The sequence below is a fragment of the Pan troglodytes genome, chromosome 20 (assembly GCF_028858775.2).
Source record: "Pan troglodytes isolate AG18354 chromosome 20, NHGRI_mPanTro3-v2.0_pri, whole genome shotgun sequence".
In the NCBI taxonomy this organism is placed as follows: Eukaryota; Metazoa; Chordata; class Mammalia; order Primates; family Hominidae; genus Pan; species Pan troglodytes.
In genome coordinates, this window is record NC_072418.2 from 30854866 (window position 1) to 30926954 (window position 72089).

The 72089-nt window shown below is 41.4% G+C and overlaps 1 long non-coding RNA gene and 2 pseudogenes across 1 annotated transcript; 1 reads left to right on the top strand and 2 right to left on the bottom strand.

Annotated features, from left to right (window-relative positions):
* Positions 1-22593: 22593 nt before the first annotated feature.
* LOC134809009 (uncharacterized) lies at positions 22594-32959 on the bottom strand. The gene is made up of 3 exons (XR_010153490.1): positions 32551-32959; positions 25098-25330; positions 22594-23990 (listed from the first exon to the last, which is right to left on the bottom strand). It is a non-coding gene; the product is annotated as an uncharacterized LOC134809009 (long non-coding RNA).
* On the top strand, positions 42612-43471 carry PANTROV1R-PS274 (vomeronasal 1 receptor panTroV1R-ps274 pseudogene; annotated as a pseudogene).
* LOC741466 (tricarboxylate transport protein, mitochondrial-like) lies at positions 44495-48036 on the bottom strand (annotated as a pseudogene).
* Between the last annotated feature and the right edge of the window lie 24053 nt (positions 48037-72089).

Below are 72089 nucleotides of genomic sequence, written 5' to 3' on the forward strand. Positions count from 1 at the left end.
GGGAGCCTCTCTCACAAAAATGCCTGGGTTCGCCCAGTCTCCAACATTAAACTGCCTAGGTTCGCCCATGTGTCTCTATCATTAGAATGCCTTGGGTCTGCCGGGGATTTCTCCCATTAGAATGCTGCGGGTGGCCCAGGTGTCTCTATCATTAGGATGTTTGGTGTTGGCCGAGAGCCTCTCCCATTAGAATGTCTGTGGTCACCCAGGTGTCTCTATCAATAGAATGCCTTGGGTCGGCCAGGAATCTCTCCCATTAGAATACTGGAAGTCACCCAGGTGTCTCTATCATTGAATGTTTAGGGTCGTCTGAGAGCCTCTCCCATTAGAATGCCTGCGGTGGCCCAGGTGCCTGTATCATTAGACTGCTTGGGGTCGGCCAGGAGTCTCTCCCATCAGAATGCCCGGGGTCAGCCTGGAGTCTCTCCGATTAGGATGACTGTGGTTGCCCAGGTTTCTCAATCGTTAGACTCCCTGGGGTCAGTTGGGAATCTATCCCACTAGAATGCCTGGGGTCATGCAGTTGTCCCCATCATTAGGTTGCCTGGGTTTGGCCGGGAGTGTCTCGTATTAGACTGCCTTGCGTTGCCCATAGGTCCCTATAATTAGACTGCCTGGGTTTGGCCGGGAGTGTCTCGTATTAGACTGCCTTGCATTGCCCATAGGTCCCTATAATTAGACTGCCTGGGTTTGGACAGGAGTCTCTCCCATTAGAATGCCTGGTTTCGCCCAGTTGTCTCTATCATTAGACCACCTGGGGTTGGCTGGGAGTCTCTCCCATTATAATGCCTGGGATTGATAAAAGATCTCTATCATAATACTGCCTGGGCTTTGGCGGGAGTCTCTTCCATTAGAATGCCTGGGGTTGATCAGGCATCTCTATCATTAGACTGCCTGGGAACAGCCAGGAGACTCTCTCATTAGAATGCCTGGGTCGCCCAGGTGTCTATATCATTAGGCTGCCTGGGGTTGGTTGGGAGACTCTCCCATTGAAACGCCTGGGGTCGCTTAGGAGTCTGTATCATTTCACTGCCTGGGGTTGGCATGAGTCTCTCCCATTAGAATGCCTAAAGTTGCCCAGGTGCCTCTATCATTAGACTTCCTGGGGTCGGCCAGGAGTCTCTCCCATTAGAATGCACGTGGTTGCCCAGCTGTCTCTGTCCTTTGCCTGCGGTTGGCCAGGGGTCTCTTTTATTAGAATGCCTGGGGTCGGCCGGGTGTCTCTCCCATTAGGATGCCTGGGGTCGCCCAGGTTTCTCTATTATTAGACTGCCTGGGGTCGGCCCGGTGTCTCTTTTATTAGAATGCCTGGGTTCATCCAGGTGATTCTATAATTAGACTGCCTAGGGTCAGCCAGGAGTATCTCCCATTAGAATGCCTGGTGTCGCCCAGGTGTCTCTATCATTAGACTGCCTGTGGTTGGCTGGGAGTCTCTCCCATTAGAATGCCTGGGGTCACCATGGTGTCTCTATTATCAGACTTCCTATAGTCAGCCAGGAGTCTTTCCTATTAGAATGCCTGTGTTTGCCCAGGTGTCTCTGCCATTCTACTGCCTTGAGTCAGCAGCAAATGTTTTTCATTAGAATGACTGTTGTCGCCCAGGTGTCTCTATTATTAGGCTGCCTCAGCCAACTAGGAGTCCTCCCATTGGAATACCTGGGGTCTGCCAGGAGTCTGTCTCATTAGAATGCCTGGAGTCGCCCAGGTGTCTCTATTGTTAGAAAGCCTCTCATTAGAATGCCTGGGGTCTATCAGGTGTCTCTTTCATTGGTTGCCCAAGTGTCTCTATCATTAGACTGCCTGGGCCAGTTAGGAATCTCTCCCATTAGAATACCTGGGGTCTGCCAGGAGTCTGTCCCACTAGAATACCTGGTGTCGCCCAGGTGTCTGTATCATTAGACTGCCTGTGGTCGGCTGGGAGTCTTTCCCATTAGATTACCTTGGGTCGCCCATGTGTCTCTATTATTAGACTGTCTGGAGTCGGCCAGGAGTCTCTCCCATTACAATGCCTGGGTTCACCCAGGTGTGTTTATTCTTAGACTGTCTGGGTTTGGCCTGGAGTCTCTCCCATTAGAATACCTGGGTTCAGCTGATAGTCTCTGCCATTAGAATGACTGGGGTCACCTAGGTTTTTTTTTTTTTTAATAATTAGACCACCTGGGGTTGGCCAGGAGTCTCTCCCATTTGAATGCGTGGGGTCACCCAGGTGTCTCTATAATTAGACCACCTGGTGTTGGCCAGGAGTCTCTCCCATTGGAATGCCTGTGGTCGCCCAGGTGTCTCTATTATTAGAATGCCTGTGGTTGATCGGGAGTTTCTCCAAAATGCCTGTAGTTGATTAGCTGTCTCTATTATTAGAATGCTTGGGTTCGGGCAGGAGTCTCTTCCATTTGAATGCCTAGGGTTGATCAGTTGTCTCTATCATTAGAATGCTTGGTGTCAGCCAGGAGTCTCTTCCATTAGTATGCCTGGGGCCATCCAGGTGTCTCTATCATTAGACTACCTTGGGTCAGCCGTTAGTCTATCCCATTAGAATGCTTTGGTATGCCCAGGTGTCTCTATCTTTAGACTGCCTGGCTCAGCCAGGAGTCATTCCCATAAGAATGCCGGGTGTCAGCCAGGGGTCTCTCCCATTAGAATGCCTGGGGTTGCCCAGGTGTCTTTATAATTAGACTGCCTGGGATTGCACAGGATTTTCTCCCATTAGAATGCCTGGGGTTGCCCAGGTGTCTCTATCATTAGACTGCTGGTGTTCGGACAGGAGCCGCTCTCATTAAAATGCCTGCAGTCGCCCAGGTTTCTCTATCATTAGACAGCCTGGAAACGGCCCAGAGTCTCTCCCATTAGAATGGTGTCTCTCCTGGGGTCAGCCAGGAACCTCTTCCATTAGAATTCTTGTGATGGCCCACATGTCTCTATCATTAGACTGCCTGGGGTTGGTCGGGAGTTGCTCCCATTAGAATGTCTGGGGTAGCCCAGGTGTCTTTAATAATTAGACTGCCTGGGGTTGACCAGGAGTCTCTCCCATTAGAACACCCGTGGTCACCCAGCTGTCTCTATCATTAGACTGCCTGGGGCCAGCCAGGAGTACCTCTGTTAGAATACTTGAGTTTACCTGAGAGTTTCTCCCATACCTGGGGTGGCCCAGGTGTCTCTATCATTAGAATGCCTGGGGTTCACTGGGAGTCTTTCCATTTGAATGCCTGGGGTCGTCAAATTGTCTCTATCATTAGACTTCCTGAATGTAGCAGGGCATCTCTCACATTAGAATGCCTGGGGTCACCCAGGTATCTCTATCATTAGACTGCCTGCTGTCACACGGGAGTCTTTCTCATTAGAATGCCTGGGGTCACCCAGGTGTCTCTATGATTAGACTGCCTGGGGTTGGCCAGGAGTCTCTCTGGTTAGAATATCTGGGGCCACCCAGGTGCCTCTATCATTAGACTGCCTGGGGCCTGCCAGGGGTCTCTTCCATTAGAATTCCTGTGGTCGTTCAGGTGTTTCTATCATTAGACTCCCTGCGGTTGGCCAGGAGTTCCTCCCAGAATGCCTGGGGTCTCCCAGGTGTCTCCATAAATAGACTGCCTGGGGTCAGCCAGAAGTCTCTCACAAGAGAATGCCTGGGGTAGGCTGGGAGTCTCCACCATTAGGAGGCCTGGAGTCACGTAGGTGTTTCTAACATTAGAATACCTGGGGTCATCCAGGCATCTCTCCCATTAAAATGTCCGGGCTCACCCTTTGTCTCTATTATTAGACGTCTGCCATCGGCCCAGAGTGTCTTCTATTAGAATCCCTGTCAACCAGATGGCTTTCACCTTGCCATGTCTAACGTTGATCAGATGGCTCTTGCCTTACCATGTCTAAGGTTGCCCAGACAACTTGGGCCAGAAGCAGTACCATTCAAATCCAGCAGAATGATGCAGACTCAATCTTCCCAGTCTTACCCAAGTGATCTTCCCATCTTGGCCTCTCATATACCTGAGATTACTCGGACCTTCTTTTTTTTTTTCTCTCTCTCTAACTCGAATTTCAGTTTGTTTCCACAATACTCAGAGTAACTTGCTCTTCTTTTTCTTCTTTGTTCCATCCTTTATTCTCCTATGCTCCTTCCTGCAAACTGAGTTTGACCTTTGGATTTTTTTTTTTTTTTTTTTTTGGTTACACTTCACCCTGTGTGTGACAAATAGAGAGAGAGACAGAGAGAGAGAGGAGTTTTTTTTAAATTGCGACATTAATTACCTTTTATTATTGTACACTCCTACTTAATTATTTGGTCTTTAGGGTTGTTCACTATTATTTCCTTGATATTGTTATATATTTACTGTTGGTTCATTTATTTTGAGATGGATGTCGACTGCATGCATCGCATTTAGCTGCCAGCTTGTCATGTCTAAGATGAACAGACAGCTGTCACCTTGCCATGTCTAAGGTCGACCAGATGGCTCTCACCTTGCCATATCTAAGGTGGACCAGATGGCACTTGCCTAGCCATGTCTAAGATTGAACAGTTGGTTCTCACCTCATCATATCTAAGGTCAAGTTGGATCTCACCTTGCCATGTTTAAGATCGACCAGATGATTCTCACCTTGCCATATCTAAGGTCGACCAGATGGCTCTCACCTTGCCATGTCTAAGGTTGATCAGATGGCTCTCACCTTGCCATGTCTGAGGTTGACCAGATGGGTCTCCTCTTCGAGTGAGGTCGACCAGATGGCTCTCACCTTGCCATGTCTAAGGTTGACCAGATGGATCTCGCCTTGCCATGTCTAAGGTCAAACAGATGGCTCTTCTTTTTCCATGTCTAAGGTCGGCCAGATGACTCTTGCCTTGCCATGTCTAAGCTCAACCAGATGGCTTTCATTTTTCCTTGTCTTCAGTCGACCAGATATCTCTCACCTTGCCATGTCTAGGTCAGTCAGATGGCTCTCACCTTGCCACATCTACGATTGACCAGATGGCTCTTGCCATTCTATGTCTAAAGTCTACCAGATGGCTCTCATTTTGTCATGTTTAAGATGGCTCTCTCTTTCCCATTTCTGAGGTCGACTGGATGGCTCTAGCCTTTCCATGTCTGAGGCCAACCAGTTGGCTCTCTTTCCCATGTCTAAAGTTAACCAGATGGCTCTCGCCTTGCCATGTCTGAGGCAGACTAGATGGCTCTCACCTTGCCATGTCTGAGGTGGACTTGATGGCTCCCACCTTGCCCTGTCTATGGTCAATGAGATGGCTCTCACCTTCCCATGACTAAGGTGGACCACATGGCTCTTGATTTGCCATGTCTAAGCTAGATGAGATGCCTCTTGCCTTACCATGTCTAAGATGGATCTGAAGCCTCTTGCATTACCATCTCTAATGTTGACCAGATGGCTCTTGCCTTGCCATGTTTGAGGTTGACCAGATGCTTGTTGCCTTGCCATGCCTTAACTAGACCGTGTGGCTCTCAACTTCCTATGTCTAAGGTTGACCAAGATGGCTTTCACCTTGCCATGTCTGAAGTGGACTTGATGGTTCCCACCTTGCCATGTCTATGGTCGACCAGGTGGCTCTCACCTTCCCATGACTAAGGTAAACCATATGTCTCTTGCCTTGCCATGTCTAAACTAGACCATATGCCTCTTGCCTTTCCATGCTTAAGGTGGACCCAAACCCTTTTCGCATTTCCATCTCTAAAGTCGACCAGATGGCTCTTTCCTTGCCATGTCTGAGGTCAACAAGATGCCTCTTGCCTTGCCATGTCTGAAGTAGATCAGATGGCTCTCACCTTCCCATGTCTGAGGTTGACCAGATGGTTCTCACCTTGCTATGTCTGAGGCAGACTTGATGGCTCCCACCTTACTATGTCTATGGTCAACAAGATGGCTCTTGCCTTCCCGTGACTAAGGTGGACCATATGGCTCTTGCCTTGCCATGTCTAAGCTGGACAAGATGGCTTTAGCCTTACCATGTTGAAGGTGGACCTGAAGCCTCTTGCATTCCCATCTCTAAGGTCGACCAGATGGCTGTCATCCTGCCATGTCTAAGGTCGACCAGGTGGCTGTCCCTTGTCACTTCTAAGGTTGACCAGATGGCTCTTGCCTTGCCATGTCTAAGGCTGATCAGATGGCTCGCACCTTGCCATGTCGAAGGTCGCCCAGATGGCTCTCATCAGCAGCAGTACTGTTCAAGTCCAGTAGCAGGATGTGATGATTCACTGCAACTTCAGTCTCTGTAGTCTCACCTGGGCAGTCTTCGTGTCTCAGCCTCCCGAGTCCTTGGGACTACTGGGACCTTCTTTCACTGTTCTATTCCTAACCTGACATTTAGTTTATTTCCACAGTACTTAGAGTGACTTGCTATTGTTTTTCTTCTTTGTTCTTTTGTCTGTTTTCCTATGCTCTTTCCTGTAAATGAAGTTGACCTTTTAGATTTTCCTTTGTCACACTCCAGCCTGGGTATGACAAATGGAGAGAAAAAGAGAAAGAGAGGAGATCTTAATGGTGATATTAATTACCTTTTACCTTGGTTCACTCCCACTTATTTATACATTGTTCTTTAATATTGTTTATTTTTTGGTTTTTGTAAAACATTTACTGCTGGATTTTGTTTTTGTTTTTGTTTTTTTGAGACGTATTTCAGCAACTAGAGTTGGACTTAGCCACAAGAGTGCCATGTCTAAGGTTGACCAGATGGTTCTCGCCTTGTCATGTCTAAGGTCGACCAGATGGCTCTTGCAGGCGGCAGTACCGTTCAGGTCCAGCAGAGGGATGTGATCGTGATTTACTGTGGCCTCGATCTCCCTGGTCTCACCCGAGTGGCCTTCCCATCTCGGTTTCCCAATTACCTGGGACTACTCAGACCTTCTTCCTCTGTTGTTTTTTTCTAAACCCACTGTCAGTTTGTTTCCACAGTACATAGAATGACTTGCGTTGTTTTCCTTCTTCATTCCCCTATTTTTCTACACTCCTTCCAGCATGATAAATATGAACCCACTCCAGTCTGGGTGTTACAAACAGAGAGAGAGAGAGAGAGAGAGAACATCTTAATTGTGTTATCGATTACTTTTCACCTTTGTTCACTCCGATTTATTGACACAATGTTATCTTTTTTATTGTTACATATTCACTGGTGGATTTTCTGCTTACTTATTTTGAGAGAGATGTCAGCCACGAGCATTGGACCAAGGTCAACCAGATGACTTTTGCCTTGCCATGTCTAAGGTCGACCAGATGGCTCTTGCCTCCGGTAATACCATTCAGGTCCAGCAGAGGGAGGTAATCGTGATTCACTGTAACCTTGATCTCTCCTCAGCCACTTGAGTCCCTCAGACTACTCGGACCTTCTTTTTTTTCTCTAACCCCACTTTCAGTTTGTTTCCACATACATAGAGTGACTTGCTGTTTTTTTTTTTTTTCCTTTGTTCTTTTCTCTCGTTATGTCCCTATGCTCTTTCCTGCAGGAAGAAGTTGACTTTTATATTTCTTTTAATCACACTCTAGCATGGGTTTGACAAACAGAGACAGCTAGAGAGTAACAGAGAAGTAGAGAGATAGAAGATCTTAATTGTGATATTAATCACCTATTACCTTTGTTCACTTTCACTTATTTACTTATTGGTCTTTAAAGTTGTTATTATTTCTTTGTTATTGTTGAATATTTACTGTTGAAATTTTTGTTTATTTATTTTGAGAAACGTGTTGGCAGCGAGCACTGGACTTAGCTTTCATCTTGCCATGTCTAAGGTCGAACAGATGGCTCTCGCCTTCCCATGTCTGAGGACCAGATGGCTCTCAACAGCATCAGTACCATTCAGGTCCAGCAGAGGGATGTGATCCTTATTCTCTGCAGCCTCGATCTCCCCGGTGTCATCTGGGTGGTCTTCCCATCTTGGCCTCCCGAGTCCTTCAGACTACCTGGACCTTCTTCTTTTTTTTTTTTCTAACCCAACTTTCAGTTTGTTTCTACAGTACTTACAGTGAGTTGCTGTTGTATTTCTTCTCTGTTCTTTTCTCTCTATATATATTCTTACCCTCCTCCCTGCATGATGAATTTGATCTTCTAGATTTTTTTTTGGAACAATCCAGCCTGGTTGTGACAAATGGAGAAAGAGAGAGAAGATCTTAATTGTGATATAATTGACCTTTCACCTTTGTTCACTCCCACTTATTTATTTGTCTTTAATATTGTTCATGGTTTGTTCTTTGTTACTGTTAAATATTCCCTGTTGGATTTTTTTCTTTTGAGACAGATCTTCCCACGAGGGTTGTATTTAGCCACCAGCTTGGTAAGTCTAGGGTCGAGAGGATGGCTCTCATCAGCAGCAGTACCATTCAGGTCCAGCAGAGGGATCGGATCGTGATTCACTGTGCCCTGGGCGTCTTCCAGGTCTCTACAGGGTGGCCTTCTGATGATCTCGGCCTCCTGATTTCCTCAGACTATTTCGACATTCTTCCTTTGTTTTTTCTAACCTTACTTTCAGTTTGTTTCCACAGTCCTTAGAGTGACTTTCTATTTTTTTCTTGTTTTCTCTTTATATTTTCCTGTGCTCCTTCCTGCTTGATGAAGTTGACAGAGAGAAATCGAGAGTGAGAAATAGAAAGAGATTAGAAGAATTTAATTGTGATATTAATTACCTGTTACCTTTGTTCACTCCCACTTATTTGTCTTTAATATTGTTTGTAGTTATATCTTTGTTATTGTTAAATATTCACTGTTGGATTTTTTTCTGTTTGGAGTGAACAAAGGTGAAAAGTAATTAATAACACAATTAAGATTTTCTCCTGTCTAGCTGTTTGTGTCTGTCTGTCTGTCTCTCTCTCCAAGATGTCAGCTGAGAGGATTGGACTTAGCTGCCAGCTTGCCAAGTCTAAGGTCAACCAGATGGCTCTCACCTTATCTAAGGTCAACCAGATGGCTCTCGCCTTGCCATGACTAAGGATGACCAGATGGCTCCTGCCTTTGGAAGTACTATTCAGGTACAGCAGAGGGATGTGATCATGATTCACTGTGGTCTCGATCTTCCCAGTGTCACCCAGGTGGTCTTCCCATCTTGGCTTCCCTAGTCCCTCAGGCTACCTGAACTTATCCTCCTCCTTCCTTTTTTTCCTAACCCCACTTTCAATTTTTTTTTCTACAGTGAAACTAACTGAAGTTTTAGAGAGACTTGTTGTTGTTTTTCTTCTTTGTTCTTTTCTCCCTTTTTCTACACTCGTTCCTGCATGATGAAATTGACCTTTTATATTTTTTTGTCACATTCCAGCCTGGGTGTGACAAATGGAAAGGGGAAGAGAGAGAGTGAGAGATAGCAGAATATTTTAATTGTGATATTAGTTACCTTTTACCTTTGTTCACTCCCACTTATTTATTGGTCTTTAATATTGTTTGGTATTATATTTTTGTTATTGTTAAATATTCACTGTTGGACTTTTTGTTTATTTTGAGACAGATGTCGGCAGTGAGCACTGGACTTAGCCACCAGCTTGCCAAGTCTAAGGTCGACCAGATGGCTCTAGCTGGCGCCAGGACCATTCAGGTCCAGCAGAGGTATGTGATAGTGATTCCCTGTGGCTTCGATCTCCCCTGTCTCGCCTGGGTGGTTTTCCCATCTTGGCCTCTGGAGTCCCTGGGACTACTCAGACCTTCTTCCTCTGTTTTCCTTCTAAGCCCACTTTTAGTTTGTTTCCACAGTACTCAGAATGGTTTGCTGTTTTCTTCTTTTCTCTATTTTTCTATGCTCCTTCCTGCACGATGAAGTTGATCTTTTAGATTTCTGTCACACTCTAGCCTGGCATGACAAATTGAGAGAGAGAGAGAGAGAGGAGAAAATCTTCATTGTGATAATCTTCATTGTGATAATTATCCTTTACCTTTGTTCACTCCCACTTATTTATTGGTCCTTAATATTGTTATTATTTTTCGTTATTGTTCAATATTTACCATCGGATTTTATGTCTATTTATTTTGAGACCAATTTCGGCTGCAAGTGTTGGACTTAGCCATCAGCTTGCCACGTCTAAGGTTGACCAGATGCCTCTTGCTGGTGACAGTACCATTCAGGTCCAGCAGAGGGATGCATTCCCGATTCACTGAGAACTCAGACTCCCAGGTTTTACCCGGGTGGTCTTCCCATCTTGGCCCCCCTGTGTACCTGAGACTACTCAGACCTTCTTCGTCTGTTTTTTGTTGTTCTTGTTGTTATTGATCTTGATGGAGTCTCACTCTGTTGCCAGGCTGGAGTGCAGTGGCTGATATTGGCTCACTGCAACCTCCACCTCCTGGGTTTAAATGATTCTCCTTCCTCAGCCTCCTGAGTAGCTAGGACTACAGGCATACGCCACCAAGCCCAGGTAATTTTTGTATTTTTAGTAGAGACGGGATTTCACATGTTGGCCAGGATGGCCTTGATTTCTTGACCTCGTGATCTGCCTGCCTCGACCTCCCAAAGTGCTGGGATTACAGGCATGAGCCACCACGCCCAGCCTCTGTTTTTTTTTTTAACACACTTTTAGTTTGTTTCCACAGTACTTAGAGTGATTTGCTTTTGTTTTTCTTCTTTGTTCTTTTCTCTATTTTCCTACATTCCTTCCTGCACAATAAAGTTGATCTTTTAGATTTTTTATTTTGTCACACACTCCAGCCTGGGTGTGACAAACAGAGAGACAGGGGAGAAGATCTTAATTGTGATATTAATTACTTTTTACCTTTGTTAACTGCAACCTGTTTATGTATTGTTCTTTAATTTTTTTTATTTGTCATTGTTAAATATTTACTGTTGGATTTGTTTATTTATTTTGAGAGAGATGTCGGCTGTAAGCGTTGGACCAAGGTTGACCTGATGGACCTCACCTCTTGCCTTGCCATGTCTAAGGTCGACCAGATCTCTCTCGCCAGCAGCAGTACAATTCAGGTTGAGCAGAGGGATGGGATCGTGATTCACTGTGGCCTTGATCTTCCTGGTCTCGCCCGGGAGGTCTTCCCAACTGGCCTCCCATGTCCCTTGGACTACTCAGACCTTCTTCCTCTCTTTTTTCCTAATTCCACTTTCTGTTTGTTTCCATAGTACTTGGAGAGACTTGCTATTCTTTTTTTTTTCTTTGTTCTTTTCTCTCTCTCTTTTCCTATGCTTCTTCCTGCACGGTGAAGTTTACCTTTTAATTTTTTTTTTTTAATCACACTCAAGCCTAGGTGTGACAAATAGAGAGAGAGAAAGAGAGAGAGAGAAGATCTTAATTGTGGTATTACCTTTTACCTTTCTTCATTCCCACTTATTTATTGATCTTTCATATTGTTATTATTTCTTTGTTATTGTTAAGAATTCACTCTTGTATTTTTTGTTTATTTATTTTGAGACGAATATCAGCCATAAGCACTGGACTTAGCCAGCAGCTTGCCAAGTCTAAGGACGAACAGAAGGCTCTCACTTTGCCACATCTAAGAGCTAGATGGCTCTTGTCCATTACAGTACCATTAAGGTCCAGCAGAGAGATGCAATCGTGATTCATTGTGGCCTCAATCTCCCTGGTCTCACCTGGGTGGCCTTCTCATCTCAGACTCCCAATTCCATCAGACTACTCGGACATTCTCTGTTTTTTTTCTAGCCCTACTTTCAGTTTCTTTTCACAGTACTTACAGTGACTTGCTGTTGTTTTCCTCCTTTGTTCTTTACTCTATTTTCCTACGCCCCTTCCTGCGCGATGAAGCTAACCTTTTAGAGTTTTTTTTGACACATTACATACTGGATTTGACAAATATATATATAGAGAGAGATCTTAAGTGTGATATTAATTACCTTTAACTTTGTTTACTCCCACTTATTTGGCTGTTTATTGTTCTATTATTGTTTATTATATTTTTGTTATTATGTTTATTGTTTGTTTGTTTGGAGAAAGGGTCTCACTCTGTCACCCAGAATCACTGCAGCCTCAACCCTTTGGACTTGAGTAATCCTCACGCCTCCAATGCCTCCCCTTTCCCCAGTACCTGAGACTACAGACACAAGCCACCACACCAGTTGACTTTTGTGTTTTTTACTTCTACTTTTTTTATTATTATTATTTTCATGTCTTGAGACAGAGTCTTGCTCCATCGGCCAGGCTAGAGTGAGCAATGGTGTGATCTTGACTCACTGCAACCTCTGCCTAATGGGTTCAAGTGGTTCTTCTGCCTCAGCCTCCTGAGCAGCTAGGACTACAGGCATGTCCCACTACACCAGGGTAATTTTTGTATTTTTAAATGTTTGATGGGGAAGTATGTGTAAAGACAGGGTTAGAGGTTCCGCCATGTTGCCCCAGGCTGGTCTCAACTTCCTCTTTTTTTTTTTCTTCTAATCCCACTTTCAGTTTGTTTCCACAGTACTTAGAGTGACTTGCTATTGTTTTAGGTTTTACGTTCTTCTCTATTTTCCTATGCTCCTTTTTGCATGCTGAAGTTTACCTTTCAGATTTTTTCTTTTTGTCACACTCCAGCCAGAGTGTGACAGAGAGAAAGAGAGAAGATTTTAATTGTGATAATTATCTTTTACCTTTGTTCACTCCCACTTATTTATTTATTGGTCTTATTATTGTTTGTTATTATTTCTTTGTTATTGTTAAATATTTACTGTTGTGTTTTTTTGTTTATTTATTTTGAGACAGGTGTCGGCTGTGGGCACTGGACCTAGTTGCTAGCTTGCTACGTCTAAGGTCGACCAGACGGTTCTCACCACCGGCAGTACTGCTCAGGTCCAACAGAGACATGTGATCGTGATTCACTGTGGCCTCGATCTCCCTGGTCTTGCCTGGGTGGTCTTCCCATCTCGGCCTTCTGAGTAGCTGGGACTACTTGGACAATTTTCAGTTTGCTTCCACAATACTTAGAGGGGGTTGCTGCTTTTTTCCTTTGTTCTTTGCTCTCTCTCTCTCTGTTTTAAGTTTTTTACACTCCTTCCTGCACCCTGAAGTTAATGTTTTAGATTTTTTTGTTGGGGGGTGAGGGCTAGGTCTTCTCACTCTGTCACACCCTGGTTGGAGTGCAGCTTGTGCGATCAGCAGTGAGCCGTGATTGCGCATCTGCACTACAGCCTGGGTGTGACAGTGTGACACACAAAGATCGAGAGAGAGAGAGAGAGAAAGGGACAGAGAGAGAGAGACAACAATTATGATCTTAATTGCCTATTTACCTTAGTTCATTCCCACTTATTTGGTTGTTTATTGTTCTATTATTGTTTGTTATTGTTTCTTTGTTATTGTTATGTTTATTTTATTTTATTTTTTTATGTGTATGTATATACAGACAGGGTTCTGGGTTCTGCCATGTTGCCCAGCCTGGTCTCGAACTCCTGCACTCAAGCAATCCTCCTGCCTCGACTACCCAAACTGCTGCTATTACAGGCGTGAGCCACTGTGCCTGGCTCCTATCTATATACCTATTTATCTACTTATCTTTTGAGGAGAGATGTTTCTTTTTTAACTTTAATTATAATAATAATTATTATTAGAGGTGTTGTCTCACATCTCCTGGGCTCCAGCAATTCTCCAGCCTTGTCCTCCCAAACTGCTGCAATTACAGGCATGACCCGCCATGCACGGTCTGGTTATATTTTTGATGTATTTATTCTTTCCAGTCCTCGTTTCCACTTTGGGTGCATAGTTGATAATATGGGCATTGAAAACAAATATTTTGAGAGAGATCAATGTCACAAACCTGCCTTTCCTTTCTAGTGGCACAAGCCTCATCAGGGGTAGTGTGCCTGATCTCTGGTGGTTTTAAATAGTGTAGAAAGCATTGCTGTATGTATTTTCCCTGCCAGGGAGTCCCAAAAAACAGCTAGAGAAGCAAATTATAGAAGAGAAAGAGGTTTATAATTAAAGTGAGGGTCAGAAACTTTTGTAGATAAGGCTGATTTTAGCCAAGATTTGAAGGGGAGATTCATTCATTCAACAGATGCTGCAGTCTACCTGATATGTTTCAGGTACTCCTATGAAATAAGAGTACAACAGTGAACAAACATTAAACACAAAGTTTTTAATCTAGTGAGGCAGAGAAACTTCCCTCAAATTATCATACAAATATGAAATTCCATGAAAGCAAACTCAGTGTCCAGTAGGAAAATTGTGAAATTATGAAATGTTATTTTGATTTAATGTATAGCCATTGAGGTTCTTTCAAATAATTATAAAATGATCACAATAACAACAGGTATTTTAAAAGTGTGGTATAAAAGTACAGAGTATAATCTTTGTTTTATAAAAATAAATGCATATTTACCTCTGCACAGAGGTGGTTCTATGCCACGCTAAACTGGTTATCCCTGGTGATGAGATTAGCAAGCACAGACTATGTTCTCATAAAAGAATAATGTTTTAGTCAGGAGGCAAGCAAATTTGTTTTTCCACTGTTTGAATTTACAATTAAATACTTTGCATGCTTTAAATGTAACGGAAGTTTTGTTATATACTCTGATTCTCATATTAGGCTATTTCATTTTAATTTTGACGTTGGCAGGGAATAAGGTGAAGGTGGACTCTTCTTGTTCAGTGGAGCACATGTGGTCCTGGAGAAAGCCGTCACACAGTGGACTCTGAGAGATGTGGTCTATGGGCACTAATTTCCTCTCAGTCCCTGCCTAAGCAAGATTCATCTTCCTCTGCCTGCTGTTTCATTTTTTTCTTCTATTGTCTGGTATATTTTAAGATAAAAACTTGTTTCCAAAGGGAAAGTTTCAGAAATGCTTCCAAGAATAATAATTCAAGTTGGATTTCCAAGTAGTATTCCTGGGCAACTGATTGAATTCTTTTGTCAATAATCAAAATCTGGAATGTCCTGGATTAGTTCCACCATTTCATCATGATAACTCCCTCTTCTATAATCCCTAGCAGAAATGATTGCTTTGCTTAAAAGCTTTTGCCTGAGAAGACACTGGTGTGTTATTTCTTTATCAGCTTATGCAAATTAATTCTGGTTGGGTACAGTGGCTCAAGCCTGTAATCCCAGCACTTTGGGAGGCCGAGGTGGGCGGATCATGAGGTCAAGAGATTGAGACCTTCCTAGCCAACATGGTGAAACCTTGTCTCTACTAAAAATACAAAATTAGCTGGGTGTGGTGGCATGCGCCTGTAGTCCCAGCTACTTGGGAGGCTGAGGCAGGAGAATCACTTGATCCTGGGAGGCAGAGGGTGCAGTGAGCCGAGAGAGTGCCAGTGCATTGCAGCCTGGCGACAGAGCGAGACTCCATCTAAAAATATATGTATATTAATTCTACATATCTAGGATTTTTATTGTGCCTTTGTGTTTTTTTAAGCTACTGGTTTTCTCAAGTTAAATATTAAAAGTATTATGGAAGTACTGATGGTGTACTCAGAGGAAAACAATAGAGCATATAATTTATTTGCTATAAAATGTAAAAGTTCTGCAAGATTTTCCTCTGATTTGTAAAATGTTCTCTCTCAAGAAAGTTTTTCTTTACGTCTTACATTTTTTTTTTTATTTTAAAGACCCACAGGGTTGCTTAAAGTGTGATAGTCCTGTTGTTGTAGCGAAGATAATTACACATACAACCTGGCTTTTGTGGCATCTTGCTTACCCTATTTTGCAGAACACAGATACCAAAGGTTGGCCTTATGAAGCTGGAGCTATTTTTGCACTGTTATTTCAGAAATGCTGAAAGAACATCCTACCGATTTTCTAATACTCAAAATTATACAATAATATACTTGGACGTTTAGGTCTTAAAGACTTTTCATCATGAGTTTCTGTTAAAATCTAATATGAAATGCAGCTGCCATCCAGAATCTTAACAGTGTTTTCTGCCAGCCACTGAATGACTTATTGGAGGAATGATTCATGACTTCTGGGCCTGAGGGACTGGCTGTCAGGGGGCTGGTTTGAGCAATTGTACAATTATTCAGAAAGAGTAGAAATCATGAATCTACGTTTTACCTGATTTCAAACTGGTTGACAATTTACTTCTGCAGATTATTTTTCTCTTCTCCACTTAATTTATAATTTATTCCATCTATTTTTTTCCTTTTCTGCCAACTATTGTATTTTTCTAGGGATAGTTGCAGGAATGAAACTGATTTCTATCAGAGTGCTTATTATAATTCTATTCTATTACTCTGTGAACAAAGATGCAGAAATCCTCACCCAAATATTAAGAAATCAAATCCAAAAATGTATAAAAAGAATTATACACTACAACCCAGTGAGATTTATTACAGGCATGCAAGTCTGGTTCAACATTTGAATATAAATTAGGCTGGGTGTGGTGGCTCATACCGGTAATCCCAGTGCAGTAGGAGGCCAAGGAAAGAGGATCACTTAAGGCCAGGAGTTCAAGATAAGCGCAGACAACATAGCAAGACTCTGTCTTTTAAAGAAATTAGTTCATCATATTAAGAGATATAAAAAGATAATATGATCTTATCAATACAATCAGAAAAATTATTTGACAAAATCCAAAATCTATTCATGAGAAAACCACTCTGCAAACTAAAAATAGGGAAAAACTTCCTCAATTTCAAAAGAATGTTTATTAAAAAAAACCTACATCTTACCTCATACTAAATGTAGAAACACTAGATGCCTTCCTGCTAAGATCAGGAGCAAGGCAAAGATGTCTCCTCTCACCATTCCTATACAACATTATACTGTAAGCCCCAGGTAATACAATGACAAGAATAGAAAAGGTACATAGATTAGGAAGGAAGAAATAAAACTGTCTTTTTACACAGATAATATAATTGCCTATGGAGAAATCTGAAAGGATCACAAAACAAAATCTTAGAAAAACCAATTATAAAGAGCAATTATACCAACTTTGCAAATTATAAGAAAATGTAAATGTCAATTATTGTCCTACATATTAGCAGTGTAATTAGAATCTGAAATTTAAAACAATGATATTTATGCTAGTACCAATAACAATAAAATATTTAAGTGCAAATCTAACAAAATAAATATAAATATAGGACATTATTCACTTCAAAACTGTGAATAAAAACATCAAAGAAGATCTAAATAAATAGAGAGAAAATTCACATTCAAGAAACATTCAACTTTGTTAAAATGTCAGTACCTCCCAACTTTACATGTTCAATGCAGTCCCAATCAAAATTCCACAAAGTTAGTTTGTGGATATTGACAAACTGACCCTAAAGTTTATATGAAAAGGCAAAAGACACAGAATAGCCCAGAAAATATCCAAAAAGAACAGTTGGAATGACACTACCCAACTGTAAGAACTACTATAAAGCTACAGTAATCAAAATAACATGGTACTGTTAAAAATAATAGAGAAACAGATAAACGATACGAAAGAGAAAGGTCAGAAATTGACCCACACAAATATAGTCAGCTTATTTTTGATGAAATGGCAAAGGCAATTCAATTGAGAGAGAATAATTTTTCAAAAAACAGTACTGGAAAAACTAGACATACACATGCAAGAGAAAAGAAACAAAAAATCCTAAACCCAGACCTAACAACTTTCACAGAAATTACTCAAAATGGATCATAGCTCAATATAAAAGGAAAACCCACAAAACTTTTAGAAAATAACAAATAACAGAATCTGAATTACCTCAGGTTTTGCTCCTTTCTACAACACCCAAAATATGATCCATGAAAGGAAAATCTGCTAAGTTGAACTATATTAAAAATAACATTTCTGCACTGCCAAAGATGCTGTTAACAGAATAAAAATGCAAACCACAGAATAAAAGAAAATATTTGCAAAACACATAACTGATAAAAGACTGGTATCCAGAATATGCAACAAGAAATAAAGAACTCTTAAAACGCAAGAATAAGAAATGAACAACCCAATTATAAAATTGCAAAAGATCCAGATACCTTAAAGAACACATAAGCATGGCAAATAAGCATATGAAAATATGCTCAACATCATATGTCATTAGGAAATTGAAAATAACAATGGCATACTGCCACACACATATTAGAATGGCTAAAATCCAAAACAATGACTACACTAAATGCTGGTGAGGATATAGAGTGACAAGCACTCTCATTTATCGCGGGTGAATATGCAAAGTGCTATGACCAGTTTGGAAGACAGTTTGCCGGTTTCTTACAGAGCTACATAGACATTTAAGTGCAATCCAGCAATCACACTCTGTGGCCTTTATCCAAAAGAAGTGGAAACTTTCATCTACACAAAACTCTTCACCATACTATTTAGAAGAGTTTTATACATAATTGCCAAAACATGAAACCAACCAAGATATTCTTCAATAGGTAAATGAATAAACTAACTGGGGTGCAACTATACAACGAACATTATTCACTGATAAAAAGAAATGAGCTGTCAAGCCTTGAAAAGATATGAGGAACCTTAAGTGCATATGGTTGGGAAAGAAGGAAATCTGAAAAGGCTACATGCTATATGATTCCAAGTATATGACATTCTGTAAAAGGCAAAACCACGGAGACAGTAAGAAGATCTGTGGTATCCCCAAGTTTGGGGGGAAGAAGGGAGAGATGAATAGGTGGGGTACAGCATATATTTTAAGACAGCAAAACTATTCTGCATAATGCAGTAATGGTGGATACATGTCATGTCATTATGCATTTGTCAAAATCCATAGATTTTAAAATTAAAAAAACCATGAATTTGAATGCAAACTTTAGATTTCAGCTAATAATAACTTTTCGATATTAGTTCATTAACAGTAAAAATATGCCACACCAATGTAAGGCGTTAATAACAGAGGAGAAGCTGGGTGCAGGGAGAGGATACATGGAAACTCTGTGCTTTCCACTTAATATTTATGTAAACTTGATACTTACCAAAAAAATAAAGTATAAAAAATATCCCAATGATTACTATCAAAAGTAGACTGGATTTAAAAATTATACTAGTTACAAATATGTGACTGAATATAGTCCTATGCAGCAATTAAAATAAATAAACTCAGGTGTTAAATATCATCCCCATGATCGTAATCACAAAAAAGCCATAGAATATACACAAAAGAAAATAAAAAGTGTAAATGTTTCACCAGAAAAAATCAACCAAACAAGAAGAAATAATGTAGAAAATACAAAACTAGAAGATGCAAGATATACAGAAAACAAATAGAAAAGGACAGAACTCTCTACTTTTGAGTAATTATTTTAAATGTAAATGTATTAAACTATCCAATTAAAAGGCAGAAATCAGCAGAACAGACTATAAAACATGATCTAACTATCTTGTTTTTACCAGATTCACATTAGATTCAAAGATACAACTAGGCTGAAAGTAAAAGGAAGAAAACAGATATTTCGTGCAAACAGTAAGCAAAATAGATTTGGGTTGGCTATATTAATATCAGACAAAAGAGACTTAAAATCAAAAATCTTACACAAAAATACAAAGACACCGTGTATTCACAAAAGTCCCTTTAGCAAGAAGATATAAATATTATAAGCATGCATGTACCTAATAATAAACCACTAAAATATATGAAGCACAAATCGACAGAATTGAAGAGAGAAGTCGACAGAATTGAAGAGAGAAGTCAACAGTTCTAAAATAATAGAGATGATAATACTCCACTCTCTGTAATGAACAGAATCACCAGATAGAAGATAAGTTAGAAATAAATGGCTTATATAACACAACAAACCAACTAAATTTAACAGATACATATACAGGATACTCCACCCAACAACAGAAGAATACACACTATTCTCAATGTCCATGGATCACACATGGACATTCTCCAGGATGGACTGTATGTTATGTCACAAATCAAGTCAATAACAGAAGGAAAACTAAAACACTCACAAAGTTGTAAAATTTAACATACTCTTAAACAACCAATAAGTAAAAGAAAAAAATCTCAAGGGAAATTAAAAAATACAGAGAATGGAAAATGAAAATACAACATACCAAAAGTTATGAGATGCACAAAAGCAGTGTGAAGATCAGAAATTTATAGCTATAAACACATTAAAGAAGGGCCTTGGCTGGGCGCGGTGGCTCGTGCCTGTAATCCCAGCACTTTGGGAGGCCAGGCAGGTGGATCACCTGAGGTCAGGAGTTTGAGACTAGCCTAGCCAAAATGGTGAAACCTTGTCTCTACTAAAAATACAAAAATTAGCCGGGCATGGTAGCGGGCATCTGTAATCCAAGCTACTCAGGAGGCTGAGGCAGGAGAATTGCTTGAACTCAGCGGGTGGAGGTTGCAGTGAGCTGAGATTGCACCACTTCACTACAGCCTGGGCAACAGAGTGAGACTCTGTCAAAAAAACAAAACAAGGAGAAGAAGAAGAAGAAGAAGAAGAAGAAGAAGAAGAGGAAGAAGAAGAAGAGTCTCAAATCAATAACCTAACTTTATGACCTAACAAATTAGAAGAAGAATGAACTATGCACGAAATAAGCAGAAAGAAGATAATAATGAAGATCTTAGTAGAGATAAAGAAAATAGAGACCAGAGAAACAGAAAACCAACAAAACCAAAAGTTGGTTCTTGGTTCTTCAAAAATGTTGACAAATTCACAAACTTCTAGCTACACTATGAAAAAAAATTACAGAATATTCAAAATAGTAGAATGAGAAATGAGATGGGGACATTACTACTAATTCTTTTTTTTTTTTTTTTTTTGACACAGTCTCGCTCTGTCACCAGGCTGCAGTGCAGTGGCCCGATCTCAGCTCACTGCAACCTCCGCCTCCCAGGTTCAAGTGATTCTCCTGCCTCAGCCTCTCAAGTAGCTGGGATTACAAGCATGCACCACCATGCCCAGCTGATTTTTGTATTTTTAGTAGAGACAGGGTTTCACCATATTGGCAAGAATGGTCTCAATTTCCTGATCTCATGATCTGCCTGCCTGATTCTAAGAAATAAAATGTTTTAAAGAGTGTACTGTGAACAACTGTGTGACAACAAAATGAACAATTTAGATGAAATGGACAAATTTCTAGGTATAAAAAACCTAGCAAGACTTGATTACCAAGAATAGAAAAATTGAATTGATCCATAACTTATAAGGAAATCAAATCAAAAATCAAAAACCTGCTGACAAAGAAAAGCCCTTGACCTGATGGCTTCAGTAGTTAATTCTACCAAACATTTTGAAAGACTGAAAATCTTTTTCAAACTCTTCCAAAAAATTGAAAAGGAGAGATCAGTTCCAAACTCATTCCACAATCTCAGCATTACCGTATATCAAAGCCAGAAAAAGACACTACAGAAAACTACAGATTAATTATCCCTTATGAACACAGATGCAAAACTCAACAAAATTCTAGCAAATAAAATTCAGCAGCATATTAGAAAGATGATCTCACCATCTTGAATTAATTTTTCTATAAGGTGTAAGGAAGGGATCCAGTTTCAGCTTTCTACGTATGGCTAGCCAGTTTTCCCAGCACCATTTATTAAATAGGGAATCCTTTCCCCATTGCTTGTTTTTCTCAGGTTTTTCAAAGATCAGATAGTTGTAGATATGCGGCGTTATTTCTGAGGGCTCTGCTAGACCTAAAACTATAAAAACCCTAGAAGAAAACCTAGGCATTACCATTCAGGACATAGGCATGGGCAAGGACTTCATGTCTAAAACACCAAAAGCAATGGCAACAAAAGCCAAAATTGACAAATAGGATCTAATTAAACTAAAGCGCTTCTGCATAGCAAAAGAAACTACCATCAGAGTGAACAGGCAACCTACAAAATAGGAGAAAATTTTTGCAACCTACTCATCTGACAAAGGGCTAATATCCAGAATCTACAATGAACTCAAACAAATTTACAAGAAAAAAACAAACAACCCCATCAAAAAGTGGGAGAAGGACATGAACAGACACTTCTCAAAAGAAGACATTTATGCAGCCAAAAAACACATGAAAAAATGCTCATCATCACTGGCCATCAGAGAAATGCAAATCAAAACCACAATGAGATACCATCTCACACCAGTTAGAATGGCAATCATTAAAAAGTCAGGAAACAACAGGTGCTGGAGAGGATGTGGAGAAGTAGGAACACTTTTACACTGTTGGTGGGACTGTAAACTAGTTCAACCATTGTGGAAATCAGTGTGGTGATTCCTCAGGGATCTAGAACTAGAAATACCATTTGACCCAGCCATCCCATTACTGGGTGTATACCCTAAGGACTATACATAATGCTGCTATAAAGACACATGCACACATATATTTATTGCGGCACTATTCACAATAGCAAAGACTTGGAACCAACCCAAATGTCCAACGATAGACTGGATTAAGAAAATGTGGCACATATACACCATGGAATACTATGCAGCCATAAAAAATGATGAGTTCATGTCCTTTGTAGGGACATGGATGAAATTGGAAATCATCATTCTCAGTAAACTATCGCAAGAACAAAAAACCAAACACTGCATATTCTCACTCATAGGTGGGAATTGAACAATGAGAACACATGGCCACAGGAAGGGGAACATCACACTCTGGGTACTGTTGTGGGGTGGGGGGAGCGGGGAGGGATAGCTTTAGGAGATATACCTAATGCTAAATGACAAGTTAACGGGTGCAGCACACCAGCATGGCACATGTATACATATGTAACTAACCTGCACATTGTGCACATGTACCCTATAACTTAAAGTATAATAATAATAAAATTTAAAAAAAAAAAAGAAAGATGATCTCACCACGACCAAGTGGAATTTATTCTTAGAATGCAAAGATATCTTAAAACATGAATTTTTTAACGTATAAAAATTGATCAATGTGTACACATTAACAAAATAAAAGAAACATTGATCACCTCATGGATGCAGAGAAAAGTATTTTATGAAATTCAAAATCTTTTCAGGGTGAAAACACTCAAAAAAGTAGGAATTTTAAAACTAAAATACTACCATTGTGAAATCCACACATTAAAAAACCACATCAAACAATGTACTCCAGGGTGAAAGACAAAAAGCTTCTGCTCTAAGCTCAGGAACAAGGCAAAGGTGTCTGTTTTTGCCACTTCTATTCCACATAGTGTTGGAAGTTCTAGTCAAATTAAGAATTAAAAAGAAACAAACTATCCAAATTGGAAATGTAGAGGTAAAATTACTCTAGCCTACAGATAATATAATTTTATGTGGAAAGCTCTAGAGATTTCACAGATCCACACAAAAAGTATTACAACTAATAAATTCAGCATAGTAGCAGCATACAAAATTAACATGCAAATATCACTTGTGTTTCTATACAGTAATGATGAATAATTAGAAAACAAAACTAAGCAAACAAGCACATTTACAATAGCACTGAAAAGAATAAAATACGTCAGGAGTAACCAAAAAAGCAAAAAATTCTATTTTGCAGAAATAGAAAAATCCTATCTAAATTTCATATGGAATCTCAAGGGACCCCAATGAGTCAAAATTATCTTGAAAAAGAAGACCAGTGTTACAAAATTTACACTTACTCATTCCAAAGCTTAATACAAAGTTCCAAAATAGTGTGGTTCTGGCAAAGAGACACTGGAACAGTATAAAGCAGCATATGGTCAAATAATTTTTGATGGGGATACAAAGACCGTTCAATGGGCAAAGGACTGTCCTTATAACAATTGGTGCTGGGAAAAAATGGATATCCACAAGCAAAAGGATGAAGTTGAACATTTACCCTACACCATAAACAAATAAAAAGTCATCAAAGACCTAAAGGTAAGAACTTAAAGTATAAAATTTTTGAATAAAATATAAGTAGAAAACATCATGACAATATCACAAATATAATGACACATTTAGAAAAGTAGATGTGGCCAGGCATGGTGGCTCACGCCTGTAATCCCAGCACTTTGGGAGGAGGAGGCAGCCGGATAACGAGGTCAAGAGATTGAGACCATCCTGGTCAACATGGTGAAACTCCGTCTCTACTAAAAATACAAAAATCAGCTGGGCATGGTGGCGCATGCCTGTAGTCCCAGATACTTGGGAGGCTGAGGCATAAGAATCGCTTGAACCCAGGAGGTGGAGGTTGCAGTGAGCCGAGACAGGCCACGGCACTGTACAGCCTGGTGACAGAGCGAGACTCTGTCTCAAAAAACTAAAAAAGAAAAAAAAAGAAAAAAAGAAAAAGTAGGTGTAAAACTATCCATAGTAGATACTCTCATTTACATAAAATCCAGTAAGAAAACAAAACTGAAGTTCTGGCTTCCGGTAATACTGGAGTAGCTTGCTAAACTAACACTCTCACAGATAACAATGATACAATCTGGATAAAATATTATATATAGTTACATAGAAACATCTATATACAATACATACATACGTGTGTGCAACTGAATGAGAATTTCAACCTTTCCCACTGTAGGGAAGATAATTATTCTGTTTAAATTCAGCCACATTTACCCCCTCTTCAAATAATAACAATGCTCTTCCAAAGAATACAACAGAATTTAGTCTCTATAACTACTATTTATAATTTCTATTACACAATATTAAAATTCATAAAATGTGTGAAGAAATGTAACATGCAAACTATACACAAGATAAAAAGCAGGCAGCAGAAGCTATTTCTAAGATGTCCGAGATGATGTAATCAGCAGACAAGTATTTCAGGGCAGCTATTATAAGTACGTTCATGGGGGGTAAAGGAAAATATTCTCATAATGAATTAACTCATGTAGAGTCTCAGCAGAGACATGGAAATTATAAAAAGAGTAAAATAGAAGACAATAAAATAATAAAATAAAAAGAACTTTTAGTTTACAGAGTAGAAACAGAAGACAGCAATAGAACCATCCAATCTGAAGACTGAAACAAGTTTAAAGAAAATGAAAAGAGCCTAAGAGACCTGTGAAATGATTGAGTCTGAGACAGAGAGGGAGAGACAGAAAAATTAAATATAATACAAAAACAAATAAACAACTAATAGCTGAAAATTTAAAAACTTGGTCAAAACCGCAAATTTTTATATTCAAAAGGTGAACACACTCCAAAACAAAAACAAAAACAAATAAAACCATATCGAGGCCCTGCTGCGATTTAGAAAACTGGCAGAGCAAGATTTTCCAGGGAGTTGCTATGATTTCTCATTTTCACTATTTATAATAATGGAAAATATGCACTCCTTAGTTTTCTTCTTGGAGAAAGTCTGACTTGTCAAACACAGATGACTTTTCAGTTTAGTTTTCAAGGTTTAATTTCTTACCTTGGAAATCAATTAAATTTGTTTCTTCAAAATGTCGCAGTAAAATTGCTCCTCCAGACAGATGTCCACGGAGATTCTGTCCTGCTGCGTCCGCCTTTCACAGAACTGAGGTTGTTCCTACACCAGTTTCAGAAGCGTGTAGGCATGCTTTATTACAGTGGCAGCAGTGTCCCTGTGCGAGGTCTAACCCAGGTGTGGGCCCTGCAGCCAGCCCGGGGGTCCAATGGGTCCTCCTATGGAGCACAGGAAGAATCGTGGCAGGCCAGAGATAGACAAAAGGTGGCTTTTAAAAGGGAAGTGTCAGGTTACCAGGGACTGGGTACTTTTACACGCGGACCTTCGGCCCTGCCCATAGAAAGGGGCAGCACTGCGCATCTCTGAAGGAGTGTGGCAAAGGGTGGGGCAATAAGAAGGGTGGGGCAGAAAGGAGTGGCCCCTCAGGAGGAAGGGGCGGGGAGATCCCAGCTACTAGAGGACGCCCGTTCCAATGGCAACTCTGCCAAGGCGCCTATGAGAGCCTCTTGGCTTTTACTGTTATGCCCAGACCGTTTGTTCCCCAAAGAAGACCACCAGAGTCCAGAGTCAAAGCCAAGCGGCAAGGATCTTTACTACAAGTTCAAACCTGGTCCCTCCATTCCACCGCATACAAGAGGGCCCCAAACAATGCGAGTGTTTGCTTTTTTATAGCCTGAAAGTTACAGGGGAACAAAGGAATTCTTTTGGTTCCCACTCTTTCAGTAAAACTTTGAACGGCTGTCCCCTCATCTGTCCCCTTATCGGAGACTTTCCTGGTGGTGTTTGTACTGGGCTTGTTTGTTTTGAGCCCGGGGGAAGTTTAAAAGATATATGGTGATATGTGGTGGGATGGGAGGATGGGATGTGTTTGTACTGGGCTTGTTTGTTTTGAGCCCGGGGCTGAGGAATGTGCCTGGCTCTTTTCATTACCCCCCTTTCTTTTCAGGTATTTTTTTAGAGCCAATCTTGGGTCTTATAAGTCTGATTCTGTTTCAGCGTTTACAGGTTGGTATTGGGCTCTGAGGACCATGAGTTGTACAGTGTTAAACCTTTCTTTAACGAACCGCAAAATTCTGTTAACAACACAAGGTCCTACGGTAAGCAGAAATAGTAGACTCAGCAGGGGTCCAAGGAAGGGGGCTAACAGAGAAAACATAGATGAGTTCCACCATTGGTCTGCAGCTGAAGCAAACTGCCGTGTTCTTACTTCTGTGCTTAACTTGCGTAACTGTTGGACTCGGTCTTCCACTAGTCCTGATTCATTTATGTAGAAACAACAGTCTTCCTTTAGAAACATACACATTCCCCCTTTTTCAGCAGTGAGTAGGTCTAAGGCCCTCCGGTTCTGCAAGGTTACCTGTGCTAGGGACGTGAGCTGCCACTGGAGGGAGGCAAGGGACTCAGCTGACTCCTCCATAGCAACGGCAAATTGTTGGTACAGCTTGTTACTTTCTATAAGGGTGTGACCTAGGGCTCCCCCAGCCAGTCCAGCCACCATGAAGGATGCGGTGAGGGAGATTCCTGCAATGAGGGGGAGAAATATGGCTCGTGCAGGTCTCGGTCTAGGGTCTGGGTGAATAACAGCACTAGTCCAGTTACCGGTATACCCTAGGAACTCGCCGGCAGTAAGTAGAGTTAACCGGGGAACTAATGTGACAGGAAGACACAGTAGGTTGGTAACAGAGGGGCTTGATAGGTTTTTAGATAATGTTCCATTACACCAGAAGAATATGCCTGACGGAGCCCTTAAGGTGATGTTTGGGGGCGTTGCAGTGATGTTGCAGAGGCTGGAATTAGTTCCTGAGAAACAGTAGGGAAACTTCTCTTGACTGGGGTTTAGGTATAGTGGCATGTTAGGGATAGGGGCATATGAGAGGTTTTGGTGGTTGTTAGCTTGGGCAGAGGTGGAGGATCCCCATGGCAGGGGGACAGCGGTTAGCGGTGGATGCCCTAGAGTGGCACACAGAAAGCAGCCAGACAGGCTGTGAAGTCCTGTAAGGTTGGCAAGTTCTAATCCTTCTTGCAATAATTTTAACCAGGAAAAAGGACGTAAATCTTGTGTCAGGCGGTTTTCTTGTCACTGGATATTTCCATGGACCGGGGGCCGTACCTGCACTAGACCCCGCCACAGATAGAGGTGACTGCTAGGCCATGTGGAGGCGGAGTAGTATACAGCCCCGTGTTGAGGCGTGGTCCAGCGGGAGTTCCAGGGGTCTCTAACTATCCATGTATATGAAAGGTCTCTATCTCGTCTGTGATGGAAGGGCCATCTGGGATCTATCTGTTCTTTTCCACCCCACCATTGGTATTTATGGATGTTACAATAGTTATAAGGGCAGCCGGCACTTTGGTGCCACCAATAGTGCTTACAATTGTATTCAGTCTGATCATACTCGAAGCATATTATTGGTGCCACTGGTTTGGCTACTGGGAAATTGGTAAAATTTAGTAAAATTGGGCTACTGCACCCTGAGGAGGGGCAATCTGCACTGGCCACTAGTTTCCCGGGCTTATGAGGTTGTCCAGGGTGGGTTTGGTTTTCACAAAGCCAGAATCTCTAGACAAAGGGATTAGGAGCTGGCTTTCTGTTTTCCCCAGCGGCCACTAGGGCGACCAATGTTAGAGTTAGACTACCTAACTGCATGTTTGCAGTGAGCTATGCTGCCGGCGCAGGGTGAGTTTTAAGGGGTTGTTCTTGTCCGGTGCTTCAGCCGCCGCCGTGATTGGCCCCAGAAGGTCGGAGGTTGGGTCCACTGGCTTGACGTGGTTGTAGTGGATCCACGACACAATGCCTTCTACCTTCAGGGCGGTGGGTGTGGTCAGGAGTACTTGGAGTGGTCCTTTCCACCTGGGCTTTAGGGTCTCTTGTCGGTGTCGCTTAACCAGGACCCAGTCTCCCGGCTGGTAAGGATTGGGTGTCAGTGGGGGACTGGTCTCATATAGCTCTTTCAGCTTGGGCCAGATTTCTTGGTGAATTTTCTGTAAGGCTTGTAAGGAAAATAAGAATTCAGAGACATTTTCTGTTTCAGACTTAAGCAGGTCATCTTTTAAGCTAGGAACCAGGGGTGGAGGTCTGCCATACATGATTTCATAAGGGGTAAGGCCCAGTTCGTAAGGGGTATTACGGGCCCTGAACAGAGCATAGGGGAGAAGGACTACCCAATTAGTGCCAGTCTGTACAGTCAATTTAGTTAAGGTCTCTTTTAAGGTCCGATTCATCCTTTCTACCTGTCCTGAACTCTGGGGCCTGTAAGCGCAATGTAGTTTCCAATTTGCCCCAAGGATGGAAGCCAAGTCCCGACTTACCTTAGCGACGAAAGCGGGCCCATTATCTGACCCTATCTGGATGGGGAAGCCATACCTGGGAAGGATATCTTCCAGAATTTTCTTTGCTACGACCTGAGCAGTTTCTCTTTTGGTTGGGAATGCTTCAGTCCACCCCGAAAAAGTATCTACAAAGACAAGTAAGTACCGGTACCCGTACTTTCCTGGCTTTATTTCAGTAAAATCTACTTCCCAGTAGATACCGGGCCTGGTTCCCCTGAGCCTTGTTCCTGTTGCAGCTTGAGATTGGGGGTATGCGTTGTTAAGCTGGCAGACTTTGCAACTTGTCACGATACTGCTGGCCGTCTCAGCTATATGTCTGATTTTGAGCTTGGAGCGTCTGATCAGGTCTATCTTCCGCCGGGCCCCCAGGTGGGTGGTTCGGTGGATGTGTTCTAACACCTGTTGTCCTAATTTTTCTGGTAGGATGGTTTGGTCATTAGTATCAGTCCACCACCCATTCTGGATTTGTTTCAGGGGAAGTTTGTCAATCCACTGGAGATCTTGTTCTGAATATTCAGGGAAATATGGCAAGTCCCGGGGGCCCGGGTCAGGGAGCTGGAGTACAAGGAGTTGGCTGGGAGCCTTCGCCACATTTCTTGCAGTTTGGTCTGCCAGAAAGTTGCCTTGAGCAGTTGGAGTAGTTAGTTTCTGATGCCCTGGGCAATGTACAATGGCTAATTTTTCTGGCCTCCATAGGGCTGTTAGCAGGGCTAGGATCTCTTGCTTGTTTTTTTATCTCTTTTCCTTCAGCTGTCAGTAACCCTCGCTCCCTGTAAATGGCCCCATGTATATGCGCTGTTGCAAAAGCATATCGGCTGTCTGTATATACTGTCAGCTTTTTCCCCGCCCCTAAGGTAAGAGCTTGGGTGAGCGCTATCAGTTCGGCCTTCTGGGCCGATGTCCCCGGGGGCAGGGGTTCCGCCCAGATTACCTCAGTCTCTGAAGTTACTGCCGCCCCAGCGTACCTCTGGCCTTGATGCATGAAGCTGCTCCCATCAGTGAACCAGACGAGGTCGGCGTCAGGAAGTGGGCGGTCCTGCAGGTCTTCTCAAACTCCGTGCACCTGAGCTAGTATCTTGGTGCAGTCATGGAGTGGAGCGTCCATGTCCGGGTTGGGCAGCAGCGAGGCAGGGTTTAAGGTCGTTGGGGGCAGGAAAATTATCCTGAGAGGATTTAGTAGTAGTCCTTTGTAGTGGGTGAGCCGGGCGTTACTCATCCATCGATTAGGTGGCTGTTTGAGTACACCTTCGATGGCATGTGGAGTAACGACCCGCAATTCTTGCCCCATGACAAGTTTATGAGCATCTTGCACCATCAGAGCCGTGGCCGCAATCATTCGGAGACAAGGGGGCCACCCAGCAGCTACTGGGTCTAACTTCTTTGACAGGTAGGCAACTGGCCTCCACCAGGGGCCTAAGTTCTGAGTTATTACCGCCTTGGCGACACCCTTATTCCCATCCACGTATAAGTGGAAGGGCTTGGTAACATCAGGTAGTCCTAGTGCAGGCGCGGAGAGTAGGGTGGTTTTAATCTGTTGGAAGGCCAACTCGGCTTTTTCTGTCCAATTAAATGGCTGTTGCCCCCGTGTTGCCTGATACAAGGGTTTAGCCAGTTCTGCGAACCCAGGTATCCATAGTCTGCCAAATCCCGCCGACCCCAGGAATTCTCTCACTTGTTGGGTGGATTGTGGCCTGGGGATCTGCAGAACAGTTTGTTTCCGGGCGTCTGTTAGCCAGCACTGCCCTCCCTTAAGCAGGTACCCTAGATATGTTACCTCTGGCTGTAGATGCTCTTTCTGTACCACTGCTGCCAGGACCTTGGTCATTTTTTTTTTAGTGGCCTTAAATTGCTTTTCCTCTGGAGTATCTCTGTTATTGTAAATCCGCTGGGCTATCTGAAGGAGGTCCTGAATCCGCTTTCCCTCCAAGTCTTCTAATTTCTGGAGTTTTCTCTTAATATCTGGGGCTGCCTGATTTACGAAAGACATTACAACAGCTGCCTGACTTCCTGGAGCCTCTGGATCTATGGGGGTGTACTGTCTAAAAGCTTCCATTAATCTTTCTAAGTAGGTAGCTGGGCTCTCTGTCTTTCCCTGCAGAATAGAATATACTTTCGCCAAATTAGTGGGCTTGCGAGCAGTTGCCTGGAGACCTGCCATTAGAGTCTGGCGATAAAGGTGTAGCCGTCCCCTACCTTCTGCTATGTTGTAGCCCCACGCCGGCCTGGTCAGAGGAAAGGTTGCGTTTATGAGGTCGGGGTTGGCAGTCGGTTGACTGTCGTCCCCCGGGACCAGCTTTCTAGCTTCTATCTGTATTCTCTCTCGCTCTTCCGTGGTGAACAAAATTCGGAGGAGCTGCTGACAATCATCCCAAGTGGGCTGGTGGGTGAACATGACACTATCTAGTAAAGCCAGTAAATCTTTGGGGTTGTCTGAAAACCGAGCACTCTGAGTTTTCCAGTTATACAGATCACTGGTGGAGAATGGCCAGTACTGGAGCCTGGGGATTCCTGTGTCATCTGGGGGTCCTATTTCCCAAAGGGGTAAAGCCACTGTGGAGTCAGGCGGCTGAGGGGGGCTAGTCTGTGAAGTGCGCCCTCGCGTCCTCCCCGCCGGCCCTTCAAAGTTACTTTCCCTTTCAGCGGGCCCGTGTGTGCCGGCCGCCTCCCATCCGCCTGCTCCCTCCCGCAGCTCAGCCAGGGGGGCTGGGGCCTGGGGCCCGGAGGGGTACGGAGGGGGTTCTGTGAACAGTGGGTCCCCGCTGTCAGGTAGAACAGGATGGGGGGGGCAGTTGGTTGCTTGGATTTTAGTGGTCGAGCAACCAGTGCCTTACAGGGTTCAGAGGCCAATTGGAAAGGGGACAGCCAAGGAGGCGGGTTCTCAACAAGGTCCTGCCATATGAGGATATATGGGATTTGATCTAAGTGGCCCGCACGCCCAGGTAGGAAAATCTTGGACTTTACCCTAGTGATGACAGCAAGTCGGAAGGTCCATTTGGGCGGCCACCCCACCTCAAAGGCAGGCCATTCGGAGCAACACAGAGTAATTAGCTTTCCTTTCCTGATTTCTATACCAAGATCATGGCCCCTTGCTCTAACTTCTTTGAAATTACTTGTAAGGAGAGATAGAGGAGTGCTCTGGGTATTACCCATCCTGTAATAATTTGTAGTCTCTTCCTGTAAAGGAATGTGGGTTTGAATCCCTGTAAAGGAAATCTGATCTGACTTATTAATGATATCTAATCGCAGGCGCACTTTGGCAGCCCTGGTCAGAGGCAGCTGCTGCCCGCCAAACCGGGGCAGCTCAGATCAGAGACAGATGCTGCCCGATCAACCGGGCAGCTCAGATACGGCTGCTGCCCGCCAAACCGGGGCAGCTCAGATCAGAGACAGATGCTGCCCGATCAACCGGGCAGCTCAGATACGGCTGCTGCCCGCCAAACCGGGGCAGCTCAGATTGCAATATAGATCAGATGAGAGCCAGGGGACGTCTCCCACCAGTCTCCGCTGGCCGTCCTATAGCGCATCCGCCAGGACTGTGCCAGCTCCAGTTTCAGACCTCGCGAGTCACAGATTCGGATTCAGAACAGACACAGACAGACAAACGGAGATGAGCCAGTTCACCTATCAGTAGATCGATCCTAGCAGATCCGTTGACCAGGGGTCTGGTGGGCTTGGGGAATCCCGGACGAGCCCCCAGATGTTATGCCCAGACCGTTTGTTCCCCAAAGAAGACCACCAGAGTCCAGAGTCAAAGCCAAGCGGCAAGGATCTTTACTACAAGTTCGAACCTGGTCCCTCCATTCCACCGCATACAAGAGGGCCCCAAACAATGCGAGTGTTTGCTTTTTTATAGCCTGAAAGTTACAGGGGAACAAAGGAATTCTTTTGGTTCCCGCTCTTTCAGTAAAACTTTGAACGGCTGTCCCCTCATCTGTCCCCTTATCGGAGACTTTCCTGGTGGTGTTTGTACTGGGCTTGTTTGTTTTGAGCCTGGGGGAAGTTTAAGAGATATATGGTGATATGTGGTGGGATGGGAGGATGGGATGTGTTTGTACTGAGCTTGTTTGTTTTGAGCCCGGGGCTGAGGAATGTGCCTGGCTCTTTTCATTACCTGGTCTGTGAGAAATCAAACTTTGGACACAAGTCATGAAGCCGACAAGCCCGGGAGACACAGTGTCAGAATTACAAGGTGAGATCAGCCGCCCGGCCAAGCTATCTTCTCGCTAGCAGGTGAGGCCCGTGAACACCCAAGCTCCCCTTGGCACGGCGGAACCGCAGTGGACGCGTGGAGGGGCTCCGTAGAGGAGGGACCTTTGCTTGGGATGCGGGGAGCTGTAGTCTCTTATCTGCACCCAGCTTGTTAGTTGTACGCCTGCAGGACTACAATCTCAGCACAAAGCAGGATTGTAGGGCAGTGCGGATCCCTGGAGGGAGACAGCATGGTGCGCTCCTGCCGGCCATGCTGGCTGGGGTGGTGTCTTAGGCGGTTCCAGCCGTTAGTCACAGGGCGGCCGGACTACAATCCCAGCATACAACGGGAGTGGAGGTGGTGACCTTGAGAGAGGGCCTGTGCTGTGCACGCCTCACCGGGCATGCTGGGAGCAGTAGCATCTTAGCTGCTTCCGGCCGCTGGTCGCAGGGCTGCGGGACTACAATCTTCGCATGAAATGGAAGAGAGGGTGGTGCGGATAGCTTGAGGAAGGTACGGATACCTTGAGGGAGGTATGGATACATTGAGGGAGGTACGGATACGTTGAGGGAGGTACGGATACGTTGAGGGAGGTACGGATACGTTGAGGGAGGTACGGATACGTTGAGGGAGGTACAGCGGTGGTGCGCGCCTTGCAGGGCATGCTGAGAGGAACAGTTTTTTAACTGCTTCTGGCTGTTGGTGGCAGAGCTGCGGGACTACAATCCCAGTATGCTACGGGAGTGGGGATGATGCTGGTCCCTTGAGCGGGGGGCAGCGCGGTGCCCTTCTGCCGGGCATGCTGCTAATAGTGTCTTAGCTGCTTCCGGCCTTTGGTCGCAGGGCTATGGGACTACAGTCTCAGCATGCGCAGGGTTCGAGGGTGTTGCGCAGCCCCGCAGGGAGGGGCAGGGCAGTGTTGACCTCTGTTTCCAAACCCATGCTGGCTACTGAATCTGTGCCACCCCTGGCTAAGGGGAGTGAGTCCATAGAGGGACTTGAAGGGCAGGTCTGGGCTGGGCAGTGAGGAGAGTATGACACTGCAAAGTGAGCCTCGCTTTTGCCAAAATCGGTCGGGTCTCAGGCTCACCCCACCTCCCGCTGCTCAGTTCCGTTTCCCTCCAGAGGATCAAGCCTCCTCCCGCCCAGGGGGCCTCCTGCTTTCCTAAGCTGCTGTGGAATCGGCCTGAGGTCCCAGACGCTGTCCATTGTGCTGCTGCTCTCTGCTTTCTCCAGCCAGAGTGCCAGTTCATCCGCTTTTGGGAGAACTCCACCGCCTGGCCTGCCCACGGAAAAGGTCACAGCTTTGCAGGGGGGTGACATGGGCTATGGCTTCCTGGAAATATCACCCTCACCAGCGCCTTTTAGATGGATGTGAATTTTGAGACATGAGGGAGGGTAATTATTGGTTTACCCAGGAGATGCTAAGAGCAGAGGAGAAAACCCTAATTTCCAGGCATGTGTCCTGAGCCAGGGACAGGCTGTCCAGACCCTAAGCCCCCAGTGCCGCCAGAGAGCAGCCTACTGCCCTGATTTATGTGGAATCCCCTTCGTGCTGCTGGGCCTTAGCGTCAGGGACAGCCCAGTCAGGTGAAGGTGGGGATGACCCATGGGCTTCTGGAAGTGGGTTGGTGGTCCTGGGAGGGCCAGCCCATCCCCCCTTGGAGAGGGTCTTTGTGCTGAAGGATGCCCACAGAGGCCTGGGTACCAGGAACACTGCTGTAGGCAAGGTGCCTTTCTTCCAGATTTGGCTGGAAGGAAGGAAGACTTGGTCAGCTTTTCCACCCAGCCATCTGGCCCTTACAGGGCTGCTCCCCATGGACCTGGGTTTGTAGAGTCCTCCAGGGCTTTGTGTGGCCCACTAGTTCTGATACTGAGGACACCCCTGCAGGCTGTTAATTTCAGAACAAGGGGTGTGTGCAGACTGGGGCATGGGTGCTGTCAGGGTACCCCAGGCTGCTCCAGGGACAGTACCCCAGTATTCAACTTGGCTTGGGGCCCCCTGCCTCATGCCCTTACTCCAGGGCTGCTTGGCCTGGGCTTGAGCCATGGTCCAGAACTCAGGTGGCCCCATTGCCACCTAATATAAGGGCCTGTCTCCACAGTGGGTGAGACACCCCTGGGCACTGGGCTCTTCAGTCATCCAGGGCCATCCACTCCCTGGCATGAGTTCCCACATTCAGCTGAACTCTGTCTGGCTCTGGACTGGGGTCCCTCCTGTGCCCTTTCCCTGAATCCTCTCTGGGTCCCAGACACTGATCCTCTTCACTCTCTGGCTTAAGGCTTGTTCTCCTGACCTCCTTGGAGGGGTGCTCAGGATTGAGGACCCCTGCTGTTCTCTGGGGCTGTTGGTACTCGGAGGTGTGGGTGTTGGCTTGCACTGAGAAGTCCAACCCCTTCAGTGCCCTTCATGGGTCCTTTAAGAGCAGGAGTGATAGGGTGTGGGGGAGTGCCTTAGAGGGGTCTTGCCCTCATCCCCTGCCCTGTCTCTGAGATGTGTCCAGTAAACCTGAGGTCAGCACCTCAGGAATGAAATAATGTCTTTTGCAGCAACTTGAATGAAGCTGGAGGCCATTATTCCAAGTGAAATAACTCAGGAATTAAAAATCAAATGCCATATGTTCTCACTTATAAGTTGGAGCTAAGCCATGCGTATGCAAAGGCATGCGGGGTGACATAATGGACTTTGGGGACTCAGACATGAGGGTGGCAGGTGGATGAAGGATGAAAAAACTACCTGTTGAGTACAATATATACTACTCAGGTGACAAGTGCACTAAAATCTCAGAATCCAACACTATATAATTCATTCATGTAACCAAAAACCACTTGTACCCAAATGATATTGACATTTAAAAAAATTTAAAACTAACAAAATTTATAATAAAAGCTTTTAAAAAAATAAAAAATAAAACAGTGTCAAAGTGTTAATTTCTTGTGCATTGCATAGCAAGCCCCTTTTGCTCAATACCACACTCACTACTGGAGAAACAAAACCTTGAAAATTAAAGAAGAACCTGCACATAAATGATAATTCTGATAAGTTATTTATACACTGCCTACATGAATATTACAGATATGTGTTAAAGACAAAGATCTATGTTAGATTGGGTCAGCTTTATGCTTGGTCATTATATTTCCAATTCTTCTCTCTCAAAATACAACAGTCATGGGTTGCCATGGTGATTATTCCAAATGCATTGTGATCATATGGAACTGGTGACGTGTTCTCATTTCCCTTTCAGTTATAAAATAAGCCTGATGTTCCTAGCCATCAAAATCTCACTAACACCTAACTACTTCAGTTTCAACTGTGGTTCCTATTTCAAGACAATCACTCAAGGTTGCAAATCACAGAAAGACAAGAATGTTTTCATTAACCAAAACATTAATCAAAAATTATACCCCTTGAGGCCATGTAATTTGGTTTTTATTTAGTTTATTGTCTATTCAGGTCCATAAAGCCTACAACTGCAACAACATATACAGTTCATGATGACTTAATATTTACTGAATAGTAAAATTAATACATGTTAAGAGTAGATCTGGCTTCAGGTAATCAGGGCTGAAGTGATATGTGCAGTGGTCAAGGACAAATGTCAATGTATAATCTGACCTCCTGCACTCGAAACACACATCAATACTTTAAATGCCTCAGAAGAAAGTCACATAAGAGAATAAATGAAAGAAAATAGAAAAGTTGTTAATTAGATTAAGAAGGAATTAAACCTGGTTTTAAAATAGAGAGATAAAGACATACAATATAAAAATACTGAAGAACAAGTAGCATAGGCAGAGGAGCACTAAAGGTATAACAAGAAAGAAATATATCTAAAAATATTAGTTTCTGAGTTAAGATTGTAGATGTAGAGACCTGACAAAAAGAGTTGTTCCTACACATTAACCAACCAAACAAACAAACAAGCTGGAGAAACTACAAACGCATGGTCGATTTCTCCTGAGCCCTTTAGAGAACTGAGGTCACGGGGAAGACAACAAACTCAACATCAGGGCATGCAGGAGCCTGGCCCCAGGCTTTCAAGTGCACCCTGGTGAACTGGTGTAATTAAGCCAGAACATTTGAACTAGTTCCTGGTGGCTGTGTGTCAGTGGGTGAGGAGAATGAGAAACCCTGGAGTCTACAGACATAGAGTCTACATTTTTCTGTATATTTTTTCTAGGAACACTATAAGGCCTGTTAGAGAAGAAAGGGTAGAATCCCGAGAATGTTTTCCCCACAGTGCTGATAAGGAGAGACCACTATCCCATCTACTGCTACAGCTCTGGAGACATAGCTCTCCCATCTGTCATATAGAACACAAGGACCAATCTGCAGAGAAAGAGCATCCAAACCTGATCCAGTGGACACTGGGGAAAAACTCACCACAGCTGAGTGTGGAAAAACAAGGCCAACACACACATCTCTGCACAGATACATCTCCCATCAAGAAACTAAAGTGTTAATTTACAGGGCACTGTTGCAGACCCACTTCAGCTGGAAGCTAGGAACATGGACAAGGAGCCTCTCTACCACCGAGGGAGAGAGAGGAATGTGCTCTTGTCCTGGCATTGCATCCACAGGAGGGGCAAGAAATTCTTTGAAGGTCAGTAACCCCATACCCCAATTAACAGTGCTTAAGTGTGAGGCTCCCTCAGAACATCAGAGATATCTTCACTCCCTCACCCCTGCCACCAGGCTAAAAAAAAAAAAAAAAAAAACAGAACAAAACAGCGGAATATAGCTGGGCCAAGTGCAAGAGACCAAAGTATAATGAGAGGGATTTGAATTATTTTTTTGACAGAGTCTTGCCCTGTTGCTCTGGCTGGAGTGTAGTGGCATGATCTCAGCTCACTGCAACCGTCACCTCCCGGGTTCAAGCAATTCTTCCGCCTCAGTCTCCTGAGCAGCTGGTATTACAGGTGCCCACCACCACGCCCAGCTAATTTTTTTGTATTTTTAGGAGAGATGGGGTCCCTCTCTGGTGGTAAAATTGATGAGAATATGACACTTTTTATCATTAATCTAGTAAAAATAAAACAAAGTGTTATTTTTCTGATATAGATTTATACTTCAGTATATGTCAGGCAGACTGTAAAGAACTCTATCAGAATATTGATAAAATAATGCAACACTAAATATTAAATATTATATACTTATATATAATTATTATTATATTGCCCAAAATAGCATATTCTCTAATGCGTATTTTGCAGTAGGTTTGTAAATAGCTTCTTTCTCTCATGACAATCCTTCTTCTTTTTCTAATGTCTGATCAAGCCCATAGACTTTATAATCAGTCTTTGGTTCCTGGTCCATTTAATTAATGGTGGTGTTTTCCCTAACATCCATAATTGTTCATATGCTTTGTGGCTTACAGTATTAAGAATATCCCAATATATAAGTGAGGATAATGAAGATAAACTTGATCTGTATTATCTGCCTTCTGAGAGTGCTCAGGGGCTTTACCTTCAACCGAAGGGCAAGCTGGTTGCTACATCTCATAGTGAGTGCTGAGTTTTGCATTTAGATTGATAAGTGTGTGCTGTATCCAATAGAAGCGAATTCTTCTTTACACTCAGATCGACCTATGAGACTTCATGGGTTTTTGTTCTATTTCACTCAGGTATGCCCAGGTTTTCAGATCTCATGACTACTTTATTTTGGAGTTGCCAGACTCAGCAAATAAAAATACACGACACACAGTTAAGTTTAATATTCAGAAAGAAAACTGTGGTGGGAAATCAGGGACCCCAAACAGAGGGACCAGCTGAAGCCATGGCAGAAGAACAAGGATTGTGAAGATTTCATGGACATTTATTAGTTCCCCAAATTAATACTTTTATAATTTCTTATGTCTGTCTTTACTGCAATCTCTAAACATAAGTTGTGAAGATTTCATGGACACTTATCACTTCCCCGGTCAATATCCTTGTGATTTCCTATGCCTGTCTTTACTTTAATCTCTTAATCCTGTCAGCTGAGGAGGATGTATATTGCCTCAGGACCCTGTAATAATTGCATTAACTGCACAAATTATACAGCGTGTGTGTTTAAACAATATGAAATCTGGGCACTTTGAAAAAAGAACAAGATAACAGCAGTGTTTAGGAAACAAGATAGATAGCCTTAAACTCTGACTGCTGGTGAGCTGGGCAGAACAGAGCCATATTTCTCTTCTTTCAAAAGCAAATGGGAGAAATATTGCTGAATTCTTTCTCATCATGGAACATCCCTGAGAAAGAGAATGTGTGCCTGCGGGTAGGTCTCTGAACTGGCCCCCCCTGGGCATAGCCTGTCTCTTATGGTCGAGGCTGCAGAGATGAAATAGACTCCAGTCTCCCATAGCGCTCCCAGGCTTATTAGGAAGAGGAAATTCCCGCCTAATAAATTTTGGTCAGACCAGTTGATCTCAAAACCCTGTCTCCTGATAAGATGTTATCAATGACAATGGTGCCCAAAACTTCATTAGCAATTTTAATTTCGCATCCGTCCTGTGGTCCTGTGATCGCGCCCTGCCTCCACTTGCCTTGTGATATTCTATTATCCTGTTAAGTACTTGATGTCTGTCACCCACACCTATTCACACACTCCCTCCTCTTTTGAAAATCTCTAGTAAAAGCTTGCTGGTTTTTGTGGTTTGTGGGCCATCACAGATCCTACCAACGTGTGATGTCTCCCCCGGACGCCCAGCTTTAAAATTTCTCTTTTGTACTCTGTCCCTTTATTTCTCAAGCTGGCCGACACTTAGGAAAAATAGAAAAAAAACCTACGTGATTATGGGGGCAGGTTCCCCAATAGAAAACAAATAACTTTTTAGTATAACTATAAAATAAACATTTGCATGTAATATTTCTATTCCCACCTATTATATATTACATACATACACACACACACACACACACACACACATCCTTTTGCTTACCTGAATTTCATATTTAATGTTCTTGGACTTTTTTTGTTGACCTCAATCCATAAGAACTGTAGTTCTCCCCAGTACAGTTTCAGCACCAATGACCAAGTCTCATCAGAGAAGGAGGCCACATGATGATCTAGCAGATAGACTCTTTATTCAGTATGTGAGAGTCATTTACAGACTGGGGACATAAATTAGAAATGATGAGCTGGATGTCTTTCAGGGTGAAAAATTACTAAATTTCTAATCTATGTTACTTTTTCTATTTATTCTCTCTGTTACATAACCTATGATACAGACAGAATAATAATATAATTCTGATACATGGTTAATGAATAATTCCACATATATACGTGATTTATATCTAAATATTGCTTTACTTGTAGTGGTTTGTTAACCTTCTAATGTGGAGATCATTGAGCCTTTCCGTGAGTATTCTCCTGGTGTTTCTCCTGAGTGCAACATGGCAACAGATTTTAACTGAGCTGAGGGCCCAAATGTGCATTGTTGAGAACTATCAATTGCTTGGTTCTGAAAGTTGAAATAAATATGTCCCTTTATTAGATTAAGTGCTTGAAGAAAAAGTAAATAAGATACTGCAATTTCTCCCTATAAACTCATACATATCAGGTATGCAGTTTCTCCTGTATAAACTCATACATATCAGATATGCACTTTCTCCTTTATAAACTCATACGTATCAGGTGGGTTTAGAGCAATATTCTACCTCAACCATTATTCTCTGAGTACAAGCCAAGAATGCAAACTGTCACATGATCTGTATTGCCTTGCATATTTATGCTTATGGGCCAGAGTAGTTTTAACTGACGTTGAAAACAGTTGAACACTCTTACATCTCACGGGAGGAATAGAGTGAATATAAAAGATTTTTCTCAGCATTTTACAGCTGAATTGTTCTACATCCAGTATTAAATTGATTTAATAAAATAATACTGCCAGCATCCAAAGAAGATACCATGAGAACAATTTCTGAATTATTCAGTACAATTTCATAATAATATTTTCATACGGAGATCTCTCAATTAACTTATGAGAGAAATTGTCTTTATTATTTGAGAGCAAAGTATTTTTGAAGACATGAGTGGGTATCTTTATATTAAGTGAAGTCTTAAGAAAAAGATCGCTGTGTGAGCATTTTAATGTAACTTTATGAATGCCATAAATTTGAAAAATGTGTTTTTTGTTCTCTGGAAAATTGAGAGCAGGACGTTTTAACACTTCCATTCTGAGACGTTAAAGAGAGTTAATATAAGGGGTCTCATATAAAAACTAAGCTAGAGGAGAACCAAAGCGTTTTGAAAAGATACAGTTAGTACAACTGTAGGGACCAGCCCCACAGGGTTGGTGGGTCTCTCCCCATGTGTGGAGACAAGAGAGTGTGTAGAAATAAAGACACAAGACAAAGATAAAAGAAAAGGCAGCTGGGCCTGGGGGACCACTACCACCAAGTCACGGAGACCGGTAGTGGCCCCAAATGCCAGGCTGCACTGATATTTATACAAGACTGCACTGATATTTGGATACAAGACAAAGGGGCAGGATAAGGAGAGTTAGCCATCTCCAATCATAGGTAAGGCCACGTGGGTCACGTGTCCACTGGACAGGGGCCCCTTCCCTGCCTGGCAGCCAAGGCAGAGAGAGAGAGAGGAGACAGAGAGAAACAGCTTATGCCATTATTTCTGCTTAGTAGAGACTTTTAGTACTTTCACTAATTTTGCTACTGCTATCTAGAAGGCAGAGCCAGGTGTACAAGATGGAACATGAAGGCAGACTAGGAGCATGACCACTGAAGCACAGCATCACAGGGAGTTGGTTAGGCCTCCGGATAACTGTGGGCGAGGCTGACTAATGTTAGGCTCCACAAGAAGTGGAGGAGTAGAGTCTTCTCTAAACCGCCCCCACCCCGTGGGGAAAGGGAGACTCCCATTCCTGGTCTGCTAAATAGCCAGTGTTTTTCCTTGACACTGAGGCTACCGCTAGACCACGGTCTGCCTGGCAACGGGCATCTTCCCAGACAATGGCGTTACTGCTAGACCAAGGAGCCCTCTGGTAGCCCTGTCTGGGCATAACAGAAGCCTCGCACACTTGTCTTCTGGTCACTCCTCACTATGTCCCCTCAGCTCCTATCTCTGTATGGCCTTTTTTTTCCTAGGTTATGATTATAGAGTGAGGATTATTATAATACTGGAATAAAGAGTAATTGCTACAAACTAATGATTAATGATATTCATATGTAATCATATCTAAGATCTATATTTGGTATAACTATTCTTGTTTTATGTTTTATTATACTGGAACAGCTCGTGTCCTTGGTCTCTTGCCTCGGCACCTGGGTGGCTTGCCGCCCACATACAACAATGTTCATATCCTAAACTCCAGAATCTGTGAATATCTTAGGTAATGTGACAAAGGAAAATTAAGATATAGATAGTGTCAAGGTTAACAAGCAGCTGACTTCATGATAAATTATCTTTATCATGAGCAGAAGCCTCATGTAATTAGAAGGGCACTTAAATATGAAAGAGGGAGAAAAAAAGAAACTTTATCACACTGATGTGATATTAGATCAACTCAATGCAATATTTTTTTCCTAAGAAAATTTTTGGGGATTATTTTTCCATTAGCATAAAGTTCAGTTCAGTTGTTCAAACACCTGTGATTTATTTTTACATGCATATTACCATGGATGGTGATAATTAAACAAAAAATGCAGAAAATAAAGAAATGCTTTCTGAAGAGTGAGCCCAGGTACTATATTATTATATGAGTATAGACAATGTGGACCGTACATGTGATTACATGTGATTGTAAATGTGTGGATGTTTTATATATGTATAAGTAATTTGTTGTATAATATAGTGCTCAGGCTGCATTTTTAAAAATTTGTATGAGGTGGGTTTGATCAAGATAAATGGGTGAAATAAAAATGATAAGGTTGGTAATAGTTTTGACTATGCAATAAATAACATTGATGATAGAAGTCTTATTGCTTTTTTCAAATATAGAAAAGATGATTCCTCTTCATCATTAAGATTACCATGTTGCACTTATAGTAATATAAAAAATGCCCTTTTCTTCCAAGCTGTCATCGGACTTACAGCCAACACCTTCCTTCTCTTCCACATCTTCACAACCCTTCTGGATCACAAGCCTAAGTCCACTGACCACATCGCCTGTCACCTGGACCTTGCACACTTAGTGATGCTCCTCATTGTGGTCTTCTTGGCATCTCCAGACCTGTTTGAGTAACTACATTTGCAGAATAACTTAAAGTGCAAGGCATTTTTCTACCTGTACAGGGTGATGAGGAGCCTCTCCAGCTCCATCACCTTTCTCCTGACTGTGCTCCAGGTCATCACCATCAGCCCCAGCACCTCCTGGTTGGTGAAGACTAAACAGAAATTCACAGGTTACATTTTCTACTCCTGTTTCTTCCTATGGGTTCTCAGTTTGTCTCTCAGTAGTAACCTGCTTTCCCCTACTGTGGCTTCTTCTAAAGTGACCAAGACTGATGTGCTAAGTATCAGTAAATACTGCTCACTTTCTTACATAAGCTTCATCTTCTAATATGACAAAGACTGATGTGCTAAGTTGTGCTTTATTTCTTGTCATTCTATTATTCCTATACATATAATTACATTCATATTGCTATTATTTTCTCTTTTTTATATGGTTGTATTCATTCTGCTGAAAACTCCAGTTCACTAATCCAGTTCACTAATTCTGTCGTCAACTCGGTCTAATTTTATATTTAACTCACATATTGTATATTAAATTTATTTACTTTTAAATTATTCCACTTGTATTTGTCTCTTTTCCCAATTTGCTTGTTCAGTTTATAGTTCCCTGCTGTTTCAAAATTATTTCGATATCCTCTTTTCCCCACTTGTTTTGACTTAAAGATTTAAAATATATATCTGGCCAAGCACAGTGGCTCATGCCTGTAATCCCAATACTTTGGGAGGCCGAGGCAGGCAGATCACTTGATGTCAGGAGTTTGAGACTAGCCTGGCCAACATGGTGAAACTTTGTCTGCAGTAAAAATACAAAAATTTAGCTGGGCGTGGTGGTGGGCGCCTGTAGTCTTAGCTACTCGGGAGGCTGAGGCAGAAGAATCACTTGAACTCGGGAGGTGGAGGTTGCAGTGAGCTGAGATCACGCCAATGCACTCCAGCCTGGGCAACAGACTGAGACTATCTCAAAAAAATAATATAGGTATTTCCAATATGCCAAGTTTATGTAGTGTCTAATTTCTTCTTACCCCTTTTCCTGGTACCTCATTTTCTTCTGTGCTTCATACTTTTAATGAATTAATTTTTGCAACAGGATCTGGTTTATTCTGCCTTGGCAGGGTGGTCCTGAGAGTGGCAGGTGCCACCCTCTTCTGGGCAAAGGGAGGTCCAGAAGGCCAGTTAGGGCCAATGGTGGGAGAACCTGGGGGTGGAGTGGGGTTGGGGATTTGGGCTACAGCCCCTGGAATGCGGTGAAACCAGGATGAGGCCCAGAGGCAGCTGTGGTAGGCCAGGGCAGGGTGGAAGGCACTGGACTGGAACCAGGCAAGGTCTACAGGGCCAAGATCCCATGCCACACGGGCACCCTGGGAGGCGGAGCACAGTGTCCCATGACACAGAGCATGAAACACAGGCCCAGGGCTCACAGTAAGCACATGGACAAGTGGACACAGATTCACAGGCCAGTTGACATCCAGCCATGGTGGGACCAGAGGTAGACACGATGTCACATACAGACCACAGGGAAGACATGGCACAATGGGACAGATGGATGTGATGGCCACAATGCACAGACCAGGCCACAGAGCTCGAGGGATATGGGAAGGGGCCTTGTGGCATTTCTGCACTGGAATCATGTGAGACAAGGGTGGCCGGGTGCTCTGGAGGTGCTGGGGTGGTCCCCTCACGGCCCCTCTGAGCTTACTCTGTCTTCCACACTTTGTTGAGCAGCTTCCTCACCTCATCATAGATGATAAACACTATGGCCACATGCAGGCAGACCCGGCCCAGGCGGGCAATAGTGCCCTTGTAGAAGGTCTTGTGCCCTTCCCTCAGGATTTGCAGCCACAGTCCCATGTGTTCTGCATTTGTGCGCCTCCAGGTCCCGCATCTGGGGCTCGATCTCGTGCAGAGGAGCATTTCCGAAGACACTGGCCGCTCCCACAATGGCTCCGAAGACCCCAGCGACCAGCGAGTTCATGAGTTTGTTGGGGTTGTCCGCTCGGTACCAGCTGCGCAGGGATGTCAGGACAAAGAAACAAGTTGCCTGGTTCCAGCCCTCCTTCAGCGCGGGGCCTGTGGGACCCCGGTAAGTCCCGGTGTTCCCGCACAATCTCCTAACCCTGTGGAAGAATCCCCTGTACTTGGATTTGGAGAGGTCTGACCATGGATTAACTTCACCTTGATGGTCTCCATGGGCCATAGGACCACCACGGCCTCGGCCACGCTAGCTCACTGGCCGCACCGCTGCCCGCCTTGCTGTTCACCAGTCCCTGGGCATCCCGCATGTGGTTGCTGAGGAAGGCCTGACGCCGCCTTGTGGATGAAGCCGCAGAGCAGGGAGCTGAGGCTGCGGCCCAGGCCCAGGCTGCCTTGGCTGCGACTGTGTGCCTGCAGGCCCCATGCCCGGTATCCGGTGGATGCGAGTGCTAGTCCAGCTGCAGCTGCATCTTCACGAACTCGGTGGGGAACGGGATGCAGATTTTTTTTTTCTTTTCCTTCCTTCCTTCCTTCCTTCCTTCCAACTTCCTTCCTTCCTTCCCCTTTCTTTCTTTTTTTTTTTTTTTTTTTTTTTTGACAGAATTTTGCTCTTGTCCCCCAGGCTGGAGTGCAGTGGCGCGATCTTGGCTCACTACAACCTGGATTCAAGCGATTCTCCTGCCTCAGCCTCCCGAGTAGCTGGGATTACAGGCATGTGCCACCACTCCCGGCTAATTTTTTTGTCTTTTTAGTAGAGACGGTGTTTCCCCATGTTGGTCAGGCTGGTCTCAAACGCCTGACTCAGATGATCCGCCCGCCTCGGCCACCCAAAGTGCTGAGATTACAGGCATGAACCACCGCGCCCGGCCCTGTGATGTAGATTTTGATGCTGCCAGCCAGGCTGCCTGCCGGGATCGCCTGCCCTGGAGCAGGAGCATCAGCCGGGCGTTCCAGGACGCAGGCATGGCATGACCGGCAGGAGGCGGAGTGCCCGGCGTCTCTTGGGATCGGAGCCTCCTGAACTCCACGCTGGGACCTTAATTTGGTTTTAACACAAATAAAGATCTCACATAAAGATAAAAGGGGATGTGTTGGCTTGTAATTTTTGTTAAAAGCAATGGTATATGTTGTATAGGATAGTGTATTGGGATCAACAGGTTTTTGGGTTTTTTTTTTTCAGCCCACTGACATTGAAAGGGATAAACAGTTTTTTGGTTATTAGTGAGCAGTTTTCTCTCAGGCCATAGTGTAGGGGTTTGTGGTCATGTAGATGAGAGGTAGGCTGGGATTAAAATTTGTTATGGCAGTAATAAGAGCAACAGAGCTAGACTCTGTCAAAAAAAAAACCATAGTTAGTAGAAGAAAAAAATCATAGGATTATAGGATTAGAGCAGAAAAAAAATAAAATGAAACAAAAACTACAAAAGATTAATGAAAATATTTGGCCTTTTAGAAAAGTTAAAAATTGGCAAACCTTCAGCAGACTAAAATTTTTTTTTAAATTTAAATTAAAAAATGAGTTAAAAAAGGAGATATTACAACAGATAACACACAAATTCAAAGATTGGTTTGTGGCTACTATAAGCAACTGTATGCCAATACATTGGAAAATCTAAAAGAAAAAAATAGACAAACTCCTAGAGACATACAACCTACCAAGATTAAACAGTAAAGAAATCCAAAACCTAAACAGACCAATAACAATTAATGAGATTGAAGCTTTAATAAAAAACTCTTCCAGGAAAGAACAGCCCAGGACCTGATGGCTTCATTACTGAATTTTACCAAACATTTCAAGAAGTAATACCAATTCCTATTCAAACTATTCTGAAAAATAAGGAGGAGGGAATACTTTCAAACTCATTCTATGAGGCCAGTTTTACCCTGATATCAAAACCAGACAAAGATACATCAAAAAAAGGAAACTGCAGGCCAATATCTCTGATAAATACTGATGCAAAAATCTCAACAAAATACTAGCAAACAGAATTCAACAATACATTAAAAAGATTATTCATTATGACCAAGTGGGGTGTATCCCTGGGATGCAAACATAGTTTAATATACACAAATCAATAAATGTGATATGTCGTATCACCAGAATGAGGAAAACAGCGTGGGACTAGCATAAGAACAAACACATAGACCAATGAAAAAGGATAGAGAACCCAGCAACAAATCCACACATTTACAGAAAACTCATTTTTGACAAAGATATCAAGAACATACAGTGGGGCAAAGACAGTCTCTTCAATAAATGGTGCTGGGGAAACTGGATATCCATATGCAAAAGAATAAAACTAGATTTCTATCTCCCACCATATCCAAAAACAAATCAAAATTAATTAAACATGTGAATATAAGACCTCAAATTATATAAAACTACTATATATAAAAAAGTTGCGAAAAATTTTCAGGACATCAGTATGGGCAAAAATTTCTTGAGTAATACCCCACAAGCATAGGCAACCAAAGCAAAAATAGACAAATGGAATCAGATAAAGGTGAAAAGCTTCTGCACAGCTAAGGAAACAATCCACAAAGAGAAGAGACAACCCACAGAATGGGAGAAAATACTTGCAAACCACTCAACTGACAAGTTAATAATCAGAATATAGAAAGAGCTCAAACAAGTCTATAGAAAAACATCTAATAATTCAATTAAAATATTGGCAAAAGATTTGAAGAGGCATTTCTCTAAAGAAAGCATACAAATGGGAAACAGGCATATAAAAGCTGAACCTCAGAGAAATGCAAATCAGAACTACAGTGAGATATTATCTCACCCCAGTTGAAATGTCTTATATCCAAAAGACAGACATTAACAAATGCTGACGAGGATGTGGAGAAAAGGGAACTTTTGTGCACTGTTGGTGGTAATGTAAGTTAGTACAACCACTATAAAAAAAACATTTTGAAGGTTTCTTAAAAAACTAAAAGTGAGCTACCATAGCTACCATGCAACCCAGCAATCCCAGTACTGGGTATATACCCAAAAGAAAGAAAATCAGCCTGTTGCTTCACTGTTTACAATAGCTATGATTTGAAAGCAAACTGTCTACCAACAGATGAATGGATTTAAAAAAACGTAGCACATATATACAATGGAGTAGTATTCAGCCATAAAAATGAGATTTTGTCTTTTGCAATAACGTGGATAAAAGTGGAGAGTATGTTAAGTGAAATAAGTCAGACACAGAAAGACAAACTTTGCATGTTCTCACTTACCTGTGGGATCTAAAAATCAAAACAATTGAACCCATGGACGTGGAGAGAAGAGGTTAGTTTTCTTAAACTCTTTCAGAGGTTAAGCAAGATAGTAGGGGCTGGCGGAAAGGTGGGGACTGTTAATGGGTACAATAAATAGAATAAATATAACCTACTATTTGGTAGCACAAGATGACTATAGTCAATAATAATTTAAGTGTACATTTTATTTTATTTTATATTTTATATTTTATTTTATATATTTTATTTTATTGAGGTGGAGTCTTGCTCTTGTCACCCAGGCTGGAGTGCAATGGTGCAGTCTTGTCTCACTGCAACCTTTGCCTCCCAGGTTTAAGCAATTCTCCTGCCTCAGCCTCCTGAGTGGCTGGGATTGCAGCCACCTGCCACCATGCCCAGCTAATTTTTTGTATTTTTAGTAGAGATGGGTTTTCACCACATGCCCAGCCAATTGCACATTTTAAACTAAGAGAGAATAATTAGACTGTAAGACAAAAAATAAATGCTTAAGTGGGGGAGGGTGTATCCCATTCTCTATGATGGGAGTATTATGTATTTCATGCCTGTATCAAAACATCTCATTTACCCCCATAAATATATACACCTACTGTGTCCCCACAAAAATTAAATAAATTAAATTTTAAAAATTAAAAAATAAAATAGCATAGAATTAAGTAGGCCCAGAAATATGAGGATTTTAATGAAATGATAATACCTAAGTAATAATCAATCAAGAAGTAAAAACAAAGTCATACTTCACTCCCATTTTTGTTTCTAATCTATATGTTTTCTACTTTAAAGCTGTAGAATTTTCTTTTTTTCATTGCTAATTATATTTTAATGTGACTAGTCTGGGACTATTTTTTCTAAAATTTTCAGTTTTTCTATATAATTTTTCTCTAACTTTTAGGTTCTTTGTTTATGCCCCTTATATTTTTGAGAAGTGTCTATTCAGATTTTTGCCCATTTTAAAACTGGATTATTTAATTATTTTCTATTGAGTTTTTTGTTTCTTTTGTATTCTGCTTATCAATCGCTTGTCGGACGTGTAGCTTGCACATATTTTCTCTCTTATCTCTTTTTTCTTTTTGAGACAGAGTCTCTCTCATCACCCAGCCTAGTGTGCAGTGGCACGATCTCAGCTCACTGCAACCTCTGCCTCCCAGATTCAAGCGATTCTCCTGCCTCAGCCTCCCAAGTAGCTGGGATTACAGGCGTGTGTCACTGCGCCCAGCTAATTTTTGTATTTTTAGTAGAAACAGGGTTTCTCCATGCTGGCCAGGCTGGTCTTAAACTCCTGACCTCAGGTGATTCACCTACCTCGGCCTCACATAGTGCTGGGATTACAGGCATAAGCCACCATGCCCAGCCTTATTTTCTCTCATTTTAGGAATTGTCTCTTCATTTTATTGATTGTTTCCTTTGCTGTGCAGAAGTTTTTTGTATGACGTGATCTCATTTGTACATTTTACTCTCATTCCCTGTGCTTTTGAAACATTATTTAAAAATCTTTGCTCAGATCAATAACCTGGAGTGTTTTTCTAAGGTTTTTTTGTGGTAGTTTTATAGTTTCAGGTATTCAATTTAAGTATTTAATCCATTTCTATTTGATTTTTGTATGGAGTGAGAGATAGGGGTCTAGTCTTATTCTTCTACCTATGGATATTCAGTTTTCCCAGCATCATTTACAGAAAAGACCATCATTTATCCAGTGTATGTTATTGGTGTCTTTGTCAAAAATGAGTTCACTACAAATGTATGAATTTTCTTCTAGATTCACTATTCTGTTCTATTGCTCTACATGTCTGTTTTAATGTCAGTACCATGCTGTTTTGGTTAGTATATCTTTACAGACTATTTTGAAGCCAAGTAGTGTGGTGGTTCCAGTTTTGTTTGGTTTTGCTTTTGCTTAAGATGCCTTTGAATATTCTTTTATGTGGTTTTATATAAATATTAGAATTTTGTTTCTACTTCTGTGAAGAATGTCATTGGTATTTTGATGGGATTGCATTAAATCTGTAAGTTGATTTGGCAGTATGAACATTTTAACAATATTGATTATTTTATTTCATGCAATATAAAATACCTTTTCATTTTGTTTCATCTTCTTTAATTTCTTTAATTTATATTTTACAGATTCATTATAGAAATCTTTCCCTTATTTAGTTGTTTATTCCTACTTATTTGTAAGTATTGTAAAGAAAATTTTTTTCAGAATGATTTCTATTGGGAAATAGAAATGCTACTAATTTTTGTATGTTGGTTTTCTATCCTGCATTATTACTTAATTTCAAATCTCTCTTTAAAATACATTTTATAAGACAGAAAGAAATAAAATTCATAGAAAAATTTTGTGACTAACACAGTCATTATTCCAAAACTTCAAAACCAAGCCAATATAAGATACATTTGGATGTAAAATTACATATAAGTATATATATATATATGTATATACAATATGTACATATATAATAACTGAGAAGATTTTATTTCAGAAATACAGGGCATTCCAAGAAGACAATCAGCTTATATAATTTAATATAATAAAATTAAATAAAATAAAACAACAGCATTTATTGAGTAAATTATTGTATACCTTTGTAACATTTATAAATAACTTAAAGCTGGGCACAGTGGCTCATGACTATAATCCCAGCACTTTGGGAGGCCGAGGCAGGTGGATCACCTGAGGTCAGGAGTTAAAGGCCAGCCTGGCCAACATGGTGAAATCCCATCTCTACTACAAATACAAAATTAGCCAGGCATGGTGGTGCACACCTCTAATCCAAGCTACTTGAGAGGCTGAGGCAGTAGAAATGCTTGAATCTGGGAGGCAGAGGTTGCAGTGAGCCGAAATTGCTTCATTGCACTTGAGCCTGGGCAACAACAGTGAAACTCCATTGAGTATAAATGGATAATAATAATAATTAATGATAATCACATTATTATTATAACTTATAAAAATTCTCTACTAGTGAACATTTCAATTATTAATGATAACAATGCATCAGTATATAAGAATAAAATATAAATGACCAATGAACACGTAGATGCTTAGCATCTCTTTTCATTAGAAAAATGCAAATCAAAACCACAATTAAATGTCAGTTTACACACACTAGGATAGGTATATTCAAGAAAAGAAGTAAATGTGGATGAGAATGTGGAGAAATTAGAACCCTCATACCGTGCTGATGGCATGGCAAAATAATGCAGCCATTTTGGAAAATATTTTGGCAGGTCCTCCACAGGTTAAGACAGAGTTACCATATAGCTCAGCAATTCTACTCCTGAGTATATACCCAACAGAAATAAAAGCATATGCCTACACAAAAACTTTGTATTATGTTTATAGGAACATTGTTATAAATAGCCATAAAGTAGGTATGACCCAAATATCTATGGGTGAATAACCAAATAAAGAAAATATGGTATTATCTATACAATGGAATATTAGCCATAAAAATAAATACAGTCCTATGATATGTGTTACAACATGGATAAATAATAAAAACATATGCTAAATGAGAAAAAAAAACAAAGAAAAAAGTTCACATATTTCTATAAAATGACTAGAATAGACAACTAAAGATAGAAAGTGGATTAGTCGTTACCAGGGAAATTGGGTGGGAGAATAAGAAATGACTGCTTGGTGGATATAGAGTTCTTTTGTGAAAGGGTGATGAAACTATTTTGGAATTTGATAGTGGTGACAGTTGTGTAGCATTGTAAATAGACTGAAAAACACTGAATTTTACACTTTAAATCGGTTAATACATTGAACTCTATGTTATGTAAATTTTAGCTGACTAAAACAATTTAACAAACAAAGAAAAATAGACTATGAAACAAGAGAACAAATGAGGGAGCCCTACAGGCTCCAGGACAATGTGGGGGGCCTCAGAAGCCTTCTGTGCTTCCTGTTTGCCTCCACTATTCTGAGGTATCCAGTTAACTCCCAAGGCCTCCTCATCCCAGCCTGGAAAATGACTTTAGCTCCACTCAAAAAAACAAACAAACAAACCAAAGCTCTGACAGGGATGGTCTTGTCCTTGGGCCTCGGAGCAGTGGTCTGATGCTCTGCCACTTTCTACAGTAGCCTGAGTGCTCAGTCCCACAAACCCCCAGGCCACTTTCTGCTCTGAAAGACCTTCAGAGGATACAGAGCAATTTCCAAGTCAGCTCACTTCTTTAAGCCTTTGAAATTTAGGGGCCACCCAGGTCAATTATGTCAGTTTATAGAGAAAAAAAATGAGGTTTTCACTACTGTATTCCTCTCCATACTGGGTATAGGGGGATTCTTCCTAATTTTAATTATACACAGCAATGAATGCAGAAAACAAGTTTTTGTCCTCTGAAGGCTATCCTGGGGATGGCCACAGCCCAGGCAAATCCATGGGAACCTTGAGGTTCCCAAGCCATTGGCCTATTATCTTTTCCCACCCCCGTGTTATGGGTCTTGGGCATGTTACCAGGAGATGGGGTGCCCCTACCTTATGGCAAAGCTGTCCCGATCCTCTCTTTCCTTTCTTCTTGTCACTCCATCAGTATTAACTCATCTTCTGATCTTTAACCTGAGAAGTCTGTGTGTGTTTTTTTGTGTGTGTGCGCACATGTGTGTTTATGCCCAAACCTGTACGCGTCTAATGGTGCAGACGTGAGCTTGCATCATATGATGAGAAAATTGGCAGGAATCCCCAGGATTTCAGGGATTCATTCCCAAAGCAAACCCCATGAGAGAGTTGAGCCCTGGCCTAGGATGTCAGAATGCTCTTTTATTCTCTGGACTCTGCCCACTTTATGTTCTCTCCATATCCTGGAGAGAAGTCTCGGCTTCTCTCCAGATCCCAGTTTTCCAATTATCCAGTGAGGTGTTAGATGTCAAAGTGCTTAAGCCACAACTCAGCATGCACATGGTCCAAGCTGCCTGCCAGCTAGGATGGATGTAGCAGGGCTGTGATCAGCGTGTGCCCAGATCTTCCTTACTTGAGCAGAAGTAGATGGGTTCTGCAATGGGCAGCTGGACTTTCTGTCCAAGAAGGGTCGTGCACACAGGATCTTTAAAGGCCCACAGACAATGGGTGCATGTGAGCCCCACCTCCATCCCCCAACAGCTTCCCATGGAGCATACCAATTTTTCCCCTGTCCTCTGCATCTGGAAGGTGGTGACATCCTCACTGAACACATAGACTGATGGACCCTTCATGGTGGAGTAGTCCCACGAAGAGAATCTGAGATGCTATTAACTGTACAAGGGACTATGGATGTGGGCCATGGGAAAACACTAGAACTTCAGAATTAAATCTTCCCCACTGCAGCCTGTGGGGAAAAGAAAGAGAGATCAGACTGTTACTGTGTCTATGTAGAAAGAAGTAGACATAAGAGACTCCATTTTGTTCTGTACTAAGAGAAATTCTTCTGCCCTGAGATGTTGTTAATCTGTAACCCTAGCCCCAACCCTGTGCTTGCAGAGACATGTGCTGTGTTGACTCAAGGTTTAATGGATTTAGGGCTATGCAGGATGTGCTTTGTTAAAAAAGTGCTTGATGAGTTCATGTCCTTTGTAGGGACATGGGTGAAACTGGAAACCATCATTCTCAGCAAACTATCACAAGGACGAAAAACCAAACACCGCATGTTCTCATTCATAGGTGGGAATTGAACAATGAGAACACATGGACACAGGAAGGGGAACATCACTCACCGGGGACTGTTGTGGGGTGAGGGGAGAGGTGAGGGATAGCATTAGGAGATACACCTAATGCTAAATGATGAGTTAATGGGTGCAGCACACCAACATGGCACATGTATACATATGTAACAAACCTGCACGTTGTGCACATGTACCCTAAAACTTAAAGTATAGTAATAAAAAAAAAGTGCTTGAAGGCAGTATGCTTGTTAAAAGTCATCACCATTCTCTAATCTTAAGTACCCAGGGACACAATACACTGCGGAAGGCCACAGGGACCTCTGCCTAGGAAAGCCAGGTATTGTCCAAGTTTTCTCCCCATGTGATAGCATGAGATATGGCCTCATGGGAAGGGAAAGACCTGACCATCCCCCAGCCTGACACCCGTAAAGTGTCTGTGCTGAGGAGGATTAGTAAAAGAGGAAGACCTCTTTGCAGTTGAGATAAGAGGAAGGCATCTGTCTCCTGCTCGTCCCTGGGCAATGGAATGTCTCGGTGTAAAACCTGATTGTATGTTCTATTTCCTGAGATAGGAGAAAACCAGCTTTAGGGCTGGAGGTGAGACATGCTAGCGGCAGTACTGCTCTTTAATGCATCAAGATGTTTGTGTACGTGCACATCAAAGCACAGCACCTTTCCTTAAACACAGAGATCTTTGTTCACATGTTTTCCTGCTGAGCCTCTCCTCACTATTACCCTATTGTCCTGCCACATGCCCCTCTCTGAGATGGTAGAGATAATGATCAATAAATACTGTGGGAGCTCAGAGACCAGTGCTGGTGCAGGTCCTCCTAATGTTGAGCGCCGGTCCCCTGGGCCCACTTTTCTTTCTCTATACTTTGTCTCTGTCTCTTATTTCTTTTCTCAGTCTCTCATTCCACCTGACAAGAAACACCTACAGGTGCGGAAGGGCAGGCCACCCCTTCACAGCCTTCCACCACTATACAGATAGGAAAATGTCTTAGGAAGGAGACATGTATTATCCAAGATTATACAAGGATTCCATGGCAAAGCTAGCACTTTGGTTAGGATTACATTTGCCCACATATAGAAGAAAACCCAATATAATAGTAGTGCAGACCAGAGAGAAAATGCTTTCTTTCTCATAAATAAGAATCCTAGAGCTGGGCAGTGCATGTTGACTCTGATCTGTGCATCAAGGCAGTCAAAAATAATCTATCTTTTTGCTAATTTTTTCTTTTTTTAACTTTTATTTTAAGTTTAGGGGTACATGTGCAGGATGTGCAGGTTTGTTACATATGTAAGCATGTGTCATGAAGGTTGATTGTACAGATTATTTTATCACCCAGTCATTAAGCCTACTCTCCACTAGTTATTTTTTCTGCTTCTCTCCCTCCTCTCACCCTCCAACTCCTGATAGGCCCCAGTGTGTGTTGTTCCCTTCTCTGTCTGGGTGTTCTCATCATCTAGCTCCCACTTATAAGTGAGAACATGTGGTATCTGGCTTTCTGTTCCTGTGTTAGTTTACTAAGGAAAATGGTCTCCAGCTCCATCCATCCATGTCCCTACAAAGGACATGATCCTGTTCCTTTTTGTGGCTGCATAGTACTCCATGGTGTATGTGTAATACATTTTCTTCATCCAGTCTATTATTGACGAACATGTGGGTTGATTCAATGTCTTTGCTATTGTGAATAGGGCAGCAATAAATGTGTGCATGCATATGTCTTCATAACAGAATGACATATTCCTTTGGGTATATACTCAGTACTAAGATTGCTGAGTCAAATGGTGTTTTTGTCTTTAGGTCTTTGAAGAATCACCACACAGTCTTCCACAATGGTTGAACTCATTTACACTCCAATGAACGGGTAAAAATGTTCCTTTTCTCCACAACTTTGCCAGCATCTGCTATTTTTTGACAGTTTAATAATAGCCATTTTATTGATATAAAATGGTATCTCATTGTTTTTTGGATTTGCATTTCTCTAATGATCAGTGATGTTGAACTTTTTTTCATATGCTTGTTGGCTGCATGTATGTCTTCTTTTAAGAAGTGTCTCTTCATGTCCTTTGCCCACGTTTCAATAAGGTTGTTTGTTTTTTCTTGTAAATTTGAGTTCCATATAGATGCTAGAAATTGGATCTTTGTCAAATGCATGGTTTGCAAAATTTTTCTCCCATTCTGTACGTTGTCTGTTTACACTGTTGATAGTTTATTTTGCTGTGCAGAACATCTTTAGTATAATTAGATCCCATTTGTCAATGTTTCCTTTGCTCCAATTGCTTTTGGCATCTTCATCATAAAATATTTGCCCGTGCCTATGTCCTGAATGGTATTTCCTAGGTTGTCTTCCAAAGTTTTTATAATTTTGGGTTTTACATTTAACTTGTTAAACTATCTTGAGTTAATTTTTGTATACGGTGTTAGGAAGGAGTTCAGTTTATTTCTTTCTTTCTTTTTTAATTTTAGTTTAAGTTCCGGGATACAAGTGCAGAACATATAGTTTTGTTACATAGGTATACTTGTGCCATGGTGGTATGCTGCACCTATCAGCTCGTCATCCAGGCTTCAAGCCCCACATGCATTAGCTATTTGCCCTAATGCTCTCCCTCCCCTCACCCCCCACTGTCTGACTAGCCCCAGTGTGTGTTGTTTCCCTCCCAGTGTCCATGTGTTCTTATTGTTCAACTCACACTTATGAGTGAGAACATGCCGTGTTTGGTTGTCTGTTCTTGTGTTAGTTTGCTGACAATGATGGAGGAAGGGGTTCAGTTTCAATTTTCTGCATATGGCTAGCCAGTTAACCCAGCATAATTTACTGAATAGGGAGCCCTTTTTCCATTGGTTGTTTTTGTCAGGTGTGTCAAAGATCAGATAGTTGTAGGTGCGCAGTCTTATTTCTGGGTTCTCTATTCTGTTTCATTGGTCTACATATCTCTTCTTGTACCAGCACCATACTGTTTTGGTTACTGTAGCCCCGTAGCATAGTTTGAAGTTGGGTAGCATGATGTCTCCAGCTTTGTTCTTTTTTGCTTAGGATTGTCTTGACTATTAAGGCTCTTTTTTGGTTTCATATAAATTTTAAAATAAATTTTTCTAGCTTTGTGAAAAATGTCAGTGGTAGTTTAATGGGAATAGTATTAAATCTGTACGTTTCTTTGGGGAGCATGGCCATTTTAACAATATTAATTTTTCCTATCCATAAGCATGAAATGTTTTTCTATTTGTTTATGTCATCCCTGATTTCTTTGAGCAGTAGTTCATAGTTCTCCTTGTACAGACTTTTCACTTCCCTTGTTAGATGCATTCCTAGGTATTTTGTTCTTTTTGTGGCAATAGTGAATGGGAGTTCATTCATGATTTTCCTCTTGGATTGACCATTGTTAGTGTATAAGAATTCTAGTGACTTTTCTTTGGAAGGCCGAGGCGTGCGTTTCACGTAGTCAGGAGATTGAGACCATCCTGGCTAACACGGTGAAACCCCGTCTCTACTAAAATTACAAAAAATTAGCTGGGCATGGTGGTGGGCACCTGTAGTCCCAGCTAGTTGGGAGGCTGAGGCAGGAGAATGGCATGGACCTGGGAGGTGGACCTTGCAGTGAGCCGAGATCATGCCACTGCACTCCAGCCTGGGCAACAGAGCGAGACTCCTTTTCAAAAAAAAAGAATGCTAGTGATTTTTGCATATTGATTTTGTATCTTGAGACTATGCTAAAGATGTTTATCAGCTTAAGAAGCTTTGGGGGTGAGACAATGGAGTTTTCTAGATATAAGATCATGTCATCTGCCATCAAGTGTAGTTTAACTTCCTCTGTTTTGATTTGAATGCCTTTTATTTGTTTCTCTTGCCTGATTGCTCTGGCCAGTAAATTCCAATACTATCTTAAATAGGAGTGGTGAGAGAGGGCATCCTTGACTTGTGCTGGTTTTAAAGGGAAATGCTTTCAGCCTTTGCTCTTTCAGTATGATGTTGGTTGTGGGTTTGGCATATATGGCTTTTACTATTTTGAGGTATGTTTTCTCAATATCTCATTTATTGGGAGTTTTAAACATGAATGGATGTTGAATTTTATTGAAAGCTTTTTCTGCATCTATTGAGATAATCATGTGGTTTTTGTCTTTAGTTCTGTTTATGTGATGAATCACATATTGATTTGTGTAGGTTGAAACAACATTGCATCCCACGAATACAGCCTACTTGATTGTGGTGGATAAGATTTTTGATGTGCTGCTGGATTTGGATTACCAGTATTTTGTTGAGAATTTTTGCATCAATGTTCATCAAGAATATTGGCCTGAAGTTTCTTCTTTTGTCTGCCATGTTTTGGTACCAGTATGATCTGGTCTCATAGAAAGAGTTAGGGAGAATACCTTCTGTTTCAATTTTTTAAAATAGTTTTAGTAGAAATTGTACCAGTTCTTCTTTGTATATCTGGGAGCATTCAGCTGTTAATTTTTCTGGTCCTGTGCTTTTTATGGTTGGTATGCTATTTATTGCTGCCTCAATTTCAGAGCAGTTATTTCTCTTTTGAGGGATTCAATTTCTTCCTGGTTTGTCTTGGGAGGATTTTTCAGAAATTTATCCATTTCTACTAAGATTTTTAGCTTATGTGCACAGAGTTGTTTACAATATTCTTTAATTGTTATTTTTATTTCTGTGGAGTCAGTGGCAATTTATTATTTCTGACTGTGTTTATTTGAATTTTTGATCTTTTCTTTCTTATTAGTCTATCTAGTGGTGTATCTATATGATTTTTTAAAAAAATCTCCTGAATTTATTGATCTTTTGAATGGTTTCTCATGTCTCTATTTCCTTTAGTTCAGCTCTGGTTTTTTTCTTGGTTATTTATGGTCTTCTGCTAGCTCTCTGGTTTCTTTGCTTTTGTTTCTGTAATTATTTCAGTTGTGATGTTATGTTGTTAACTTGAGATCTTTCTAGCTTTTTAATGTGGGCAGTTAGTGCTATAAATTTTCCTCTTAACCCTCCTTTAGCTGTGTCCCAGAGATTCTGGTATGTTTTGTCCTTTTTCGCATTGGTTTCAAAGAACTTCTTGATATTGGCCTTAATTTCATTATTTATCCAAAAGTCTTTCAGGAGCAGGTTATTCAATTTCCATGTAATTTTATGGTTTTCAGTAAATTTCTTCATCTTAAGTTCTAATTTGATTGTGCTGTGGTCTGAGACACCGTTTTTTATGATTTCAGTTCTTTCTATTTGCTGAGGAGTGTTTTACTTCTGACTATGTGCCCAATTTTAGAGAAAGTGCCATGTGGTGATGAGAAGAATGTATATTCTGCTATTTTGGGGCAGAGAGTTCTGTAAATATCTGTCACATTTATTTGATCTAGAGCGAAGTTCATGTCCTGAATATCTTTGTGAATTTTCGATCTCAATGAACTGTCTAATATTGTCAGTGGGATGTTAAAGTCTCCCGCTATTATTGTGTGGCAGTTTAAGTCTCTTTGAAGGTCTCTACGAGCTTGTTATATAAATCTGGGTACTCTTGGGTTGGGTGCATATATATTTAGGATAGTTAGTTCTTCTTATTGAATTGAACCCTTTGCCATTATGTAATGCCTCTCTTTGTTTTTGTTTTGTTTTGTTTCATTTTAACCTGTGTTTTTTTAAACTATGTTTTGTTGCAAACTAAGGTTGCAACCCCTTCTTGTTTCTGTTTTCAATTTGATTGGTAAAATTTCCTCCATCCCTTTATTTTTAACCTATATGTGTCACTGCCTTTCAGTGGAGTGTTTTGAAGACAGCATACCAATGAGTCTTGGCTCTTTATTCACTTTATTTGTAGATTTGATCTGGTCATTTTGATGCTAGCTGTTTATTTGTAGACTTGTTTAAGTGGTTGACATAGTGTCAGTGGTCTGTGTACTTCAGGGTGCTTTTGCAGTGGCTGGAAATAATTTTTTCTTTCCAAATTAGTGCTTCTTTCAAGATCTCTTGAAAGACAGGTCTGGTGGCAATGAATTACCTCAGCATTTGCTTGTCTAAAAGGAATGTTATTTCTCCCTAGCTTAGGCTTAGTTTGGCCAGATACAAAATTCTGGGTTAAAATCAACTAGGAAAAGGGGAAGTCAGATTGTCCCTGTTTACAGATGACATGATTGTATATCTAGAAAACCCCATCATCTCAGCCCAAAATCTCCTCAAGCTGATAAGCAACTTCGGCAACGCCTCAGGATACAAAATCAATGTACAAAAATCACAAGCATTCTTATACACCAACAACGACAAACAGAGAGCCAAATCATGAGTGAACTCCCATTCACAATTGCTTCAAAGAGAATAAAATACCTAGGAATCCAACTTACAAGGGATGTGAAGGACCTTTTCAAGGAGAACTACAAACCACTGCTCAACAAAATAAAAGAGGATACAAACAAATGGAAAAACATTCCATGCTCATGGGTAGGAAGAATCAATATCATGAAAATGGCCATACTGCCCAAGGTAATTTATAGATTCAATGCCATCTCCATCAAGCTACCAATGACTTTCTTAACAGAATTGGAAAAAACTACTTTAAAGTTCATATGGAACCAAAAAAGAGCCCTCATCACCAAGTCAATCCTAAGCCAAAAGAACAAAGCTGGAGGCATCACACTACCTGACTTCAAACTATACTACAAGGCTACAGTAACCAAAACAGCATAGTACTGGTACCAAAACAGAGATATAGACCAATGGAACAGAACAGAGCCCTCAGAAATAATGCCACATATCTACAACTATCTGATCTTTGACAAACCTGACAAAAATAAGAAATGGGGAAAGGATTCCCTATTTAATAAATGGTGCTGGGAAAACTGGCTAGCCATATGTAGAAAGCTGAAACTGGATCCCTTCCTTACACCTTATACAAAAATTAATTCAAGATGGATTAAAGACTTAAATGTTAGACTTAAAATCATAAAAACCCTAGAAGAAAACCTAGGCAATACCATTCAGGACATAGGCATGGGCAAGGACTTCATGTCTAAAACACCAAAAGCAATGGCAACAAAAGCCAAAATTTACAAATAGGATCTAATTAAACTAAAGAGCTTCTGCACAGCAAAAGAAACTACCATCAGAGTGAACAGGCAACCTACAGAATGGGAGAAAATTTTTGCAACCTCCTCATCTGACAAAGGGCTAATATCCAGAATCTACAATGAGCTCAAACAAATTTACAAGAAAAAAAAAAAACGACCCCATCAAAAAGTGGGAGAAGGATATGAACAGACACTTCTCAAAAGAAGACATTTATGCAGCCAAAACACACATGAAAAAATGCTCATCATCCCTGGCCATCAGACAAATGCAAATCAAAACCACAATGAGATACCATCTCACACCTGTTAGAATGGCGATCATTAAAAAGTCAGGAAACAACAGGTGCTGGAGAGGATGTGGAGAAATAGGAACACTTTTACACTGTTGGTGGGACTGTGAACTAGTTCAACCATTGTGGAATTCAGTGTGGCGATTCCTCAGGGATCTAGAACTAGAAATACCATTTGACCCAGCCATCCCATTACTGGGTATATACCCAAAGGATTATAAATCATGCTGCTATAAAGACACATGCACACATATGTTTATAGCGGCACTATTCACAATAGCAGAGACTTGGAACCAACCTAAATGTCCGACAATAGACTGGATTAAGAAAATGTGGCACATACACACCATGGAATACTATGCAGCCATAAAAAATGATGAGTTCATGTCCTTTGTAGGGACATGGATGAAACTGGAAACCATCATTCTCAGCAAACTATTGCAAGGACAAAAAACCAAACACTGCATGTTCTCACTCATAGGTGGGAACTGAACAATGAGAACACATGGACATAGGAAGGGGAACATCACACACCAGGGCCTGTTATGGGATGGGTAGGTGGGGGGAGGGATAGCATTAGGAGATATACCTAAAGCTAAATGACGAGTTAATGGGTGCAGCACACCAACATGGCACACGTATACATATGTAACAAACCTGCATGTTGTGCACGTGTACCCTAAAACTTAAAGTATAATAATAATAATTTTTTTTTAAAAAAAGAATGTTAAATATTGGCCCTCAATCTTTTTTAGCTTGTAGAGTTTTCAGTGAGAGGTCTGCTCTTAGTCTGATGGGCTTCACTTTGTAGGTGACCTGGCCTTTCTCTCTTGCTGCCCTTAATATTTTTTTCATTTTAACTTTGGAGAATCTGATAATTATATGTTTTGAGCATGATCTTTTCATGGAGTATCCTACTGGAGTTCTCTGCATTTTCTGAATTTTAATGTTGACCTGTATAGCAAGGCTGGGGATATTCTCATGGATGATATCCTGAAACATTTTTTAAAAATTGGTTCCATTCTTCCCAGCTCTCTCAGGTACACCAATCAGTTATAAATTTGGTCTCTTTAGATAATCCCATATTGCTCACAGGTTTTGTTCATTCCTTTTGATTCTTTTTTTTCTATTCTTGTCTGCCTGTCTTATTTCAGAAAGACAGTCTTCAAGAGCTGAGATTCTTCCATGTTCTTGGTCTATTCTGATATTAATATTTGTGATTGCATTATGAAATCACTGTATTGTGTTTTTCAGCTCTATCGGGTTGCTTAGATTCTTCTCTATCCAGGCTAATTTGTTTGTCAGCTCTTGCAATGTTATATTGTAATTTTGAGTTTTCTTGCATTGAGTTAGAACATGCTCCTTTAGCTCAGTGAAGTTCATTTTTATCCACATTCTGGGGTCTACTTCTGTTATTTCAGCCATCTCAGCCTCAGCCCTATTCTGAACCCTTGTTGGAGAAGCAATGTTGTCATTTGGAGGAGTGAGGGCACTCTAGCTTTTTGAGTTTTTAGTATTCTTGTGCTGATCCTTTCTCACTTTTGTGTGCTTATCTACCTTTAATCTTTGAGGTTGCTGACCTTTGAATGGGATTTTTGTTTGTTTTCCTTTCAACTGTTTGGCCATGTTGTGTAGGGCTGTTGCAGTTCTTTGGGCATCTGCCCCAGTCTGTAGTCATCTAGGATTTTTCAGTATCTGGAGGTATCATTAGTGAAGGCTGTGAAACAACAAATCAGCCCACCCCTTTCTCTGGGAGGTCCATCTCAGGGGAGGTGCAGACCTGTTGCTGGCTTGAACACACCTGTAGGAGGTGACTGGAGACCCCTTTTGGGAGGTCTCACCCATCCAGGGGGAACAGAATTGGGAACCCACTTAAAGAAGCAGTCTAGCCCCACTTTCATAGAGCAGCCATGCTGTGCTGGGGTACCACTTCTGCCCCTCATCAGGTTGTGCTCTCTAAAGCCTGGAGGCTGAAAAAGCTAAGTTGCTGAAAGAGCAAAGTTGATGGCCCACCCCTATCTCTAGGAACTCTGTCCCAGAAAGTTTTCAAACTTCTGTTGGCCAGAGAACATCAGTGGAAGTGGCTGGAGGCCCTGGTTGGGAAGTCTCACTCAGAGATGAGGGGCATATCAGGGTCCTACCTAAAGAAGCAGTCTGATCACATCATGGTAGAGCCACTGTGCTGTACTGGGGGATCACTTCTGCCCCCTGTATGGTTTGGGGTCTCCTAAGCCCACAGGCTGGAATGGCTGAGTTGTCCAAACAGCAAATGTGGTGGCCCACTTCTCCCACTGGACACTGCATCCAGGGAGAAAGCAAAATTCTGTCTGCTGGAGAATATGGAAGGGGCTGGCTGGAGGCCCGAGTAGGAGGCCCCACCCTGAGATGAGAAATGTGTCAGGGTCCCACTTAAAGAAGCAGTCTGGCCACATTTTGGTAGAGCCACTGTGCTGTGCCAGGGCTTCCCTTCATCTGCCATCAGTTTTGCTTGGACTCTCCTAAACCCACAGGCTGGAAAGGCTGAGTCATCCAAACAGCAAGTATGGCAGTCTGCCTCTGTCTCCAGAACTTTGTCTCATCCCAGGTAGGTAAAACACTGTTACTGGGGGCTGGCTGGAATTCCAAGCCAGTGGGTCTTATCGGGTGAGGCATCATGGATGTGGGGCCCACAGACTGATGTTGTTCATCCCTGTGGTTTAGGCTTCCTTTCTGGGATTTTTATGGTGGTCCCACCTCCTGTTTTGTCTGAGTTGCAGTCACCTTTGCTGGAGATCCTGGAGCCGGAGTGTGTAAAGCTTCTGAGATTCTATTTGTCTGAGCAGTTTCTCTGGCAAGACCCTGCAGCTCTGTGTGTCAGACCAAAGGCCCTGGTGAAATGGGTTCATGAGAAAATCTCCTGACCTGAGGGATAAAAAGATCCATGGGAGAAGTGTGGTTTCACAGGGTCACACATTCACTCACCACTTCCCTGGACAGGGTAGGTTCCCTTCGCTCTGTGTCACTTCTAGGTGGGCAGTTGCCATGCCCTGCTCTTCTCCATTCTGCATGGGTTGAGTTGTTTCCTTCATTATTCCCAGTGCAAATACCTGGGTGTTTCAGCTGAAGGTGTTGTATTTACTCTCCTCCTTTGTTCCTTTCCATGAGAGCCACACACCATATTACTTCTAGTCAGCCATCTTGGCACCCTTTTCTGCTACAATATTTCAGTAGATGGTTTTTATCCTGTAGGCTGTCTCATGGGCCAAGATGGCTGTAGGACCGTCAGCCTGCACCAGCAACCATGTGCATTTCAAAGATCAAGAAGGAGGAAAGATGCAAGGTCAAAGTGTCTCACACAGCTGTGTCAGCTCCATCTGAACAGTCTCCCCAAAGTCCCGTCAATACTTCTGGTTACACCCAATTGTCTTGAATGTTTTCTAGTCATTATTAGCTTCAATAGGGGTCAGGAACTATAACCTTTGTGTATGGTAAGTTGCTGTTTGAATAAAACTGAATCTCTGTCTTTAAGAATGAAAGAAAAATAAAAACTATGGCAATAACCAGTGCTCTTTTTCTGCACTAAATTCAAAGATAACAAGGAGAAAATGGAGTTTGTCTCAGGTGAAGTGGCACTTATTTTCCAAGCAAAGCCTCTTTTGGTGTTTATTTATTTTCAGATCAGATGGGAAAAAGTCTTGGTTCTGACAAGCACTCTTTTTATGACCAAAGGTTAGTTAAGCTTAACTTAACTCTCTTCTTGACTTAGTCAACCTTGGCTTGTTGCCCTGCTCCTGGTCTGAGAAGCTTATTTTCAGAAATGCTGCTAAGATTGCTTAGTAAAAATCCACATATTTTTTACATCTACTAAAATCCTCATTCCCCTTCCCTGATATTTAAGTCCTTAGCCTGCCTGTAAACAGAATTCTGTTACAAAAAAAAATTCCTCCTCCTTTGGTATTTTATCAAATTTATTTCAGTAATTTTTTATCCACTGATTTATTTGCTTATTGATTATAAATCCTGAGTTGTCTGTGTTCAGAGTTATGATCAATTTCTGAACCGTATTACAATGGCCATAACATCTACTGCAATAGTGTTAAAGTCTTTCTTCCAAATTTTTAACAAATGTCATAATTTTTTTAATTTGACAGTTTCCCAACAGGGTGTTTGAGTATAAAACCAGTTTTCAGTTCCTTCCCAAAAATGATGTCAACCACTGTGTAGTTGTATCTGCCTGACCCTTGCGTGTCTAAAAAAGTATGTTCTTATTTAAAGGGGTAAGGGTGGAAGATTATAGAGCTAACATTTTTCTAAAATGCTGAGTCATAATTGAAACCATACAAATAAAAGAGGTAGAATGCTTGGATTCCAACATTTTTAACCCTGAGGATACTTCGATGTCCATGATCCATATTACTGTGAAGATAATGCACAAAAAAGAAAACTGATGATTAAAATTGAACATGGTACAACGTATCATTGACTAAAAACTAACATAAGAGAAAAATATTCTCAAAAACATTTGGGTATCCACAGTTTGACCCAGGAAAGTTGACTGGGTAGATATAATGGTCCATATAGAAAATTTATAGAAGCAGAATCTGTAAATTATGATGTGAAAAAGTCAGATAATTTTTATTTAAATATAGTGATCATGATAACAATAATTCAGTTGAATTAAAAATTAGAACAGATTAACTTGAATTTGTTATGTTCTATAAAATATAAATAATGGAGTTAAAATGTCATATATGAGTTTGCTCTGGAAAACACATTCTCAAATAAATAAAATCTGATTTTATTTGATTATTTGACTGATTTTATCTGTTTATTAAACCCATAAAAAATATATTTTTTGTGGTTCAAATTCTCTAACATAACATAGTATGGTCAAAATGAAAGGGTAAAAATTGCAAGACCGACTTAACATTTGTCATCTTAAATGTACTATTATAAGGATGCCTTTTAAATTAATTCAGTGATTAGGTTTTTAAGTGCATGGTTTGGGTTATACTGAAGTGTCAAATACCATCCCCGTAATTTGCAGTAGATTAACAGCATATTTTAGCACACATAACAGTGTTGTTGAGTGACCAAGTTGAAAAAGCACCTCCTTTGCAGGTGGTAATTCAGGAACTCAGAGTTTTTTCATTATTTGCCTTCACCATCCATGAGTCTTGGTTGCCCTTTGTGCTCAGTCCCCTTAAAATAAAGTACTTTAAGAAATACATGTGGGAAGATTTAATGGACTCAACTTAATGTGGCTCACATCTGTCTCACTCCATCAGCATTATCAATAACTGGTCACATTTCCACATCTAAGGCAAAGGAGGTTAAGAAATGTAATTAATCTGTGCCTAACAAAAGGAAGAATAGATTTTTATGAACGACAAGAGTTTTCTGTTACAATATGTCACTCATATGGATTTACTGTGTTTCTCAAATATTTATTGAATATCTATTATAGCCAAGTACCGTGATAAGGACTGAAGGGAGGACAGAGAGCTGAGACAGCAGAGTCCTAGTCTGAGAGAAACTCACAGTCTAAGAAAATAAGAAAATACATGGTATGAAGTGCCTGCTGTCATAAGAAAGAAAAGAATAATGTGAAAAGGCTCTGAAAGTTTAGTTAATTATTCTACTTTGGGAAACTTCCTGAAGATGATAGCAAGTAAGATCCACTTTCAAAGATAAGTAAGATTTAGCTGATAGAGAAAGATGAATGCAGAAACTGTTGAGCAATGGCAGGGTGATAGGATGACAGAGGTGGCTACCATAACATGGGACAGAAAGCTTTATTTTTCTTAACTTGGCAGTAGGGTGGGGTAGGGTTGGAATTATCCCAAAGTCAATCCTTACTCAAAGTGAATCTTTTCACTCTGATCTCACTCATGTTGGACTAGTTCTACAAGCTCTTGTGAGACTGTATTGTACACTGTGGGAGTGAAGAACAGAGTGTGGGTGACTCCTACCTTCATAGAATTTAATATCCCATTTGTCTCAATATAGCCAGTGCCAAGAGTCATTTACATAGAAGTTTCAAATGCTTGAGAGAGACTGGCCTCTGAACTAAAAAGAGATCTCTGTCTGGACACAGGTGGAACTGTAAAACGTTCACTCTTTGTCCCCAGTTCGTTTTCATAGAATTCTTCATACCTGTTTCTATGAGGAATGAACTGGATGTGTTTGAAGACAAGCTGAAGAGCTACATTACCTCTGTGAACAAAGTGGGGATGCTGGCTCCATTAACCTTGCAGGTGAAAAAGCTGATCAACATCACCACATGTAACATTATTTTACCTCCACTGTGTGGAATCATGAGAGTGGGACCTGTACCTGATGGTAGGTGCACACCTGTAGTCAGTATTGCTGCTAGTCTTGGTGCAACTTGGCTGAGGTTACTTTCCTGATAGATAAATGTGTTCCAGCTCATTTATGCTTCTCTGGGTTCCCTAGGAATACAAAGAGGTCAGGACCCAGGTCATATTTTGTAAACATGTTTAAGGCTAAATTAAAATTTGAACATGCTCTAAGAATTTTTTTTCAATAGCCTGTTTATTTTTAATGCCTATTGGAAAAATTGAAATGAATATTTAATTTCAAATTTGGACAAAATAAAACACCAAACACTTTTTTCATTAAGATGCTAAAGAAAGTTTATTTATATCTTTTGAACTTTGTCTTAAATTCATTTGTATCTTAAAATGGAAGCTTTCTTTGAAATCTACATATTCTAGCTCACTGCCATTGAATGGAAAGTTATTAACTATTCCCCAATGAGGAAGGATCTTCTAAAATGGGGCTAAAATACATGAAATAAATGGTTTCCAATAGCTCCTGCAGCTTTGCCAAGTCCATGTCAAAAAATTACATGTATGGGTTTATTTCCTGACTTTTAATTCTATTCCATTAATGTGTTTGTATTGATCTTGGATCCTACAACTTTGCAGAATTTGATTATTAGTGTTAACAGTTCTATTGTTATTAATTAGGATTTTAATTTTATGTATAAAATTATAACATCTATATATAGAAATAAGCTTTTTCTTTTCCAATTGGAGGGTTTCTGTTTTTGTGTTGCCCAATTATTCTGACCAGATTTCTATTACAATGTTGATCAGAAGTGAGGAATGCAGGTATCCTTGCCTTGTTCCCGATTTTAGGGAGAAAGCTTTTAGTCTTTCATCACTGCATATAATGGTAGTTTTCAGTTTTTTATACGTGCCTTTTATTATGTTGAGGAAGTTTTAGTCTATATCTAGTTTACTAAGTGCTCTTATCATAAAAGAGTTTTGGATTATGCCAAATTTTTTCTCTATCAATTGACATAATCATGTTTTTTGTAAAATTCATTGTATTGAGTTGGTATATTGCATTGATTGATTGCAATTTTTAAAGAATTTGAGAAAAATTGTAGTTACAGCTTTTAATGTTTAAAACAGTTTATCAGTGGAGCCATCTGGTTCCAGACTTTTCTTTGTTAGTATGTTAGTATGTTTTTGATAACTTATACAGTCTTTTACTTATTACAAATGGTATTAGAGTTATTCAGAGAAATAGAAGCAATAGAATAAATATCTACATCTATACTATATCTTTGTGTGTGTGCTCATCTATGTATATATGTTAATATATGAGACAGAGCCCTTTAGAGTTGTCTTGGTGGTGTCTGGGCAGGGGTCCTTCATCAGCCATCTCTGGGCTGGTTTGGAGAACCCTCTGTTCTTCCACTCACCTCATTTCACTGCTGGCCCTTGTTGGCAGCAGCAAGCTTCTGGCCTTCAAGAGAGTAAACACGGTTACCCCACTAACACCTTTTTGCCAATCTCCTGTGTGGAGCTCTGCAAAGACAGTAACTGGTAGACAGACCTGGAAGCCTCAGAGCTATTCCTGGCCATCACTGCTGCTCCTCATACCCCACTCAACCTTCTGCTCCCCAGATTAGGCATAGACTTACGTCTACACAGAACTTCAGCCTTGGAAAGCACCAGACGACAGCTCCAGGGCTCAGAACAATCTTTGCACCAGCACTTGCCTCCCTACTTTGCCAGCCATGACCAGGTGTGTAAACATGATGAGCCACCAGGATTCTAACCTCCCAACAATCTCTTCCTGTTCAGGATGAGCCAGCCCCACATGACATTCCCCTACACACCATATTTGACATTAAATATTTATCCTTTTGTATTTGGCTTATTTTACATAGTATAACATCTTCAAGGTTCATCCATGTAGCATTTTTTTTTTTTTGAGATGGAGTCTCTCTTTGTCACCCAGGCTGGAGCGCACAGCAATGCAATCCTGACTCGCTGCTGCCTCAACTTCCCCGGGCTCAGGTGATTCTCCTACCTCAGATGATCCTCCCTGTGGATGGGACTAGAGGGACACACCATCAAGTCCAGTAAATTTTTGTATTTTTTGTAGAGCTGGGATTTGCTATGTTGCACAAGCTGGTCTCAAACTCCTAGACTCAAGAGATTCTCTCATCTTTGCCTCCCAAAGTTTGGGGATTATAAGCATAAGCCACCACACTCATGAGCAGTGCACTCATTTTAAGGTTAAATAATATTCCATTGTACGTATATACCATATTTTCTGTATCTGTTTATTTCTTAGAAGATATCTGGGTTTGTTTTTACATTTAGTACTATAAATGATGCTTCTATAAAAATTGGTGTGAAAGTATCAGTGCATAAGTGAATAAAATTTTAAAACCTGAACAAATCTCTGCATGCAGTTCTTAGATTGAATAACAGAGGCCAGACAGAGTGGCTCACACCTGTAATCCCAGAATTTTGGGAGGCTGAGGCGGGCAGATTGCTTGAGCTCAGGAGTTTGAGACCAGCCTGGGCAACATGGAGGAATCCTGTCTCTACTAAAAGTACAAAAATTTGCTGGGCGTGATGGTACATGCTGATAGTCCCAGCTATTCGGGAGACGGAGGCACAAGAATTGCTTAAGCCCTGGAGGCAGAGGTTGCAGCTTAAGTCCCTACTTTTAATTATTTTGGAGATACACCTGTAATGGAGTTGCTGGAACATACGGTAATTCTATGTAGAACTTTCTGATAAACTGCCAAACTATTTTTCACAGTCAATAAACCATTTTATATTCTCACCAGCAATACACCAGGGTTTCACTTCCTCCACATCCTAGCTAATACTTGTTCTTTTTCATTTCTGTTGTTTTGTTTTTTATATAGTCACCCTAATATGCGTAAAGTGATATGTCATTGTGGTTTTGCATCCTAAGGAGGCAACCTACTTTATCATGATGGATTATCTTTTTGACGTGCTGCTGGATTCAGTTTGCAAGTATTTTGGTGAGAAGTTTTGCATTAATGTTCATCAAGGACATTGGCCTAAAGTTTTCTATTTTCATTGTGTCTCTGCCAGGGTTTGGTGTCAAGATGATGCTGGCCTCATGGAATGAGTTGGGGAGGAGACTCTCCTCAATTTCTGGGGATAGTTTCTGTAGGAATTGTACCAGCTCTTCTTTATACATTTGGTAGAATTTGGCTGCAAATCCATAAGGTCCGGGGCTTTTTTTGATTGGCAAGCTACTTATTACTGATGCAATTTCAGAGCTTGTTATTGGTCTGTTCATGGAATCAATGTCTTCCTGGCTCTGTCTTGGGAGGGCATGTGTGTCCAGGAATTTATCTATCTCTTCTAAGTTTCCTAGTTTGTGTGTATAGAGGTGTTCACAGTAGTAGTACTGACCCTACAGAAATAAAAACAACCATCAGAAACCAATAAAGTTTTAAGATCATTTATTTTCATGTCTTGAATCCATTTTTATTTAATTTTTGTACATGGAATGTGATAAAGATTCAATTCTACTTTTTTGTTGTTTTGAGACAGAGTTTCGCATCACCCAAGCTGGAGTGCAATGGTGTGATCTCAGCTCGCTGCAACTTCCTCCTCCCAGGTTCAAGCAATTCTCCTGCTTCAGCCTCCCAAGTAGCTGGGATTACAGGCACCTGCCACAACACCTGGCTAATTTTTGTATTTTTAGTAGAGATGGGGTTTCACCATGTTGGCCAGGCTGATCTTGAACTCCTGACCTCAGGTGATCCACCTGCCTTGGCCTCCCAAAGTGCTGGGATTACAAGCGTGAGCCACCACACCTGGCCAACTTTACTGTTTTAAATGTGGGCTTGTTTTCCGAGAATCACTTGTTGAACAGAGTCTCTTTTTTTACATAATGGTTTAGGCACCCTTGTCAAAAGGCAACCAATAATTTATGCAAGGTTTTTTCTTCTGAGTTATCTATTCTATTTCTTTGGTCTCTATCCTTGTTCTTATACCAATATCAAACTGTTTTAATTACAGTAGCTTTGTGTGTTCTGAAATTTAAAATTGTGAGCCTTTCACTTTGGTCTTTTCAAGATTATTTTGGCCATTCAGAGTACCCTCAAATTCCATATAAATTTTAGAATGGGCTATTCCATTTATGCAGAAAAAAGTTGGAAAAAATAAAAAGTTGGGATTACATTTGTACACTACTTTGGGTAATATTGTCATCTTAACATTATTAAGTCTTCCAGTCCATGAACATGGAATTACTTGACACTTATTTAAGTCTATTTCAGAAATATTCCCATCCTGTAGTCTTCATTGCACAGGTTTTTACTTCCTTTTTAAATTTATTGCTAAGTATTTTATTATTTTAATGTTGTTGCAAACAATTGTTTTCTTAATTTCCTTTCAAATAGTTCCTTCTTGGTATATGGAAATGCAGTTTATATTTCCGTGTTGTAAAAATAATTATTTTGTCTTTCAAATCTAGATTAGCAATTCACTCAGAATAAATATGCTGTATACATTGGTAGTCATTTAACTTTTTCCAATAAGCTAACCAATTTCAGCATGTTCTAAATATGTAAAAATGTTAAATTGTGTTTTATTTTCATTTACTCTCAGCTGTCATTCACTCACCCAGAATTACATTACTTCACACATAGAACTTCCATTACTGTAAAGTCCCTGGTAATTGTATTTCTTCCTGTATCTTTCAATCTTTAGCAATTCCACAACACAAAACAACCAAAGTTAGTCTTTATGTCAAAAATCTTCAATGGATATTTTTCATCAGAGGATTCCTTAGTGCAAC